Source organism: Paramisgurnus dabryanus, chromosome 21, assembly GCF_030506205.2.
Source record: "Paramisgurnus dabryanus chromosome 21, PD_genome_1.1, whole genome shotgun sequence".
Classification (NCBI taxonomy): domain Eukaryota; kingdom Metazoa; phylum Chordata; class Actinopteri; order Cypriniformes; family Cobitidae; genus Paramisgurnus; species Paramisgurnus dabryanus.
In genome coordinates this window covers 4,255,342-4,327,430 of record NC_133357.1, presented here as the reverse complement: position 1 = coordinate 4,327,430, position 72,089 = coordinate 4,255,342, and the positions used below count along the sequence as shown (strand labels likewise).

The 72,089-nt window shown below is 35.9% G+C and overlaps 5 protein-coding genes, 1 long non-coding RNA gene and 1 other non-coding gene across 10 annotated transcripts in view; 2 read left to right on the top strand and 5 right to left on the bottom strand.

The window, feature by feature from the left end:
* Window positions 1–13,784, bottom strand: part of znf217 (zinc finger protein 217) — a 16,071-nt gene extending 2,287 nt beyond the window's left edge. For 2 of the 3 annotated variants that reach the window (XM_065285243.2, XM_065285246.2), the window contains exons 1-4: window positions 13,545–13,784; window positions 7,245–8,858; window positions 6,350–6,472; window positions 2,974–4,278 (exon numbers count right to left, since the gene is read on the bottom strand). In XM_065285243.2, the coding sequence (XP_065141315.1) occupies window positions 2,974–4,278; window positions 6,350–6,472; window positions 7,245–8,547 (2,731 nt within the window). In that variant the 5' untranslated portion in view covers window positions 8,548–8,858; window positions 13,545–13,784. Of the gene's footprint in view, window positions 1–2,973; window positions 4,279–6,349; window positions 6,473–7,244; window positions 8,859–13,531 lie in introns of all 3 variants that reach the window. The other variant, XM_065285244.2, reaches the window with a different exon arrangement.
* Window positions 13,785–22,559: 8,775 nt separating this feature from the next.
* bcas1 (brain enriched myelin associated protein 1) lies at window positions 22,560–35,490 on the bottom strand. Its single transcript, XM_065285247.1, has 10 exons — window positions 34,991–35,490; window positions 31,061–31,207; window positions 30,221–30,280; window positions 28,604–28,639; window positions 28,210–28,389; window positions 27,541–27,591; window positions 26,569–26,712; window positions 26,402–26,485; window positions 24,339–24,536; window positions 22,560–23,790 (listed from the first exon to the last, which is right to left on the bottom strand). Exons 1-10 carry the CDS (start codon window positions 35,285–35,287, stop codon window positions 23,722–23,724), a joined length of 1,266 nt encoding a protein of 421 aa, XP_065141319.1. The 5' UTR covers window positions 35,288–35,490; the 3' UTR covers window positions 22,560–23,721.
* On the bottom strand, window positions 32,228–33,740 carry LOC135775206 (uncharacterized). The gene has a single exon (XM_073813072.1). It carries the CDS (start codon window positions 33,438–33,440, stop codon window positions 32,541–32,543), a length of 900 nt encoding a protein of 299 aa, XP_073669173.1. The 5' UTR covers window positions 33,441–33,740; the 3' UTR covers window positions 32,228–32,540.
* Window positions 35,491–37,183: 1,693 nt separating the features above from the next.
* On the bottom strand, window positions 37,184–44,451 carry LOC135775209 (uncharacterized). 2 transcript variants are annotated; one of them, XR_010543845.1, is made up of 4 exons: window positions 44,414–44,451; window positions 38,002–38,114; window positions 37,490–37,555; window positions 37,184–37,263 (listed from the first exon to the last, which is right to left on the bottom strand). It is a non-coding gene; the product is annotated as an uncharacterized lncRNA (long non-coding RNA). The 2 variants fall into 2 exon arrangements; XR_010543844.2 differs by lacking the exon at window positions 44,414–44,451 and having other exon boundaries at window positions 38,002–38,313.
* Window positions 44,344–45,886, top strand: pfdn4 (prefoldin subunit 4). Its single transcript, XM_065285249.1, has 4 exons — window positions 44,344–44,478; window positions 45,096–45,203; window positions 45,285–45,425; window positions 45,525–45,886. Exons 1-4 carry the CDS (start codon window positions 44,452–44,454, stop codon window positions 45,654–45,656), a joined length of 408 nt encoding a protein of 135 aa, XP_065141321.1. The 5' UTR covers window positions 44,344–44,451; the 3' UTR covers window positions 45,657–45,886.
* A 1,227-nt stretch (window positions 45,887–47,113) lies between these two features.
* On the bottom strand, window positions 47,114–47,186 carry trnat-ugu (transfer RNA threonine (anticodon UGU)). The gene has a single exon. It is a non-coding gene; the product is annotated as a tRNA-Thr (tRNA).
* A 24,569-nt stretch (window positions 47,187–71,755) lies between these two features.
* Window positions 71,756–72,089, top strand: part of LOC135776013 (N-acetyltransferase 8) — a 3,624-nt gene continuing 3,290 nt past the window's right edge. The window contains exon 1 of the mRNA XM_065286635.1: window positions 71,756–71,830. Within this exon, the coding sequence (XP_065142707.1) occupies window positions 71,812–71,830 (19 nt within the window). The 5' untranslated portion in view covers window positions 71,756–71,811. The remainder of the gene's footprint in view (window positions 71,831–72,089) is intronic.

Here is a 72,089-nt window from a genome sequence, read left to right as displayed (position 1 = left end):
AGAAAAAAAATTATTCGTATTTTTGTCTTGTTTTCAGTAAAAATATCTTCTCAATTCTTAAATTAAGATGCTTTTTCTTGATGAGCAAAACGACCCAAGATAATAAGTGTAGTTTTTAGACCAAAAATATCAAATTTAAGTGATTTTGTGCATCATTGAATATCATTTGTTGTTTTTTTAATCTGGAAGTTTTTTTACCCATTTACTGCACAATTACTTAAGTAGGCCATAAATTGGCTCATGAAAAATAATTTTTTAAAGAAAAAAAAAATCAATTGTTTTGGACATTGGATTTACTTTAATTTTTTTTTTTTTTTTGACAAACAAAAAGAAAAAAAAAAGTAATTTTCATTTTCACCCTTAACAGGGTCATAAGTGATAATGTAAATATAATGAATGAGTCCCTATGGACATGTGGTCATATATGTTTTTCCATAAACCAGCAGATGTCAGTATTCTAATCCCTAACACAATTTAAAAAAAAATAAGATTTAATTAAGATCGACAATTAAGTGATTTTTTTTTTCTTTAAAAAATTATTTTTCATGTAAAAAAACTTCCACAAAAACAAAGCATAAATGTATAGTTAAGAAGTAAATTGAAAGAAATAGTATATAGTTTTCCATATAAAAAAAAAAATTAATTTCCTTATGCAGTCGCTCTTTAAAAGTTTGGGGTCTATCAGATCAAAATGTTTTTACACACCTTTAGAACAACCAAATCAAGACAAGTTTTTTGTGCATGTTTAGATAGATTATTTAGGAAAAGTCACAGAGTTTCATCCCCCTGAGATGAAAGAAAAAAATGAAGGAAAAGTCCAGTGGGCCCCCTGGGACCCCAAACATTGATTAAGGTTCAGAAAAAAGTTTTTTATTCGTAACCCATTGGCTGATTTTTTTTTGTTTGCTAGTTTATGCACAAATTCATTTAAATTGTATATTTTTTTGTCTAAAAACTAGACTTATTTTATTAGGTCAATTTTCTCATCAAGAAAATGCATCTTGATTTAAGATTTTTTTAATATTTGTACTAAAAACGAGACAAAAATACCAAGTAAGAAAGTTTTTTTTTTTTTTTGCATTGTGAAAGCAACTGCACGACCAAAGAAAATAAGTCTAGTTTTTAGACCAAAAATATCAAATTTAAGTGATTTTGTGCATAAAACAAGCAAAAAAATCTGCCAATGGAATAAGCTAATTTTTGTTGATTTTTTTTCTCAAATTTAGTGTTTAAGAAAAATGTTCAAGAATTCTTGCCCCATTGGCAGATTTTTTTGCTTGTTTTATGCACAAAATCACTTAAATTTGATATTTTTGGTCTAAAAACTAGACTTATTTTCTTGGGTCATTTTGCTCATCAAGAAAATACATCTTCATTTTAGAAGTTTTTGATATTTTTACTGAAAACAAAACAAAAATACGAAGAATTTTTTTCTTGAAAATCATTTTTTATGTACTTCTCAACTTTACAGTTATACGGTGTTGATTTTTTTTACTCTGGAAGTTTTTTACCCATTTACTGCACAATTACTTAAGTAGGCCATAAATTGGCTCAATTAATTTTTAAAAGAAACAAAAATCAATTGTTTTGGACATTGGATTTACGTTTTTTTTTTTTTTTTTTTGACAAACAAAAAGAAAAAAGTAATTTTCATTTTCACCCTTAACAGGGTCATAAGTGATAATGTAAACATAATCAATGAGTCCCTATGGACATGTGGTCATATATGTTTTTCCATGAACCAGCAGATGTCAGTATTCTATCCCTTACACAATAAAAAAAAAGATTTAATTTTTTTCTTTAAAAAATAATTCTTCATGAGCCAATTTATGGCCTAGTCATGTAATTGTGCAGTAAATAGGTAAAAAAAAACTTCCACAAAAACACAGCATAAATGCATAGTTGAGAAGTAAATTGAAAAGAAATAGTATATAGTTTTCCATATTAAAAAAAATGTAATTTCCTTATGCAATCGTTCTTTAAAAGTTTGGGGTCTATCAGATCAAAAAGTTTTTACACACCTTTAGAACAACCAAATCAAGACAAGATTTTTTGCATGTTTAGATAGATTATTTAGGAAAAGTCAGAGTTTCATGCCCCTGAGATGAAAAAAAAAATGAAGGAAAAGTCCAGTGGGCCCCCTGGGACCCCAAACATTGATTAAGGTTTAGAAACAAGTTTTTTATTCGTAACCCATTTGCTGATTTTATTTTTTGCTAGTTTATGCACAAATTCATTTAAATTGTATATTTTTTTGTCTTAAAACCAGACTTATTTTATTAGGTCAATTTTCTCATCAAGAAAATGCATCTTGATTTAAGATTTTTTTAATATTTGTACTAAAAACGAGACAAAAATACCAAGTAAGAAAGTTTTTTTTTTTTTTTTTTTTGCATTGTGAAAGCAACTGCACTGCAAAAAATGATTTTCAAGAAAAAAAATTCTTAGTATTTTTGTCTTGTTTTCAGTAAAAATATCAAAAAATTCTTGAATTAAGATGCTTTTTCTTGATGAGCAAAACGAAATAACAAGAAAAAAAACCCCCAAGAAAATAAGTCTAGTTTTTAGACCAAAAATATCAAATTTAAGTGATTTTGTGCATAAAACAAGCAAAAACAAAAAACTGCCAATGGGGTAAGCAAAAAATCTTGAACATTTTTCTTAAACACTAAAATCAAGAAAAAATCAAGAACAATTTGCTTACCGCATTGGCAGATTTATTTTGCTTGTTTTATGCACAAAATCACTTAAATTTGATATTTTTGGTCTACAACTAGACTTTTTTCTAGGGCCGTTTTGCTCATCAAGAAAAAGCATCTTCATTTAAGACTTTTTTGATATTTTTACTGAAAACAAGACAAAAATACTAAGTAAGAAAGTCTTTTTTTTGCAGTGCTCCAGCATATTGATAAACTTTGACAAATAAATATTGCTTAATAAGAATTTTCTAATAAAATCACTATATAAACTCACCAGAGACCGGTGAAGACATGACAGCATGGCTTGAACTCGCAGCAGTGGGGTGGTACAGTGAAGTCAGGCTGTTGGGCGTGTAGGAGCGGAGTAGGTTGATGACGTTCCAGTCGGTTGGCACGCTGTTGGTAGCGGGCGTGGATGTGACTTTTGCAGGAGCTAGGGGCGAGTTAGACTGCAGTGATGCTTTCACATTTCTACCAGAGGGCACGAGTCGGTTGAAATCCTCGACGAGCCGTCCGGACATGATGTGCGATGGCTCGAAAGATTTGTGTCTCTTGCTGGAGGGTTCTCCGACGTCCATTTGCGTCAAGTTTCGAAAACGGTCTGACAGGTAAAGTTTGCTCGGGTCGGTGGACCACACCATGCCGTTTTTACCCCTCTGACCAGCCGCCTCGTGGTCTAGGTTGGGCCTCGGTTTGGGGATCTCTCTGTCAATGACCAATTTTCTATTGGGATCCACAATGTGATCCGAGATCCTGGATGACATGCCGGAAGGTGGGTCCGAGTCTCTGCTCCTTTGCCCTTCCTTGTGTTGATCCTTCCAGCGTTCCTTTGCGGGAGAGATCTTAGGCATGTGAAGATGTTTGAGAGTCTTCTCGGGGGGTTTCTCCTGCTGGTGGTATGGAGATTTGGTCCGACGAGGATGCTTCCTGTTGAACTGAGGCAAAGGAGTGACGTCTTTGCCTTCGAGAGCCGGGGGGCAGCCGGTGTACCGTTTCTGTTTTTGAGGTCTATATCCGTTCTTTCTAACGTCCAACTTGTGGACGAGCTTTTTATGCATCAGGAGCACCTCAGGGTAGAGGGTCTCGTAAGAGCAAGAGGTACATGTATTGGTCAGTAACAGGTTTCGGGGGACTGAGGTAGCAGATACAGAGAAAGACGCTTTGAGAGAGAGATTGAGTGGAGCCTCTGCGCTTTCCTCCATCTTTAGGTTTACAGGTAAAGGGCATTTTTGGTTGCCCTCACTGGATGGGGTATAGGGGGCTATGGCAGGAGAACTTGCATACTCTTGCTTGACTTGAAAAGCAGGACTTGCGACGGTAATAACTTGCTGGCTAATGGCAGATTCAAGTTTAACACTACGTGCAAGAGGTTTGGGAACGAGCCACTGTTTGTTTGGTTTTAAGACTGGTTTGTCATCTACGTTCTTGGGAGATTCGGCGGCCTTGATGGGATTTTTAGCAGGAATGTTTGGGATCTCGGTGAAGGGCTTGTCCTTGTGACGTCTGTCCAGATGGTATCTCAAAGAGGTCTTCTGTGCTGCAGCGTAATCGCAATATTCACATTTGTATGGTTTTTCACCTGTTACAAAAAGACAATAAACAACCTGTATTATTTTCAAGAACTACTATTATCATAGAAAGATGCAACATGAACAAGTATTTAAATGCGAAATGAATAAATGAATTCATTGTAGGGCTGCAACAACTAATTGATAAAATCGATAATAACCAATTATGAAACTTGTTGTCAACAACGGTATTTAATGCATTCTGACACAGTTTAAGAGTTGTTTCCTCACGCTAAACAAATGCAAAGTGTCAAAAAAAGCTGTTATACGTGTGAGAGTATTTCTGTGCCGAATGCACTTCGCCAGGGTTCGTACAAGTTTCAGAAAGCTTTTTCGAATACGGGTCCAGCTGACGTTTTAAGGGTAAGCCATAAGTGTCACTTCTTTTTACGGGCACTTCCCCCGGAAAACCACGCCTATGCGTCAATCAGCGGGAGAGCGAGAACCGAGGATGCCAAGTTACAGGCATCACTTCATGCGACAGCTTTGTTTTATGGCAAGACTCAAAAATGGCATGAAAGAAAAAGCGTGTTTTTAGATGTAAGAAGAAGAAAGCCAGCATTATGGAAACAATGGATATAGTTTGTTTATACGAGGTAGCAGGGGAGTTTTGCGTGTGTGTTTGTTTAATGCTAGATTTCATTGAAAAGTCCCAACTGTGTCATGAGTTGCATGCTGTAAGTAAGACTTATGCGTTATGTTGGAAATAGACACGTAAGTGCATATTAAATAAACGACACGAACATGTAGTGATTCATAAGTTATCCAGTCAGTGTTGTATAAAGTGTTGACTCGGACTCGCTCCTCCCGCAGTCTGTAACTCCTCCTTCTGAATTTTTTCGTACGTTAACGGAAAGAATCTGTAAAGCTAATCTGTCTTTTATAAATCTGATACAACTTAAGACTCTTCGGAGATATGAAGGATGTAATAATTAACATCAGATACACAGAAACAGCGTGTGTTATGGATGCTTTAATACTCATTAAGGTCTAAATTCGAAGATTAAAATAAGTTTAAGAATCTGTGGCTAAATTTATTCACCAGCACACTCAGTAGACTCAACACTTTTTGTTTATTATCATTTTGACATTTAAAGACGTGTTAATATTTAAGCTGGCACAAACATTTTTATTTAAGGCTTAAAATATCAAAATAAAAAAGTTTATAATGGTAAAACTCTGTAGTAACGTGTGGTTTTTGTACTTTTAAAAGTGCAATATGTAATTTTTAGAAAAATCTCTTGACAGAAATGCAAAATAATATACAAAAGTATATTATTAGGGGTGTATTAAGACCTTTCATAATGAACCTCTTAAACTTGTGCCGCCATGTTTTTACAGAAGCTCTTAACGGACAAACTTTTTTACGAAGTTATCTCCGGCGATGACATCTGGTGGTGGCTACCGTAGCTTTTCTGTGTGTTTCAAAAGCGAGAGGTGAGCAGTGGACTGAGCTTTTGGTTGCAATTCGCAACCTCGCCACTAGATGCTGCTAAAATTTACACACTGCACCTTTAAAAGTACACGTTTACACATGAATACCCTAATTCAGTGCCTTGTTTAGCCAAAATAAGTGAAAATTCAAATTGATTAAATATTTATTTGTATGCGATTAGTCAGTCCCTCCAGAAAAACGTGATTATGCGATCACATGATTCAATGCATAATGAGCCAAAGTCTGCATATTTATGCGGGGGCCGCATTTTGTAAAAACGCACTTTCATAGATTTCTGCTTGCAAAATATCCGGGGCTTGCATGACTTCATAATCCCTGCATTTTCATAGCAAAAAGTCAAATATATTTTAGTGGAAAGTTAAAAATGTTGCATTTACTTCACACATGTGCAGCCATGTCCCCTGTTGTCATGGGAATGTTAGGAAGTGACATAATTGAGTAAAAAAAAAAAAACGTGCTGCAAGATCAAGGATTTTGTCTGCAACAATCACAAAAAAAATTCTGCGTTTTGTAGAATGACTGATTAGTCGAAAAAAAAAAATAATAATTGCCTGATTAATCAATTATTAAATAATCGGTAGTTGCAGCCCCAATTTATTAAAATGAATCAAGTCGCATTCACGAACCAGTATGTGTCCTGAGATGAATATTGAGGTAATAGTTCGAGCGGAAAGTCTTGCCACAGTAACCGCATTTTCTTGGAGCAAGAATTTTCAGCTTCATTTTACCAGACCCATCTTCACTTTTATCTGTAAGAAAAAAAAATGCAAATTTAGCATTCAGGCAACTCGGGCGCATATGGATGATTATATAACTGCACGTATGTTTGGTTTCCAAAGTCATTATTTTTTTCTTCTTTAATATAGTTATATTTTTATTTATTTAATCATTTAGTACTCATTGTAATTAATCACAAAATGTTACAGGCCATAACATTATATTTTCTATACCTTTGTAACAGAGTTTAACAGTAACAGAATTGATTCAGACAACAGGAACTCTATATATATAAGACACTTTTACTCATTATAATGAGTACCAAATTATTAAAATAATAAAAAAAATGAAATGTCATTTGTAAAAGCAGGAAAAATTAACTTTGGACACCAAATAGTTCCCGCATCTATATAATCTTATTCACCAAACAAGATAACTTCCTAATAGTTTTGGAAATAAACCCATTTTATGTATATTTTGGATGCAATTTAATAGAAAACTTTTGAAATGTTACTCCTTTGTCTTTTTGTGCATAAGACCCAATCCAAGTCTGTGATATGGAGGTGTAATGTTTTCACTAACCAGCAGAGGAGGCTCTAAGCTCCGCTATCTGCACAGGCTTGAAAGAAAAGTCTGTGTAAAAGTGCAATGAAACCTCACTTATAAGACAAAATAGCTTTTTCTGTCTTAATATTTAAATTAGTTTTGACAACCACATTTGCACAGTCTAATTCCTTTAATGCCTCCCATAAGCGAAGGCATTTTGCCATTAAAAATAAAGTAAATACACTTTAGTAATAATACCTGGATTAAAGGCATCGACTTGCAGTCCTTCCTCAGAGCCGTCCTCTGAATACTCCTCTGCTCGATCAAGAGATGAACTGCTACAGGAGCCCACGCTCAATGCTCTTCCATCTACAGGTGTAGTTGGGCTCTCCGCTCCCCCCCTCTCCTTCTTATGGATCCTGGAGTGGAGAACCAGCTGATGGTACGTCCGGAAGATCTTGCCGCACTCTTCGCAGTTCGTCGGCTTGTCTTTACGAATCAGACTCTTTTGGTCTGGTGTTGGGGACGGGGTCTCGGCAGTAGGTTTGAGTTCACTTCTCAGACCTCGCCTGACGGGTTTATCTCCGTTCGAAGCCCAAATGGCCCCCAGTTCCTCCTTCTCCGAACCGGAGTCCTCATTTTCAGAGTTGGAGTCCGCGTTGAGCTCCTTAGCCACGTTCGGACCGGCTGCTATCTTGCCTCTGGTGGCCAACTGCCAGGCCTGGTAGGTGTTGAAAGGATCGAGCTGTGCTATCCAGCGTCCGGATGGGTGACTCCGTTCTGAATTGAATCCCCCGGAAGGATGCAACTTTAGGGTTTGCAAAAAAGCCTCCTGAGATACAGGTTGCTCCTCAGCAGGCTGTCTGTCTGCGGATATGCTCTCATCCGCCTCCAGTTCGCGATTGTGAACTTTACTGTGCTCGGCCAGAGCTTCTTTGTTGAGGAATAAGAAACCGCACACCATGCACATTTTGTAAGGCGTAACTACGGGTGATGGGGGGCGGTCTTGGATGACGTCATTAATAGTGGATGGAGTCTCCGACTCCTGGTTTTTGTTTTTCGACCCAGCCTTTCCACCGTGGGTTCTCATGTGGTTCTTGAGGAACCATGGTTCTTTGAAACGACGTCCACAGAGGCCACAACAATAGGTGAAGGAGTCTTTATGCTTTCTCATGTGAGTTTCCAACTCTGCCGCATCTGCAATCGCCTGACCGCACACGACGCAACCGATCTCCTCGGTCTTTTCCACGATCGGACAGGTCTTGGAACGAGCCCTGTCGCTAGGAGTGAGGAACTCCGCTTCCACGCGCAGCACAGCGGGAGCGTGGAACGTCGTGGGATGCTGGGAGAGAAGGTGTGGTCCGAGGTCATCGTGGTGAGTGAAGGTCTCCTCACAAAACATGCAGTCTAGAGGTAGGCTACCGCTAGGTTTATCCGGTAAGATGCCGTGTGGCGTCATGCTAGATCCAGCACCGGGCATGCTGGCGCTGCTGTGGCTAAGGAGGTCATGGCCTAATCCATCAGGACTTTCCACATACGAGATCAGTGAGTGGGTAGGCATGTTTATTTATATAAATAAAGTTAAGTTTATGAGATATTTAAGAAAATATGTTGAATGTTATCTGATGTATGAGTCACTCATCTGAAATGCTGATAGAGGACACGTCCAATAAATATTCTCGGGCCTTCCATGGAATTTGAACCAAATGGTTTTTATTGAACATCAGATGAGTATATTTTCACTGACGTTCAGTAAACGCCTATGATCCATCCTTCTGCATAAAGAAGTTGGCTCCTGCCAGGTGCTTGGGCTTAAACTCCATCAGTTGTTTTTTATGATTCACACGGAGAAATTGTCCTGACAGGCAAAACCTGAAATGGAAGAAAGAGACAAAGTCAGGTGTGGCCACTTTTGTGGAATGCACAGATCAGGATACACTTTCAAATACAGATGATTAAATTAACACGGGCGTATGAATCAAGGCCTCATCTCTTGTTTAGTATTCCTTGAGCTCTGTGACACATGGATATCTAAAAAAACACCCAGACCTTAAAGGGACAGTTCACCCAAAAATAAAAATGATGTCATCATTCCCTCCCTTTTATGTTGTAACCTGCAGAAATTTATTTTACGTGTTCTGAGAAACACAAGGAAGATATTTTGAGGAATGTATGTAACCAAACTGTTCATGAGCCCCATATACTTCCATAGCATTCATTTTTCCTACTATGGAAGTCAATGGGGCTCATAATCGGTTTGGTTACAAACATTCCTCAAAATATCTTCCTTCCTGTTTCTCAAAACAAAAAAAAGGTTTGTAACAAGAGGGAGGAAATGTTTTGGGGGAACTGTCCCTTTTTAAGTTTAATGCTTAGCTTAATATTCCCACACACCCTAAACTGGACCAAAGAAAATCGTTAGGAAAAGTTTTGTTTCTATACATCTTAAACAATCTTGTGCTTATAAGCTGTGGCCAAAATTTCATTAAGAATTTACAGTTTCATTAGCTGCGTTTCCATTACACATTTGTGTAAAACGTTAGCGTTATCTTTTAAAATGTCGACAAATGACTATCGCGAAGTGACGCATTTTCTATTAACTGATGATATGGGGAAGAAAAGTCGTTTTTCCTCTCACTAGAAGTCACTACAAACATCACGTTGACTGATATCCCTTCCACCCCACGAGGCATTATTTTTAACCAAAAGGGAGACGTAAGAGTATTATCAAAAAGCGATAACATATGTGTTTCTTGGAGGTAATAATACATTATTTTTTAAAACAAAAGAGATGTAGGAGTGTTATCCAAACATTATTGGACACATTACGTTTACACCTGGTATTTAAATCCGTCTCTTTTGTCCACTTTGGACCGCTTCTGTCCTGAATACTTTGAGGGGGTGGTCTGTGAGACGGTGGGCGAGTCTCTCTGCTCTCATTCAAACGCGAGCGGGAGTAATTATGAGTTTATATGGACGCAAACTAATATTATGTCAGAGTCCACTGCTTGTTTAGCAAGTAAACATGCTGCACAGAGTTTTGTATGTGTGTATGTAAGAGCTTTCTCTGAATTTTCAGCGCAATTGATGAAATAGAATCGCGCAACTTTCACGCTTTCTACGGAGAACACCCGCAGTAGTTTTATCAATGAAAGGCTAAAAATAGCGCTGTTCACGGTATGTTCACGCCAGAAGTCAAAAAAAGACGTAAAACTTGTGTTTAATACCCCAGATTAGATAAATGGGCGGAGAGAAGGCGGTCGCGTGTGGCTGTTCGAACACATTCAACCACATTTGCGTTCCGCAACTCCAAAGCGATCCGATCGAAAGTGGTTTCGACTACCTCTGGATGTGGTCGAAAGTGGTTGAAAGTGGACACGTTCAAAACGTTTTGAACACCGTTTACACCTGGCATTAACGTCGTCCACTTGTGATCCGATCGACGAAAACGCATGTTAATGCCAAGTGTAAACAGCCTCAAAGATTAAGTGCATGCATTGAATAAAGATAGATATGTATTAAGGCAAGTAAAATATTGAAAAACGTTGTAGTTTTCCTTTAAACTTGGGAGCAGACACGTACTGAGGTGTTTCAGAGTAATCTTCAAATAATAATTATGTGACTTACTTGCATCAGGTGACCTGAAAATGCAAATAAACTGTTTCCATTGCAGTTTTGTGAAATATACATTTACAATGCCTGAAAACAACCTCATGCAAGTGTATAAACTTTTATGTGATATATAGTTTTTGTGAAATTGACGCATTTCCATTGGCAATATTTTTTAATTTGCAATGTCAATTCGCGCAATTTAAAGGGTAATGGAAACTCAGCTATTGTTTAAGGCAAATTGCAGAGTTAAATGTAGTAACAACCTAGCGGTTAAAGATCTGGGCAGCATGCCAAAGATTGTGGGTTTGACCCTAATGCATGTGAATTCTGAATTGGAAGTGAACCAGCAGCTAGTGGCCTCCTGAGGACACTATGCTAGTATACAACGGCCGTGTCCTTCACAAAAGTCCTTAATGCTATGTAAGTGGGACCGTCTTTGCAACATGCCTAATCTAGGTGAGTACACAGTAACTTCAAACGTTAAACTTTATGCTGCCAGAAACATAAGAGTTCACAGACACGAAGCAATCTTAACTGCGTTCTGCATCTATGAAACTACACAACAAGAAAAGAAATCCTATTCAGATCATCAAAACTGACAAAATGCCGCTCTTCAAAAGCATTACACTCTGAAGCAACAGGAAGTTGAAGTTTTATGCCTATCTACAGTGCTGTCCGTCACAATATCTGTGAAACCTCACACATAAAGCTTTAGGTGGAGACCCAGCATTGTTCTGCAACCCTTTAACCAAACTTCAAGGCTGAAAAAATGCCAAGAGATAAGAGGAGCCCCATTTATCTTTCTCTTTAGATATTACACAACACCCACAAACAATATTCATTCTTATTATGGCGGCCTAAAAAGTTGAGGAAAGTAAAAACTTTACAAACAAATACCATAAAGTAGAGGTATTGATGTATTTTACAACCATTAACATTCTTATTAAATAATCTATGGCTAATTTTTACAAGCATAGCATACTTTCACAAAAGAAAGCTGTGTATTAAACAGACTTGTGCTTTTTTTAACGTATGGTGTTAAAAAAACAGGGAACGTTTTTAAAAAGAATGCTTCAGCACTATAGATCTATCTATAGACTAACCACTGTTGAAAAAAGAAAAGTGGAAACACACTGTCATGAATTCTGCGACGGTCTTAAACACACAAATTTCTTATTCTGCTAATATTTTCTAATGATAGACCTCGCATGCTGTCTGCAGCAAAGAGCACATAGATAAAGGCCATGTTTTTTTAACAGCTATTTACTTTCATAATAGTAATAATCCAACAGATCTTCAAAGCAAAAGGTGTCTTGTAAGTACTTGTAAGTGTATACTACTGCACATAAAGTATCAAAAGATATATAAACAATTTAAAAAGTGCAAAATAATATAAAACAATTGCATCATTATAATGGAGTACAAACAGGGTGGGTTAACATGCTAAAGACCAGCTGCTGCTTGCCTTGTGCTTTTGTTTGGGCTCTGCCATGCAACCTGTTTACAAGAATGGAGTTCTGCCCTCAAAACCACCCATCTATCCAGAAGTTTTTCAAAACACAAAGTTTCAATCATCACAAGTTAGTTATAAAGCAACAACCGACACAAGCAAGAAGATAAAAACAGGCTGTTAATAATAATAATAATAATAAGCTAAATAAAAACCGTTGATTTATTATTATTACTAGGACTGAAAGATATCGAAATTATCCAGATAGCGCAACTAGTCATATCGCAATATGCAATGACATGCAATAACTACATGACTTTAAAGAAATGTTATGTATAGGCAAAGTTGTTGGTCAATGCAGATAGCAAAGAGATTAATGAGAGAGACAGAGAGAGAGAGAGAATGCTAAATGTTTGATATAATTGCCACTTTTTAAATATATTTGAATATAATGTAAATTGATTTTACAAGCTTAAGGCATATCATATATGTGTGTGACGTGTGAGTGAATAATCTTATATGGGATACACATTTACCTTCAGATGGATGGACGTCGAATAACGTAAGAGATGGCTTTGATTAAAAAGACGCTTAGTGACGTCACAACAGGCCAGGTTTTAAAGTATCGTTTTTTTTAACAAACATTAAAGCAACAGTATATCCGGAAAGCGTTGTAAAGAAAATAATAATGCTTATACTCTTATCTCGTGTGTGTGGAAGCATGTCTTTAAAGTAGCCGTAATTTCCTGACACGTGATCATATCTAACTCGATCAGCAACTCTACAGACTGCTCGTTATTTTACTACATACCTCTCCAATATACCTGCATTGCCTCGCTTTCCTTTTTTCTTTTTTTTGGGGGGGCATGCGGTGCACTCCTCCCTTTTTAACTACTGATGTTAATTTGCATAAGCAGTTTTATAACACAAAAAAACCTATATGGACAAGAATAACTACTTATTGTTATATTCATTGAAGTATTGAAGAAGTATAAGAATAACAAATCCTTATTATAAAATTAACACCATCCTGGCAATACCAACCACATACAAAAGTTCATTCTTTGTAGCTATCTGAATAACCTGTTGAACAATAGCAGCATAAAACACTAACCTCCAATTTAAAAAAAAAAGCTATTGTTAGTTTAACATAACATAGTGGATGGCGAAATAACGTTTAAAGTTTGTTTTTAAGGTGATGGCGAATACTTTTGTCGGACTGTTTTCTATTCTTTCCCCTTTCAAGTTAAGGAGGAACATCAAAAGATCTTAATGCAGTTCCTGCATTACAAAAAGAGACATCAACTTTATCATCATCTTTCATGTCGTACCATAATAAAGTGTCGATGTTTAACTCAAATATAACATTTTCCTCAGTTTGGTAACTTTAGTAAGGGTTAGATCAACCTGTGCTCGTGGCTATAATAGAAAATTTGGCTAACGACACGCTAGCGATGAGTAATATAGAAAATAAGGAACTCACCCTCCATACCTACCATTATATTCAGAGTTCGTCAGGTACTTTTATTCTGTGCTAACAATCGCTATAGTAACGAACAACGTTTATGGGATGTTAAACGGTCGCTGGTTGTCCTTCTCACTGGAAATCTGATTAGCTGAGTTAGCCAATTGTTAGCCGGACGAAATGCCTTGCTTTCAATGTTTGCAAATCACTCACTATGCAGCTGTTGCGTTCAGAGAGTGTGTATGTGAGGGAAGCGCGTTCCCGCGAGGCAATCGGGCGCGTTCATAACGTTCTATGGAACTTGGCGACGCGCGCACCTTTGATCACGTGACCCGCTCAACTGTTCTTCATCGAGTTAGTCCTGATTGTTACAAAACAATTGTGGTTTACAGTTAGTTATGGGTTTAAATGATCTATGCTATGCTAGTTATGAACGTATTTTTATTCACACGGATGTCTTCCGTTAGCAGTGATGATATTGTAATTAAAATACAGTTGGCCTAATTCATCGGCATATGCATGCATTGCATTTTGCAATTGTAAGCACGTTGCACCATCGTGCCACAAACGAGCATTTACAAACGAAACATCTGCTATTTTTTATTTCAGCAGTTATCTATTATTGTCTCAAATAGACGCGGAAAAACTGGCTTTACCTGCCTTTCTATTCATTATTAAATCGTCTTGCGTTGTGATTATTCTGTAACTGCAGGAAATTTGGCTGTTATTTGAGAGAGCAGATACCTATCACGTCCTCAGCACTGCTTTCCTGAACTCACACACAGACACCATGTGGGCTGGGGGGAGGGGTGGAGGACAAAACATAAAAACACACTGATGTAAAAGCTATAGATCACAGCTTGTTAGTTACACTATTGGTTAAAAGTCAACATCACGTACGTATTTAGAAGTGAAGATCTGTTGTTGGGTATATAGATGCAGAATTGCTAAGAATGCTTAATTTATAAAATAACCTAAACTAGTTGGCTAGTTAACAAGTGAATGACATGATAGAATAATCAATCATTAAAGTAAATGGAAATAATAAGCTAATATTATATTAATGTTTGTGTTATAGTAGGCTATACAAAATAAAAGTCACTATAATGCTTAAAGCTAAACAGTACAGAAACTTGAAAGTTGAAATAAGAGTGCATTATAGTGTACAATACTTCATAAGAAGTCATGAGTTTTAAACCCCTCAGGCACAGTATGCAAAACTGTTAAGCTGTTCAATCTTTAAGTTAAATATAAAGACTAGTTTGACATATAGCCTTTATGTCTACTATGTGTATGTTTCACAAATTTCAGCTCTATAATATTAACAACCCATCTAATTCTATTCAAAGATTTAATTATATATAAAAAGTGGTTTATACATTATGCATTAGAAGGGATGTTATAATGGCTCTTAGTTTAAAAGGCCACGTATTTCCTTTGGCTGCAGTCAAACTCTTCCCTTTAAGTTTGATATTATGCATGTGAATGAAGCTGCAACTTTCCCATCCCCCATTTCCACACCCAGCCCTCATGGAAAGGAAGATGCAGCGCTGGGAATCTCCCTAAGGCCTTTTGCTTTTGCATTGTTCTTGTGTAAGTACTTCGATTCCATGTTATTTTACTTTTTGCTCCTCATTGGTCCAGGCAAACATCAATACACTGTTGCTGCTCTGACTGTAATGGTGAAATGTCATTGGGTAATGTAAAAGTACCTTGAAGTATGGACACGTTGTTACGTTTGATTTAGTTCAACTGTAATCCATCCAAATTAATATGAATTTATATATATATATATACTAGTCAACATTTGAAGTGGATCAAAAAAGTTTATCAAAGTTGTCCTAAGACAAGAATGGGTATTAGGGATTGATTTTATGTAAACTTTTTTGAATGGTTTTGATCCACTTCGAATGTTGACTAGTGTATATATATATATATATATATATATATATATATATATATATATATATATATATATATTATACATTATACATACAACTAATGCATACAACACTTCAAATTATATAGAAATGCTCAACTGTAAAGGTTTAAAAGACTTTAAATGTTTCCCAAAACTTTTATAGATAATCTACAATTTTATTTTAAAAAATATTATTGAAATGACTTGGACTGAATAATAAAGAAAAAGCAGTGAATAGGACCTCAGAATAGATTTAAAACTGAGTACTGTTTAAAGACATCCTAAAGGAATAGTTCACCGAAAAAAGCAAATATTGTCATCATTTCCTCAAGTTGTTTCAAACTTGCATAATATCTTTGTTCTGCTGAACACAAACGAAGATATTTTGGAAAATGTTAATAACCAAAAAGATCTGGGGCACCATTCACTTTCATAGTATCTTTGTATCCTACTGTGGAAGTCAATGGTGCCCCACATCTGCTTTGTTAGAAACAGATTTCAAATATCTTCATTTGTGTTTAATGAACATCTTTAGGATAAGTAAAGTATTTTTTTGTCAAACTATCCCTTTAAGATGAGGTATGAAGAACTGCTTTATAAAATGAGAAGCGTACATTTTGAGTGACTTTACTAAAGGTGATGTAATACCACATAGTTTTGATGTACTTCGAAAGCTTTCCGTTTCAACATATTTGCCATACTTATATAGTTTTGATGAGTTTACAATTATGACTTTAATTGTGAAATGTACACGTTGTTACGTTTGATTTAATTAAACTTTAATCCAAATAAATATAAATATAAATACACACACACTATACATACCACTAATGGGTACAACACTTAAAATTAAAGTTTTAAAACACTTGAATGAAATGTTCCGATGATCTTAAAAATCTTTTAATCTGAAGGCGTAAATTTTATAGACAATATAGACAAAAATGAAATGAATGACTTGGACAGAATAATAAAGAAAATGCAGTCAATAGGACCTTAGAATAGATTTAAAATTCAATACTGTTTAATACTGTTTGTACTGTTTTATGTTTTCATCTTAAAGGAATAGTTCACCGAAAAAAGAAAATACTGTCATCATTTACTCATCCTCAATTTGTTCCAAACCTGTATAAATGTCTTTGTTCTGCTCAACATAAATGAAGATATTTTAGAAAATGTTAATAAACAAAAAGATTTGGGGCACCATTCACTTTCATAGTATAATTTTCTTCTACTGTGGAAGTCAATGGTGCCCCAGATCTGCTTTGTTAGAAAAAGTTTTCAAATATCTTCATTTGTGTTTAAGTGTTGGGAAATCTTATATAAATGATGACAGAATTTGTATTTTTCGTCAAACTATCCCTTTAAGATGAGGGATGAAGAAGCTGCTTTCTAAAATGAGAAGCATACATTTTGAGTGACTATACTAAAGGTGATGTAATACCACATAGTTTTGATGTACTTCGAATGCTTTCTATTTCAACATATTTGCCATACTTATACAGTTTTGATGAGTTTACAATTATGACTTTAATTGTGAAATGTCATTAGGTACAGTAAAAGTGCCTTGAAGTATGTACACGTTGTTACGTTTGATTTAGTATTATATCTTTATATATACACTACTGTAAAGTTCTAAAACAATTGAAAGAAATGTTATAATAAACAAACAGATCTGGGGCACCATTCACTTCCATTGTATCATTTTCTCCTACTGTGGAAGTCAATGGTGCCCCAGATCTGCTTTGTTAGAAACAGTATTCAAATATCTTAATTTGGGTTAATGAAGTTTGAAGCAACTTTAGGATAAGTATACAATGACAGACAGGGGCGTTGCACAAGATCTCGGGGCAAATGCATAGGCAGTCCTGATGGGCCCCCATGCCCCACTCCCATAATATATTTCAGACTTTTCAAGGGCCCTCTCTATTCCTTTGGGGCCCTGGTAATCGGTACTGGTTTTACCCCCAGTCTGACGCCCCTGATGACAGAATTTGTATTTTTCGTCAATTTGTATTTTTCGTCAAACTATCCTTTAAGATGAGGTATGAAGAAGCTGCTTTATAAAATGAAAAGCGTACATTTTGAGTGACTATACAAAAGATGATGTAATACCACATAGTTTTGATTTACTTCGAATGCTTTCAACATATTTGCCATACTTATATATAGTTTTGATGATGAGTTTACAATTATTCTCTAAAGTGGAAAAAATAGAAAGAACGAGTAAGTGTTTTGAACTGTAGTTTATAGGCGCAATACTTTTACACATTCAACATAATGATTCATTGATTACTGGCAAAAAAACCTTTGTATTGTCTTAAAGAGTTTTGTTGGCAGGAACTTATAATTTCTGTTTCCAAAGTCAAACCTCCCATTCTTTTGTAGCTACAGTATTTCCATTGAAGAGTGTCCAGGCAGTGCTGTGTTGTATGGTCCCCATTCATGTGCAGTCTGAATGCTGGCTCACAGACGAATGCTCCTTGCAATCATTTCTCAGAGAGAGAGGCTCTCAGTTGCGGCCCACAGCTGCCAGCAAGCCGACACAGTGAACAAATACACATCAGTACTGGTTTGGGTTAGTAATTGTATGAACATCTTAAGACGTTTCGTTGGGTTACATGATATGATGTCATTCTAAGCCTTAAACCTAATCATTATTTACGAGCAAATGCTACGAGAAAGGAAGGGAAATAATCTGGTTTGTCATTTGAATGCTCACCTGTCATGTTTTTTTTTTTTTTTTTTTTTTGCAATAATGACCAGCTGACCGTGCATTATGCATACAATGATTCACATTATCACACAGTCCTTTACATTGATTACACAACGTGAACTCAGACCTGGAGGGGAGGGGTGTTAACAGAGGTGTGATATTGACAGACGAACTACAGTTTTAACTCATGAGTCACAGCTACAGTCTATAAAGAGAAATGAACTAAACATGGACTAAACATTTGACTTCTATACGTTATGTTACCTAAATAAGGAAAGGAGACGTGCTGAAATGCTTTCCATAACATTGCATGTTCATTTCTTCGCAGTATTCATTTGTTTACACGTGTAAAGAAAACATCTTGAACAAACTTTGCTGTACAGCGTTTCACCTGTTGTTTTTTTCTTGCTCCATCCTGAGTGTGTGACACAAACCAGTCTAGAATGTTAATCAAAGGCACCACATGTAACACAAAGACCTCCCGCTCATTTCCTATTGTTCTGACATCACAAAGGCTTTGGGGGCAGCCAGTATTGGGGATTCGCATTATTATGTCTGGCTTGATAAAACCATCCAGAATGAAGGTAGATCAGCATTTTATGTTTATATAGTTACTTTATGTACTACTTCCTGTCTACTGTGAATCATTTTAAGTTATATGTAAGAGGATACATTTAGATCACAGACATGCAATTTTGAAACAATTACGTTATATAGTCAATAGTGTGGTGCTTTTGTTTAGTGTTGTTTAGAAAGACACAGCGGAATGCAAAGCACTCCCAAATGTATTTTATATCTGTACTCTGCTTGAATTTTCAAAACAAAATAATCTCGGCCATCCAGTTCAACTAGATCATCTTTCTCCGATAGTTGCAACTTCCTAATGTGTTCGTTTGGCAGATGGAAGTTAAAAGATACCAGCGCTGTGTGTTCAACGTTTGCTGAGGAGGAGGGGGTGCGTGTTCCCCTGGGGATAATTTCAAGCCAAATGGCTGGTCAATAATGATGGAAAAAAGTAGGCCAGAAGCCATCACAATGTTTGGAAGAGAAAAGTGATAAAGTAACAAATAAAAGGTTTACCTTTAATATGATGTATATTAAAAGTTAATATACAATTAATATTATTTTACTTATAAACAATAAAAATGCAGTTTAGCATTTTATCAAGAATGTTTTTTTTATTAAGGCATGCAAACACAATACATCTATTTTAAACTAGTAGCGTGTGTGTCTGAACGAGTGTGTATTGAGCAGACGGCACACATGTGTGATGGTTAAGGTCTGTGGCTTGTGAAGTTTGCTGAAGACTGTTTTTGTGTAGATGTATCTGGAGCAGATGACTTCATTGTTCTGCCAGGACCGCTCGCTGTCAGTAAAAAGCAGCATGAATGACAAAACAATAAGTATTATTTATTGTGCACCAGTTGTGCCACAGACAGAATTAGCATTTTTTTAAAGATATGCCGGACCAGACAAAAAATAACTACCAGGTTATCAGATTTAAATTGTCAGCAAGTCTGATCACATTAAAATGATGTCATGTTTATTTACTTTCGCACTTTTAAAAGTGAGTGAATGAGCAGAATACTTCAAACTTTAAATTGTCAGCAGGCTTTTGTCCTGTAAATCCACCACTGACTGAAACCTGGTCCTTTTGTAATGGAAACATTTTGGCTTCTTTGTGTGATGTGATACATGTGGGAGTAAATACTCTGTTGTTGCTGTTTCATGACTTTCAACTTAAACATAAAATAAACATAAGTGCCCTTAAGTGTCAATGCAATACTGAATTAAAACCAACTTCCCCACAAGATAGAACAAGCAATGGGAAAACACCTTTGAAAATATTCAACTTCCTGTTTGTTTAATGTGAAGGGGAGTGCAAATTCCTCAGTAATGTAGTTTAAGAAATGTCAATGATGTCAACAAGTTGTATACAAGGTTTGTTGCTATACTGTACAAGGAAGCAATGAAAGGATGTGATGTGTAGAGACACCTTGTGGTAGATAAAAGGACTTACTCAACGAAGAACTATTCACATGTGGACAAATTAATCATTAAATCAAAATAGTGATAATAGAATATAATAGAATAGAATAGAATAGAATAGAATAGAATATACAATGTATCACATTGGGTCATGAATATTAAACAGACAATGTAACATTCATCTTGTAAATCAGGTAAATGATAGCCATACAGTAGCTGGAGGGTTAATACAAATAAATTAGAATTACATAGTGAAAAAATGGGAAGCTAATGAAAGTTAATGGACATTGGGGCCTGAAAGTCACATGTGTACGGTTTGTGTCGAAGATACTATATCACATTTCTCTAAGAGAATAGTTCATGACAGTTATGAGAGCAGTCATGGGTCTGTAAGACAATGCCAGCAGTGTTCACCATCCCAGAGCAAACGCTCAGTCAGCACAAAACACAAGCTCTCTTTTTAATATACAAATACTTGAAGGTACCACACCTTACCAAAGCCTCATCCAGCAGTGCAAGAAAACTAAAACGCTTGAACTCCAGAGCAAATACAAACACTGTCCTAATAACACATTTCAGGGTACATATTTATATTTATACATAAGACTTTATGCTTTTATTCATGCTTTAGTGAACAAACAAACCTGCTACCTTTGATACACTGTCTGAGCTCCTTAAAGGAATAGTTCACTTAAAAATGAAAATTGTGTCATCATTTACTCAATTATTTGTTGTTACAAACTCGCATAAATTTCTTTGTTCTGATGAACACAATGGAAGATATTTTGGAAAATGTTTGTAACCAAACCGATTGTGGACCATAGTATTCTTTATTCCTAGCATGGAAGTGAATAGGGTCCATGAACAGCTTTGTTACAAACATTTCTCAAAATATATTCCTTTGTGTTCATCAGAACAAAGAAATTTATGCGAGTTTGTAACAACATATTATTTAGTTAATGATGGCACAATTTTCATTTTTGCATGAACTATCCCTTTAAATCCAAAAGCATTCACATAAATAGTCTAGTAAACATACTTATCTCGCAATAGTTAGCCTGTTCGGAACAAAGCACTCACATATCTCGTCTGGGTAATATACTAACGCCGCAATAGCTAGCCTGTCTGGAACAGAGCATATATTAAAACACTGTTGTATACAGTCGATATATATCTCTCAAGGTTTTTTCCTTCTTAGGACTTTTTGTTACTCCCAGGCTAAAATAAAGTCGAGAGGTTTTTCTCTGAAAAAAATTATTCATTCGATTTACTTAATTTTTTAAGGTAAGTGGTTGCAAGAAATTTAATTAAGCTACATTTAAACAAATGTTTTTCATTTTATTTTACTTTTTTGTTTAAATGTAGCTTAAATAAATGTATTGCAACCACTTACCTTAAAAAATTGTAAATTTAATGAATCTTTTTTTTCAGTGTAGGGGGGTTTTACACCCCAGGGAGTCTGCCGACATTGGTTTAACTTAGCACCCTCGTATACGATACATTATTAATACGCCCACTTGTAAAGTTTATTAATAGCCACTATATTTTGCTACTTATATTGTCTGTCAATTTTTCTGTGTTTTCCCCTGCTTCTATTAATGTAAAGCTGCTTTGAAACAATTACCAAGTGTGAAAAGTGCTATATAAATAAAGTTGAATTGAATTATTATAAATAGTTTTTATTACTCGTACAATATAATTTACCAAGACACTTTGATTCTGGAAAAAAATAGGAATATGGAAGAGTAATTGCAATGCTGGCAAGCATTAAATGTGCCGTTATATTTATCTTATAATGACTATTGGGTACATATTGCCCCGGAGGATAGGAATCTGATCCATGTAGTCTCTCTTTCTCTCTCTCTCCCTCTCTCTCTCTGCTATCGTTTGTGACACATACTAGTGCTGACAAGGGTCCTCCCAGCTTTGAACCCCCTCCCTTAGGCCAAGAGCCCACACACAGCTGGGACAGTGCGCTTGCGTGGGAAAACATAAGAACAGCATTGGACCAACAATAAGCATACCATGCATCTTTAGTCACAAGCTAATTGTTTTCCAAATTTTTGTTTCCCAGTGGGCGGTCACTCTTGACGTAGGCTGGCTTAACTTTCCAGCTGTGAAATGTACGATTTTAAAAAGTAAACTATTAAGACATAAGTCGTATCATGGCTCATATAATTACCAAATTAAATTGACTTGTACAAATGTGAGCGATTACTTGTCTAAGTTATAAAAAATTTGCCTGGCTGAAAATAAAACGGTTGAAAAAATCCCATAGACTCAGAACACGGTTGCAACCACATAACAACATCCTGGAAACCACCCAGAATACAAATGAAAAAGATAAAATTACTCAAATTTTCCTCATAACAGTTAACTAGGTGTATTGCGAATGTGTCTTTATTTTAAATAAAGAATGAGTCTTTTTATATGGAAGAGAAATGATTGGTTTATTTTTATAAATTGGTTAAATAGACAAAAATGCAACAAAGGAGAAAACAGAATGAATTTTGAAGTAGGCCCGTCTGCTCTTTACAAATGTAGACAAGAATCAGAAGAGGAAGCATAAAACATTTGACCATTGAAGAGATGTGCATTGCATTATTGTATTGCATAATTGTATATTGCATTATATAATGTTCTAATAGCAGAAAACAGGACAAAAAACACGAAAGACATTTAAATAAACTTCTTAATTTCTCCTGTGGACATAAATGGACGACCAAGCAAATAACAGAATAACTGCTGTTTGGTTTAGTAAGTTATGATTAATGTGCAACATTTTGTAAGGCTACATAAAGTGAAAATAAAAAAAAGATTTTTGACTTTTGGGTCTGACATAAATAACCAAGTTGGTCATATATATATATATATAGTGATCAGATGTATATCTGGTTAAATAAATAATTCAGTTTTTTTTATGAAACTCTTTTAAAAATTTGTGGGCCGGCAACCTTTAGCCGCCAAGGTCATTTTAATGAGAATTAGTCGGTTTCAATGAGCACTGATTGAATTAAGCAGACAATGGGGCATTGAATAGGTTTCTATGTGTTGTTTTTACAATCAGATAGTGTATGATTAAGTCATTTGTTAAGGACACATAAGGTATGCTTTGTTTCAATGGAAAAACCATCTTATTGTCATACTATAGCGATACAAAATGCATCTGGTGTAGAATGAGTGATTAATGCTGATAAATAGTGTTAGTTGACATATTTCGCATACTTCTACATTTGCACAGAAGATAAAGGAAATTGAGTTTCTCTGAATGCAGAATCACATTTTCACTTTCATTTTGCCTTCGTATGCCTCATCACGCAACTCTGACTAGTTATTGTTAAAAAAAAAAAAAACAACTACACAAGTTTTCCCTCCACATGTAGCTTGCTTAATAAGGAATACTTTTGCACTTACGTCTGCTCTCGCTAAATACACGTTTCATGGCATAATATCAAGTTAGGGTCAACCTCATAAACACATTGGAAATGAAACTGGGGATTTGGGCTGCATATCTGCAAAACTTTCTGGACATTTGTGTGTATTCCTATGCTACAGTAAAGATCACCAACCCGAAAGGCTGGGGGTTTATTTGGCCTTCTCGGGTACCACGGGGTCCGTTTGCACTCCAGCATCAGTAGAATGACGTTTTTGGCCCTGTGAGACACACCAATGCATAATGCAACATTAGTGAAGCTAACTTAACTGTTGTTTTTTTATGTTTGGGTTGTAATGGTGCCTGAAGCAAAACGCACTGCAACCTGTCTGGCAAGTGATCGCTTAAACTTAAATATCAACTGTGGATCTTGCTCCAACACGTCCGGTTTGCATATGCGTCAGTAACTATTACATGCAATAACTAATTTAATTTAACAGGTGCTCCTGCATATTTATTAAGAGTGCAACATAAATCTACCGTATTTGGATTTTATTAAGTGATGCCATCTAGTGGTCATTCACATCAACTTTATTATTTTGAAAACACATAAAAGATCAATCGAAGATATGTTTTTTTTTTTTTAAGATTAATAACCAACAATACTAAAATAATGAAGATGTCAGACAACATAAAATGTTTCTCAAAAACACTTAACAAGACAAAAACTACATACAGCTGGACAGTTAAACTGCAGATTGCAAATACTCATGAATTTGTCCTCGGTCAATTCCTGGGCTCTAAGCTAAACTCTGGATTTCTACTTAACCAGGCTTTTGAAGAAGATATTGACGGAGTTCCTCTTCTCCAGCTTGCGAGGAGCGCTGGGCGAGGCGTTATCCGTGCTGTCCACTGATTTGTTGTCTGGTACTGCCAGGGTGGCGGGTTTTGGCTCCTCTACGGCCTTCGCAATGGGGGCAGATTCTGGGACAGGTGCAGCTGGTGTCTCTTTCTTGGGCTCCGGGGCCTTAAATGGACAGAAATTAAGTACATTAATGTTTTTTCATTAGTTAAGTAAAATAAAAATGTTTAAGAGAAATATCATAGAAGAACTATTAAAGGGCACCTATTATGCAAATTCCACTTTTATAAAGTTTTTTGGACATAATGTGTGTTGGCACTGTGTGACCACAACCACCCTACGATGGAAAAAATCCACCCTCTCCTTTTTTAATCCTCGTCAGTGATGCGCGGGTTTTTCCAAAATGAGCGGGTGCCTGGGGTCCCCGCGGTACGAGTCATCCAAAATTATTTTTAATGATATTCGGGTCGCGATCGGTCGGGTCGTTTGAAATAAAAATGCCAATTAACTATTTTAACAAATACTACTTTTAATAAATGCGGGCCAGGAAGCGGGTCGAGTACAACATATATATATTAGAGCTGGGCATAGATTAATCTAGATTAATCTCATACAAAATAAAAGTATTTTTTGCATAAATTATGAGTTTGTGCTGTGTGTAATTATTATGTATATATAAATACACACGCATTCATGCATGTGTATAAAAGAAACATTTACATGTATATATATATTTATTTATATTTTTATATATTCTAAATTATATATAAATAAAAAAACTATATTTAAATAAAACATTTTTAAATGTATGTATGTGTGTGTGTGTTTAAATAAACATAATATTTACACACATCACAAACTCATATATTATGCAAAAAATTACTTTTATTTTGTATGAGATTAATCTATGCCCAGGCCTAATATTTTGGCGGGTTAGTTGAAAGCTTTGGTCGGGTGCGGGTAGTTTTTACATTGACTTGTGCATCATTGATTCTCGTTAAACCAAAGCAGTCTTATTAGACATGCAGTTTTGGTTCTCTTATCAATGTGAGGTCACACTGATAAAGCTCCGCCCACTTACAGTCCTGACATACCATAGTTTCCAACCTCAGCGAGTTGTACTCTGTCCACTAGATACTATTTTCTCAGACTGTATTAATCAGATCTATCTTAACTAAAAGCGCTCACTGTCTGTTTCTAAGGAAGTGAGGGGCTGTAACTCATTTGCATTTAAAGGTACAGACATTATTTTGCTCCCACCCAAACACGAGCATTTTGGACATGCTATAATAAATTATCTCTGGGGTATTTTGAGCTGAAACTTCACAGATACATTCTGGGCACACCTGAGACTTATATGACATCTTGTTAAAAGGCACTTTAAATTAAAGGTTCATAAAGAACCATTTTATCTTCTAATAAGGTTCTTATCATAAAACCAAAAATGGTATTGTGTGGCACCTTGTTTTTTACAGTGTATGTTAAAAAATAATAAAGCCTAAATTATAAATATTTATATATATATAAATATAAGTAACTTTTTAAAAAGTACACATCTACTCCTAAAGAGTTCATATTGGTACCTCAAATGTATGTGTATCTAAATTGTATATTTGGACGGGCCCCAGTGACAGCTTGGGACCATTTTTAACCATTTATCTGATAGTATACCATAAAAATGTTATTATGCAAAATTAATTTTATATAATATACAGGTAAAGCTAGACAAAAATTATTATATATGCAATAACACCCAAATAATGCAAATAAAGCACATACTATGAATGCACTGTAAGTCACATTAAATAAAGCTTCTGCCGGACGAATAAATAAATGTGCCATATGGGATTGAAAGCCTTTAGTAAGAACTGACAATTCAGCACAGGTGACACATTAACTTGATTAATAACTGTATCACTGAAGCCTTTAAAACAATCTCATAGATATCTCACAACACAAAGAGTTATGTCAAACACAAGTCTTTTATCAGTACGGTTAATGCAAAAAATGGCTACAGCGGTGCCATTTACCGATCTAGGAGACACGAGAGAGATGCTCGCGGCAGCGCTGGATGTCGCCGCCTGGATCCTAGTGGTCACTTGACCTAGCAGTACCTCAAATTCATACAAACCTATTATTGCATGCAGTTCTGTAATGCACAATGAAACACACTCGCACACTTGAAAGGACTGTTTACCTTAGGTTTGACTTTCCAAAAAGACATTTTTTTCTCCAGTTTCTTTTCCTCCTGTTTCTGTTCCTCCTGTTTTGGTGCCGGTGGTTCTTCTGGTTTGGCAGCCGCCTCGAGAGTGCTGGTTTTAGATGCGTCTACCTGGGTCTTCTGAGAAAGATCATAAACAGGATGTTGTTACGGTGGGAAAAAAGTGTGACAGAAGACAGCAGAGATGTTTGAGACGGAATTATAGAAAGAGCTTGAAACCTATGCGATGTTTTGTATTTTCTGTTTACACCAAAGAAAGCCTCGGTTTTCCTGAGAGGCACAACCCATGAAAAAAGTACAAAATGGCTCAGATTTTTGTTTAGGTTTCTGAAGAACCCTTTAACAATTATGAGTTCATCAGATTTGCTTTAATGTTTGGTAGTTAAAAAGTTATTAATGTAAATTTGACAAATAATTCAAGAGCATATTATGCTTCTCATTGTCAGGCACAGTTCAAATTAAATCTGTTAAGTCCCCGTGAACCAAAAGTAGCTATCGACTTTACTTCTGTATTGTGATGTATTTCCAAAAGAAATGGAATATCACACGCCGAAAAATAGTGGGTGTGGTTTGTGTTTTTCAGACTGACAGTTGGAATGGGCGGAGTTAACGGATGCTCCCGCCCATGCCGTCAAGCTGACATCATCAGAAAATGAGCGCCACAAGAGGGCGGAAGTAGTTTTTTCAGATTTTTGAGGGCATGTGAATTTTAAATACGGATAAATTGTTTATAAAAAATACTGCAATATTACACAAAAAAATTAAAAACATTTGATTTCATGGGGACTTTAAAGTTTGTTATTACGGGACACCAATCTGTACTCATATTCATGGAAAGTACCATCAAGATATAGTATAGGAAATAGTCTCTACATCATTCATTTAGCAAGAAAGTCCCTCCAGCATGCAAGCCCACAAGGAGACAATTAATCTGCTAAATGTATTTACCTCGACCTCAACCTCAATCTCAATCGGCTTTACCTCATCCACCAAAACAGGCTGCGGGCAAGCAAATATTAGCATTAATGTTGAAATTCTCATAGTTCTCTGTACTGTCCCTGTATTCTGACAAAGACAACATTGAGTCACTGGTTGGCTTTAAGAGCGTCTGAATTTGCTGAATAAATCCGATGTAAGTTATAAAGTGGTGGAATGGAGCCCAAAGCACATGGTTTAGTTGGCCGACTGTTGTGACATGAGGTAATGTCGACATGATGCCATTCATCGAACATTCAGTAATGTCAACCCTGTGCTTGTTGTATAATATATATTATTACAAGCTCTCCTACAAAAAGGCAAAGCTATTTAGATGGAAATTAATGTGCATGAGAAAAAATAAACAAGGTCAGTTCTGTTAATTTCGACTGGCCTCCGCTTGCTCACATTTACCACTCCGGTTGTCTTAGCTCTGCCCCCGCTGGTTTTCGCCGGCTGAACTTTTGACAGCACCTTACCTAGCAAGATCTCAAATTCACATAACTCTATTATGGTCTGCCACATATGCTACATACATTCAAAGCATCATGATGTAATGTGGCAGACCACTGAACACTTTTACAGTATTTATGTGCTTTACTATAACCCACTTCTCCAGGATGGTGGCAGGTGAGCTCATACCTTCGGACGGAAGAGTTTGCTGAAGGCACCGTCTTTAGTTTTGGTCTTGGCAGGAGCGTCTGCTGCTTTGGTTGCAGCTGTTGCAGACGTTTCCTCTTTCTTCACCGCGGGCTCTGCTTTGCCTTCCATCTTAGGAGGCGCTGGAGGGGGCGGAGGTGGTGCTTTGGGTGCTTCCTGTACCTTAGAGAAGAGAAGCAGAAGTTTAAGTTTATTAGGGGGATTTTAGGGGACTTTTCATGTAATTGATCACATTAAACGATTGACCGATTAATCGTTGACAAATCATTGAATGATTAATTAATTGATTAAGCAATTAATCAGTCCATCCATTCATCTATCCAATGAGATGCAAAGAGTTAATTATAGTATAAACTAACATATTGAAATGACTCACATTTGCCGAAGGTGCTGGAGGCGTCTCCTTCTGTGACTGCACAAATAGAGAAAAGAACAAATATAAAGACAATCAATAGAGCATCGTCTGTTTGCATTTTCTGCCCTCAGAGCTTTCATCCAAAAAGTTTAATTAGAGACTCTGGGAACATCTCTATGCATGCATGTGATACGGAATCTGGAATCTCAAGAGAAGAATTGACAGATGTCTAGCTAACTTTGCAATTCTGGCAATCAAAAAGTATTTGAAAAGTAGTTTTGTTGTGCAGGTGTATCGACTGGTATTCAATCAATTCTTAGCCGCTAAGCACACTGAATGCAGCAGAGCTGAAAATGAATTAAAACATCCGAAAAAGCGCACACATCCTATAGATTTTACCCAGGACATCAGACAATGAACAAAAAGCCAAAAAAATAATGAATAAATTAGCAACAACAATACCAGAATATAAATATGTATTTTAAACCCACAATCTGTAACTATAAAAATCATTTAGTGAGCAAGTGCATAAACAATCTGTGTTAAAAACAATTTTCAGTGGTAATGTAATAATAATGATATATAATTTGAAATGTTGGATCAGATTTCACAGTTATTTTTAAATAAATAATATTAATAATAATAATAAATAATACATAATAAATAATATTATTATTATTTATATAAATAATATTAAGAATAATAATTAAAAAAAATTAAGTTACGGATTTCAGCTTAAAATAAGAAAGTATGTTACACGATGTAACAATTTAGCATATGTAGCGTATTGTAATGTAACGTAAATGTAGCATTTAACGTGACGTAAAGTAATGTAATGTAGCATATAATGTAACATAATGTAGCATGTAATGTAACATAATGTAACGTAATGTAACGTAATATAGCATATAATGTAACGTAATGTAGCATATAACGTAACATAATGTAGCATATAACATAACATAAAGTAACGTAATGTAACGTAATGTAAAATAATGTAACGTAATGTAACGTAATGTAGCATATAATGTAACACTGTAATGTAATGTAGCTTGTAATGTAACGCAATGTAACATAATGTGGCATGTAATGTAAAAGAATTTAACGTAGAGTAGCATGTAATGCAGCGTGATGTAACATAATGTTACATAAGGTAACGTAATGAAGAATATAACGAAATGTGTAACGTATAACTTATCATATAATGTAACGTATAACGTAACAATGTATATCATAACCTCATGTATAACATAACGTATTACATAAAATTTTACATAACATAACACATAGCATGACATAACGTATCACATAACGTATAACATATAATATAAGATATAACATAAAATATAATAAAACACAAAGCACGACAATGTATCACATAACGTTTCATATAACCCATCACATAATGCATAACATAACGTATCACATAATCTATCACATAACCTATCACATAACCTATCGCATAACGTATAACATATAACATAACGTATAACATAACGTATAACATAACGTATCACATAACCTATCACATAACCTATCGCATAACGTATAACATAATGTATAACATAACGTATAACATAACGTAACAAAAAACATAACATAACATATAACATAACATCTGACAATAGGATTTATTACCTGGTCTTTTGAAGCATCAGAAGTGGCTTTGGCTTCTTTGCTTGGCTTAGTCGAACTGGCCTTCACATGCAAAAGAGAGAATGGAGACAGGGAAACATTATAGTGACTGTGAAAAAGCACCAGGGTATCATGTTTAAGCATATATTGCTCCTTCAGGTACTCCATGCTGGAGAGCAGGGCCTATTCATCTGCTTGAATGAAGATGGAGATATCAAAATGTATCTTTTGTCAGCATAATGTCTGTCTGTCAAACCGAGACGCGCTCATACGGGTTCTCTTTGCTACGGGCGCACAAAGAGCTCCCTGGCAGGGATCATTCTGAACATGCTTCTCGTATTGAGTCAGCTATTGTCCTCTGGAGATGGCGTAGGCCTACCCGTGCTTTATCACAGCACATCACTACTCCAAACGCACAGGCCTCCCTTGTGAGCTCGCATTATACAGCAAACAAAAGACTGCCACACTCTGTCATGTCCAAGGGCTTGACTGCCAGGGATAGTTTAGCTAGCAGATTAAAAGTCCAATGAAAAAATACTACAGAGAGTAAAAATAATTTTTTGGGGGTACAAGACAATATTGGAGATATTGGTCACATACACCTTCCTGTTACACTTTAATATAGCACACTACACTACTTCCTGCTGACCTTAAACTATTTTTTTTTTGTTAAATTCAACATGTAGGGCTAACAGTGTCAACGTAACCTTACAAGTAATGAAAAAATGTAGCATGAATTAAGTACATCGCTCTAGATAAAGTGCCAAATATGTAAATGTAAATATCATTTAGTGCAAGTCTGTTTGGATCGAATAAATGAAAGAATCGAAAAGCTGTACTTACAAAAGACTTGAAAAAGTTCATAACTTTTTTTTCTGATTCTTTCGGCTCCTCGGATTGCGGCGTTTCTTCTGCGACTTCTCCAAGATCTTTCAAGAGTTCGTCAGCGATCCCCTCGGGCTCTGCGCTTGCCTCGATGGCCACTGCTTCCTATGGACAAACCCAGAGACTTAGCCTTTGGAAATGTGTTACAACTCTACAGCTGATGTGCAATAGCTGCATTGAAATAGGGGCACAATTCCATCCATGCCTCTGCCTACTCGGGGCCCAGCTGCAACAATTCGTCTTTTATTAAAGACTGTTTCCCCCCTCACTCATTGATATTCAGCAATGTGCTGGACTTAATGTTTGTGTGTACTTTATCCCAGAAAACATGTTTGATTTAGATTATATACTGCATTGCTTCTGGATTTTTTATAGCAAAGATATCTTTTTGCACAGTAAGAGCTGGTTGGTGGTGACTGGTGTACAGTTGGTTAGTTTCATGCAAATTCACAATGTTGGATGGAAGTTATTTACTCTGGGACAGTCACGTATGGTTGATTCTCACGAAATTAGACTTATGAGGTTTAGTGAAACATTTTGATAATAAAAGTAAATGCTATCAAAATAAGAAGCATACAGTTACAAAACATCTCTTCGTGTACTATTTTGTACTATGATTTCAAATGACATCATACAGCCCAATTTTGTTTTTTTTTCCACATTTAAGGGAAAAAATTTCATTACCGCAACGTGTCCATGACTGTTCTTTGACATGGAAATATTTATAATAAAAAATAAAAAAATAAAAAGCTTCAGTGCATGTAATACTATAAACATTTAAAGTAAACTTTAAACTTGTGGTGTTTGGTGATCATTGGTAAATGTAGAAACAATAATAAGGAATATAAATGTATCCAAGACCAATTTTCTCATCCTCCGAAACAATTTTCAATCATTTTTGGAAGGGACATAATTGACTGTAACACTCAAGATGGCTACCAGGTAAGCTTTTTATTTTTTTTCTCCAGATAAAAGTTGAAATTTTGTTTGTCGTAGTACCTAAACAACTTTTAAGTTCTCATTACCAAAACATGAGTTTGTAAATGCATATATTTAATGTAATTTCATGTTGCGGTAATGATCATTTTTGATAACGATAATCTAAAAAATGTAAATAATTCTATAGGAAATATTTTTAAAATCCTCTAAAAATAATGGTTATAGTAAGTTCAGACCGTAATCTCATATGTGCAACAAAAATTGCTTCAAGGGCTTTTTAAAAATTTTGATGTTGGACACCTTCTAAATCTGGATTTTGTGAGAATCACCCGTATAGACAAAACAATAAGCAAACAACTCAACACATGCTCACAAACTTTTAATAAAGTTAATTCAGCCTTCAGTCTGGAGACAAAGTCTGGTACGGTTAGTTTCTGTTATTCGTCTCACATTGACGATAAACATCTTGTAGGTGAGGAGTTAGTACGTGTAAATGATTTCAACAGGGCTGTGAGTTCGTCCATGCGGCGGCGTTTTTGCGAATGCAAGAAATCTGACTTACAATACTGCAGTGCACACCGTTTTCTTGTATCTTTTGGATGAAATCACAATCTTCTGCTATTACAATTGCTGTGTTATCGAACTCATACTTGTCATTTGGGCAAATTTCAATTGTGATGTTAATCGTGCTTTCGTTACCACAAACATCTACACTGACGGGCTTGCATGAGGAATCTACTAAAGCCTCGATGCACACAGACCTCAGGCGAGAAAACAATTCTGAAGACTCTGCTAAATGGCTTTTACTTTCCGTGCCGATCCTCTCATCTTCACTGGCTGGTGAAGTCACCGGTCCATCTACAGCTGGGTAAGGATGGTTGGTGATTGGTTCTTCAATAATCACCCAGCTTTCTTCATCCACAGCTGCCTTTCCATTGGCAGCAAATATGTCCTCGACAGTCACGTGAGCCGTTTCGTCTTTAACCACGACTGCCGACTCTACAGATAATGTTTCAGGTGCTTCTGCAACATCCAATGTGTCCATGTTCCTCAGTTCCTCATTTGTTTGCCTCATGTTTTCCTCAACGTTTTGCTGAGTGACTTGGTCCTCAGTAATCTGCAAGATTTCCTCAACGATATCAGCAATTTCTTCATCCAATGCCTTCTCAGTTTCAGCCAATGGTTGCTCATCCTGAATCAAGTCTACAACCAAAGTATCTTTACATTTCGGTTCCACTGTAACTGATTCTGGCTCCTCTTCATCTGATATTATCATTTCAACCATTTTTATGAGTTCCTCATCTTCTATTAAAAGCTCTTCAGCATCAGCAGTCGTGGGTTCTTCATATTTGAATGACATTGGCACCTGAACTACAGACTTTAGATGTTCTGTATGCATCTCATGTACTTGAGATCCTATCACCGGCTCTTTAGCAGATGCCTCAGAAAAGGTCACAGGTTCTTCAGCGACAGCTATTGGTTTCGTTGTTTGGCACAGATCTGGGAGAACTTCAAAGAAGGTCAGAGCTTCAGATATAGGCTGTGTTGGAATGGTGTCAGTCAAATGTAGGTTACCAGCCGTTTCTTCATGAATCTCATCTTGGTCGTCCTTTTGGAACGAGAAATTGGCAAAGATGAAACAGAATGCAGTGCTTTTATATAACTTCCGATGACACCTTGTTACCTGGTAGATGCTTGGGAGAACACTTCAGGTACAAAAGCCCACCTGGATTTGCATACAAGCTTACAGAAGTAACAGTTGAAAAAATAATGATGCATTGTTATTGTTTTTAAAGGGGACATTTCACAGACTTTTTAGGATGTCAGATAAATCTTTGGTGTCCCCAGAGTACGCATCTGAAGTTTTAGCTCAAAATAGCAATCATTAAGATTATAATAGCATGTTAAAATTGCCACTTTGTAGGTGCGAGCAAACATGTGCCATTTTTGGGTGTGTCCTTTAAAATGCAAATGAGCTGATCTCTGCACTAAATGGAAACGCTGTGGTTGGATAGTGCAGATTAAGGTGTAGTGTTATCCCCTTTTGACATCACAAGGGGAGCCAAATTTCAATTACCTATTTTTTCAAATGCTTGCAGAGAATGATTTACCAAAACTAAGTTACTGGGTTGATCTTTTTCCTTTCCAGTCTCACAAAGTTTCGTGATATAGTTATGTATTCTTTTTATTCTTTTTTCGTGATATTATCACGAATTTCTGTTTTTTCGTGATCGTAAAACGAATTCCTGTTTTCGTGTGATTATCATTTATTGGTTACTCAACTGCTTTTTCCTATTTTTAAACCATTGTCGCTTCGGTTTAGGGTTAGATTTGGTGCTTGCATTAGAATGTCACGTTATACATTGCTTTATACTATTTTTTCTGATTTATTTTTTATGTCGCCTGGCGTTATGGTTAGAATTGGGTTTGGGTAGGGATGTCATTTTATGTAAATCTAACCCTAAACCGAAGCGACAATGGTTTAAAAATAGGACAAAACAGTTGAGTAACCAATACGTGATAATCACACAAAAACAGGAATTCGTTATACGATCACGAGAAACGCGGAAATTTGTGATAATATCACGAAAAAAGAATAAAAAAATATGTGACTACATAGAGCAATTTTGGGAGACAGGGCTGTCTTTTTCACATTTTCTATGTTGATAGAAGCACTGGGGACCCAAATATAGCACTTAAACATGGAAAAAGTCAGATTTTTATGATATGTCCCCTTCAAGATAAGTGTGTTTCTTTACCAAACTAAGAAAATAACACTTTGTGTTTCAACCAGATGCAATTGCATATTTTAAGTTTTGTGTCATTTTTTGTACATAGCAAAGATGTGACAAAGTCATAGGCACTGTGTACTGCAATATATATCTGTATAGAAGACCAACTAATAAATAGTTAAAATAATAATAAACTAGCTTTGCAGATTTTACTTACTGAATCTAATGTAAGCTCTCCATCAACAGAATCTGCAGGTTTCACCGGTTCAGCCTTCTTTTTAAACATTTTACCAAAGATGTTTTTCCGTTCATTTTCGCTTTGCTTCTGGGCTTCTTTTGGAGGTTCTTCCTCAGTTGTGGTTGCAGTTTCTGTCTGACAAGATGCTTCGATTTTAGCAGGTTCCTTGGCTTTGTCAACCTCCTCTTTATCTGCTGATGGTTTTACTGAATCTAATGTAAGCTCTCCATCAACAGAATCTGCAGGTTTCACCGGTTCTGCCTTCTTTTTAAACATTTTGCCAAAGATGTTTTTCCGTTCATTTTCACTTTGCTTCTGGGCTTCTTTTGGAGGTTCTTCCTCAGTTGCGGTCGTAGTTTCTGCTTCGATTTTAACAGGTTCCTTGGCTGTGTCGACCTCCTCTTTACCTGCTGATGGTTTCGGCTTACTTGTGTCCTTCTCTGGTGGGATTTCACACTTTTGCTGCGGTGCGTCTTTGCAAGCCAATAGATAGAAACATAAAATTAATCATGCATTAGTTGTACAGGACAAATAATATTTGCACTGTTCTACGCCTATCGGAATGCTAATAGTTTTTGTATTTATGGACTTATGTTTGCTAATACACACCCATTGCACAAAGGTTAGGCCTGTTACATGAAATTAGATGAGTAACTACACAACATGTGTGCATTGCAGAATTTTTGCATTAATTAATGCATGTCATAATTTTATGCACATATTATACATGCATTTTATGAAAACGCACTACAGTAAAGTAGAAGCAAGAGTTTAATGATAGTCTTGCTAAGAAAATTAAAGAAATAGTTCAACAAAAAATGAAAATTAACCCATATTTTTTTGACTTTGACTTTCTTTTTTCAGCCAAACAGTGGGAATTATATTAAATAATGTCTTTGCTCTTTTCAGTTTTATAAAGGCATTGGATAGTGCCCCATTTTTAAAGCTCAAAATGCGCACCCATTTATCAAAAAACAATCCATACAGTTATTAAATGTCTTCCGAGGTGAAGCGATGAGTTTTTGTATAAGGAAAATAAAACTTTATAAACGACATATTCACGTTTTTTGTAGCTTAAAAATTGGGGCTCTATCCAATGTCATTATAAAGCTTACAAGAGCCAAGATTTAATTTAAAATAACTCAAACTACATTTGGCTGAAAAAAAAATACAATGCAAAAAATTATTTTCAAGAAAAAACATTCTTAGTATTTTTGTCTTGTTTTCAGTAAAAATATCTAAAAAGTATTTTTTTTAGATTTTTTATTGAAAATTCTTGATGAGCAAAACGAAAATAAGAAAGAAAATAAGTCTATTTTTAGACCAAAAAAAAAAATCAAATTTAAATGATTTTGTGCATAAAACAAGCAAGATTTTTTCTTGAATTTAATGTTCAAGATTTTTTGCTTACCCCATTGGCAGATTTGTTTGCTTGTTTTATGCACAAAATCACTTACATTTGATATTTTTGGTCTAAAAGTAGACTTATTTTCTTGTTTAGCTCATCAAGAAAAAAACATGTTAATTTAAGATTTGTTTAGATATTTTTACTGAAAACAAGACAAAAATACTAAGATTTTTTTTCTTGAAAATAATTTTTTGCACCTAGGATGGCTTGAGGATGAATAAAATATGGATAAGATTTGGATTAAAAAAAATATCGATGACAATTTTCATTTTGTGGTGAACCAAGCAATTCATTGACCATTCATGAATAGAGCATTCATAAAGTGCATGCATATATTATATTGCATGCAGCACTATAAACACTTTAATGTTACAAAAGCTGCAAATTTGGACTATTAGCGTCTTGGTAACATTTGGTAAAAGACTGTTTGCTATAAACTTGCAAATGTTTCTCAAGGCTTAAATTCACAGTTAACTAGACATCATACCGCATTGCACCACTGCCAAAACAGTAATGCACACAATGCACAACTAAAGAGCACTTTATCCACTGTGTGTCTGTGTACAACACCCAAAGTTTATACAGAGCTTTGAATCCTGTTCTCCTTTGTGGCTTTACTTGCTGAGTTAATCCAAACTATGTAAATAGTTGCATGAGCATTTAGGATGATGTTGTTACGCCTTTATTCTTCATTTTGAGATTACACTTGCCAGCAGAAAATGTAATGATAAGAATGCAACAGATCACAGAATATAATGTACATACCAGACTCGGGCTCTTCTGAAGATTGAACTGCATGTCCATTCAGTTCTCCATTTTGGATTTTAATATCAGCGAAGTTTGCCTGTTTAACAATATTGGTTAGCTTCATGTTTGCTTAAGCCATTGGGCATAAAAGCGCTCACATGTCCCAAGTGTCAAGATCATACACATACTGTACATTTACCTAAATAAACACAATACAAAAACTAAACTATACTTTCTAATCCATTAATATTCATTTGAACCTAAACTTAATATCATAAAAAGGTAAACATATTAGCCAACAAAACATACAAAATTAATTTCACCTGCACATGATTTATTTCAGTAGACAGTTCGTTTCCCATCTTGACTTCAATTGAGCAATTGAAAACCTGCAAAAACATTACAAATAGTTAAAAAGTCTTAGTCAAAATAATCCATGGTTCTGTATAGCTCAGTGGTAGAGCATTGCGTTAGCAGCCCCTACGTTTAAGGGTTCGGACCTACGAAGCACGCATGCAGATAAATAATGTATAGCTTGTAAGTTGCTTTGGATTAAAAGTGTTTGCCAAATGTAAATGTCAAGAAACAAACCGTAGGTGCCTTAGACTCCCAAATAAAGAGTGCATTTTGTGCAAAGGGTTAAATGATTACATTTAAAAAAATAAAGATTAAAAAAGTCATTACAGTTAACTGCAGGGTGGAGCAGATTAACGCGTTTTGATAATGATCATAAATGTAATACCAAAGAGACATGACCAATAAATTAAACATTAGATAGCACTTACAATTCACATACAAACTGCTTTTACATACGGTAATGTATATATTTATTTACCTTCCCAGTTTCTTGTGCCCCAGCTAGGTATTCCTATGTAGTTTCCCAACTTCGATTAAAGTCATCAACAGCACTTTGCCTGTGTCAAGATCGCATGAGCACATATACCTGTCCTGAGAGAGGGAGGGGCTCAATATTGGCTTTAACTTTAGTGTATGCGAGACAACAGCGCAGGTAAAACACTACATGTAAATGTTTAAGCACTGATGAATCACGATTGTGACCTATTGTTTTCACTGATCAGCTTTTCATGTAAAAAATGATGAGCTTTAATCAATCTATTCATCACACAGGGATAGGAAAACTTCCCATTGTCCCATTAAGTACTTCACTCCACGCACTGAAATAGTGAAAGTGTGAAACTGATCGGAGATCAGCTCTTCAAGGCCACCCTGTCTTGTAGGTGTGGTTGGACCCAAACAGGATGTGTGTAGAGGATATAAAGAAAAGTTTATTTGCAAAGTATGACTCTCATCCAGGTGCTAAGTACGTGATAACAGCCTGAACCTTTATTTATTTAATCATTTTCATCAGCATAATTATGAAAGACAAGATTGTAATAATTAAAGGATGCAATGCAAAAATAAGTCATTTGAGGTTTCTAAATATGACCTTTACATTGTTGTACATTTTAGATTTATTTGATTAAAAATGACTATTTTACATTACAAATGATATTATCAGCATAACAATCGCGATTAATCATATACAAAATAATATTATAATAACTTGATAGTTGTTCAAATGACGACCACTGACACCTTGCACAAGGAGGGCAAGACACAAAAGGTCATTGCAAAAGAGACTGGCTGTTCACAGAGCTTTGTGTCTAAGCACATTAATAGAGGGGCGAAGGGAAGGAAAAGATGTGGTAGAAAAAAAGTGTACAAGAAATAGGGATAACCGCACCCTTGAGAGGATTGTGAAACAAAACCCATTCAAAAATGTGGGGGAGATTCACTGCAGCTGGAGTCAGTGCTTCAAGAACCCCAACACAGAGACGTATACAAGTCCTGGCTTTCAGCTGTCGCATTCCTTGTGTAGCGTCAGAAGCGTCTCGCGTCTGGACTGCTGCTGAGTGGTCCAAAGTTATGTTTTCTGATGAAAGTAAATTTGGAAATCAGGGTCACAGAGTCTGGAGGAAGAGAGGAGAGGCACACAATCCACGTTGCCTGAGGTCCAGTGTAAAGTTTCCACAGTCAGTGATGGTTTGCGGTGCCATGTCATCTGCTGGTGTTGGTCCACTGTGTTTTCTGAGGTCCAAGGTCAATGCAGCCATATCAGGAAGTTTGAGCACTTTATGCTTCCTGCTACTGACGAAAGGCCACTGTCAGAGCAACCTGGGCTCTCATAACACCTGAGCAGTGCCACAAACGGATCGACTCCATGCCACGCCGCATTGCTGCAGTAATTCGGGCAAAAGGAGCCCCAACTAAGCATTGAGTGTTGTACATGCTCATACTTTTCATGTTCATATTTTTCAGTTGGCCCAGATTTCCAAAAATCCTTTCTTTGTATAGGTCTTAAGTATTCTTATATCTATATATTATTTTATTTTTAATTTTTTAAAGATTTATAATAATAATAATAATATATATTTAAATGTTGATATATTTGATATTATATATCAATTACAAATATATACATAAATAAAACATTCTTAAATCTATACTTGTATGTGTATTTAAATATAAAAAATACTTACATGCAAATACACACACAAATACATTATTGTATATAACTTAAATAATAAAAAATATTAAAAAATATAATGTTCCATTTTTAGTTTAATAACAACGTTCATGATGTGAGCTGGCCGGAATAAACAAGTTTGTGGAAAAGTTAATGATAATAAAAAGATATATGACTATTGGTAGTTAAAGGAGTTAAAATCTTGATTAGTGACTTAGAATCATACATTTTTCACCATAATATTTATTTCTTCTGAAAGGTTTACTAATTTAATTATCTTTTCTTTATTGTGAGTTAAACTGATCAGTTTAAGCTCATCTTAAAACACAAAGGGAGATTTGTTTTGGTTGTTGTGATGAATACTGGCCTACTTCAGAAGGTTCCACATGTTTGATGTCTCTAAAAGATAAAAACTGTAACATGCTATCTTTTGAAGAAAAACGACTGTATAGTAATAATAACAGATCTTTATAATAACTAAGCTCTTGTTATTAGTCTCATTTCCATTACATGGAAAGAAAAACATTAGCAATGCAATTTCATGACTTACACTTGTAAAATACTTCCAAATGTAAAACAAATAGCCAATGTAGATATAGGCTAATTTATAGTTTACTCTACTGGTGCACTTGCCCAGTGATGTAGTAACAATATAATTGATGGTAAATGTACATCATGGTGTTTTTCCAAGAGACACTGTATGTTTTGCACTCTCTTTGTCTTAATTAGAGTATTATAAAACAATTATTCGCAGTCCTCGATTATGATCATAGCTGCACTGTAAAAAAAAATTGTTGTATATGCAGCTGTTTGGCAGTTTGTTCAAATTTAAATGTACATTAAACATTAACAAGTCACTGTCTTTATAAAATAAAACTATAAAATAACAGCCTCATGCTAAGCATTCTCGGAACCAGAAATCCACATTAACCTTTTTCAGTTTTATCCTTCAGATTTTGGTTCCCAGAATGCTTTGCATGAGGCTGTTATTTTAGTTTTATTCTCTAAAACCTTTGGTTATTTTAATGATCTAAGCGCATTGCCTAAAGCACATGGCGCACAGTGTAAAAGGGTGTGTCTGAATCTACTTTTGCTAAATTAACGCCAGGAAAAAAGGTTTGTGCGCCTAGCACACAGTCTAAAGGGCGATTTATAGTCGTGCGTAGGTCCTACGGCGTAGCTACGGTGTAGGCTATCCGTAGCCTGTGCGTAGCTCTGCGTGGCCTGACGCGCACCTCACAAAATTTCTAACAGCGCGTCGGCTCTACACGGACCGTAAGCCCTGTGATTGGTCCACCAGAACCCCTCCCGTCAGGTAAAAAAAACTGCGTCATAGGTATTTCCGTTTGAGACGGTGAAAACAAAGATGAGCCAAGTTGAGGAGTGATTTAACTCAAACTGAAACATAAGTCGCTGTTTATTTACTTCCATCATTGCTGGTCTTCTAAAATTATACACAACAAGTTGCTATTTTTTCTTCGTTTGTGGGTTAACTTGCTTAGCTTCTTCTTCTGTGACGACTTCTGCTGCTACTGTGGTTACACGCGTGATTACTGCCAACCAGCGGTTTCGCGTGTGTTTGCACGTCGACGCGGACGGCGACGCACAAGTATAAATGAAAACCGACGCGGAACCTACGCCGTCGCTGCTACGCCGTAGAACCTACGCACGACTATAAATCGCCCTTAAAGGGTTGTTCCTATTCTCGTAATGGGTATGTTTTTGACGATTCCCTATTTTCAATTTGTAAATTGAAAAACTAGCGGAGGAAGGAGACCAGTTTAAAATTTATGTTAAAAATTGTGTTGTTTTTATTTGTATTGAAATGGTTATTTTTTGTATTTAAACCTTTTGTTTCTTTTTAAAAGTTGTTTCTTTTAGTCATGGAAGTAAAATTAGAAGGTTTTTAATTGCTGTAAATGTGTGGATAGCCTATATGATCAGTGTAATATCAAAGAATAATTTACAAATATGCTAATATTTTTTGTAACAAACAAGAGATAAAGAATTTACAAATGAATGGAGATTCAAAACATTTTATCACTCAGACAGCGTCGTGAGTGTTTTAAAACACATTACTTAAAAAACGTTTTCATCTCACCATATTCTTTAAAAAAATCAGTAGAAATAAAAGTGTTACTTGCAGCTGGTTGCCGGTAACTTACTGTAGATTTATATTTATGTTATTTACTGGCAAAAGTTTGTTCAAAGTTAAATGAACATTAAACATTAACAAGTCTTTGTCTTTTTGCATGATGCTGTTATTTTATAGTTTTATTCTGTAAAGACAAAATCTTGTTAATGTTTAATGTTCATTTAACTTTAAACAAACTGTTGCCAGTAAATAACATAAATGTAAATCTACGGTAAGTTACCAGCAACCAGCTGCAAGCAACACTCTAAATTCTACAGATTTTTTTTACAGTGTATACAATAAATCCATAGGGTAGCATTAAAAAAAAACATTTAAAAATAAATGCAATATTTGCATTTGTTTAAAGCAAAACATACAATTAATTACCAGTTTATAGGTGAAGCAGCTCTTTACGCCTTCTAAGGTCTTGTAATCTGTCCTCATTTATGTCCAAAAGACTCAATAATAATCTTGTACATTTTAATCCTTTCATTTTTCATATTATAAAACTTTTGTTTGTCATCCCGTTTATAGGCGCATATTACTAACACTCTCTTTAAATAATAAAAAAATATTGTGCCATTGACTTTATACTTTAGGTTTTAGTTGGTCAATGTCGTAGTCTACTTTAGTTGCCTCAAAATAGCAACGCCAGCTGCCAGTAATACTGTCATTTCTACAGAAATTTTTCACAGTTTCAATGACTGTGTTTTATTTAAGATTAAACATAGCCATGACCGCTTCACCCAACAATTCTGTGTATCAATGCGCAGCACCCTTAGCAACATAAATATACATAAAACATTCTGTTGCTGTTTACAGTCAGTCTGGGACTACTTTTTCCAGAGGAAAGATGGCTTTTAATGATTTTAGTAGATTAAATTTCCACTGAAGCTTATTTTTTGCTTTAATAATTGTATTTTCTAAAAACAAAAGGATAGGCTAGTGCTATATTATTAATAAGTCACAGCTGAAGAGGTTGCACTGACTCCTCTTCGATTCATGCCAAACAACACCCTTCAGCCGTGACTTATTCCATACACACACATCTCATACCTTACACATTACCAAACATTTTTACAGTTTGTTTGAACATTGAACAGTATAGAAGTAGATGTAACTATTTACATCAGAAATGATTGAGTACAAAGTCATTTGAGGTGAAAAATCCAATCACTTTGCCAAAGTATACCACACATTCTTTAATGTACAGTGACATAAACCTCTAACAGAGCTCTGTGATATGTGCATGCTCCTTATTCGGCAAAAATCACGCCACACAAAACAATAAAAGATACTATTAAAGCCGAGAGACTTTTTCATGCATTCGTCGTTCATGGATACAGAGTCACATTGTTAATGTACACACTGGGGGCGTAAAGCAAATTCTTTTGTGGTCACTGTGAACTTGATATCATGAATGCATGAATCTTGAAACATACTAACAGTGCAAAACCTCAGAAAATGGCATTCCACGAAATGATGAATTATCCAAATGCCGAGATGAACAGAACAATATTTTCATTGAGCTGAAATGTTTGGTTATAGCAACAATGCACAACTGTTACATGTGGAGTTAACATAGTTAATTTTAATCATTTTAATTTATGTCAACTAATTATATGTGTCTTTGTTTTCGTTTAATTTAGTTAAATGCTCTCTCCCTTTTACTTTACTTAAGATAAAGCATCTGATAAATGAATCCATGCAAATGTATAAGGTATTTGGTGATTCGTTTCCAAACACTATGTTGTGGTCGTGGGCATCTTTTAAGAAATCTCACGGCTAACGTGATAGGTTATATGAAATTGTAGGCTAATGTTGGTGAGAATTGAACATATCAATATTTGTTTTGGGAGTAGCACTGTTTAAAGAGAGGATGTTTAAGAAACCTCAAGCTCTAGCAGTTTGTTCAAGTCAGGCTGTGTCCAGTCATTATGTAAACTAAACATCCAACAAGCTCGAGTCTGCAGACACAGAGTTTCCTTCAAGTACAATAAACACTTGATTAAAACTGTGAGTCTTTTAAAGACGCATGCACTGAAGTGCTATGAAGTGCACAGCTTTTTTGATGCATTCTAATGAAACAGAAAATTAGGGGTGGGGCATAAACGGCCCATCCTCCTTAAAATTAACCAATAGCGTTTACATTGCTACTAGATTTTTTGAATTCAGACCATTTTTGTGACTTTATTATTATTTTTTTAAAGCCTCTGGTCACAAATCTAACTTTTTGGAGAGTTGTGTCCTGCCCCACAAGCGTTACACAATTAGTGACAAAATGCAAGGACATTTAGTGACTATTTTTAGATACTTTTAATAGAAATTAGTTCCTATAGATATTCCTATTACAAGCTAAAAAAGTTTTGATTTTATGGGTGCCCTCGTTGTCCAGCAGATGTCAATATTACCACTGTAAATTTCGACCCAATATAAACAAATTTGAGGGAAACAACGAAACATATTAACTATTAAGGTCAAACATACTTTTTACCTTCTGGCAAGATAAAATATTTTTTTTTTTAATCGAAAAAAAAGAGCACAAAGTGGAATGATAATGAAAACCCACGTGCGCCTTTCACTCACCGCTCTCGCGCGTGCACGCAGTTCGTTTCCGGTTCAAGATGGCGGCCACCATGAAGAAAGGAGTGGTAGGTCTAAACATAAATTCATTTCTGTTTAAATAAATACAATTGCTTGTGCTAAATGATAAGTTTGCATCGTTGAAGTATTTACAGCACGGGGGGCGACATTAAAAGCACCCTATGAAGTGCGCGTGTTTGTTTGCTTTTAAGATCGCTAGCTGGTTAATATCACACGATTGCAATTGACAGCTTTGGTTAACGCTAAAGTGTGATATTGAATACTGACCATCACCATGTACATTTACTCTCACCATTAGATATCAGTAAGTTCATAGGAGCTCGGAGTGCTTTTATATAGCAGGATTTAGCTCCATGTTGTGTTGTGATCTTCATTTACTTAAAATTCACGCAATGAATGATTGTTATATATGGACTTGTTTGCTGAGTGCTTATCTTATTACACTCAAATAGATATGATCATTTTTATATAGAAAATTATTGCATGCATAATAATAGATAATGGATGTGTATATTGGTTGCTACCATTTACAACAAATAAATGCATAAATATGAGGTGGCATAATCTGTTAAGATTATAGAGGGTGTTGTAATGCAATGCTTTAAATATTTTAATATCCAAAATAAAAACAGCTTTGATTAAGATAACTCATCAATCCTTACAGGCAGCTGAAGATGTCAATGTAACATTTGAAGACCAGCAGAAGATAAACAAGTTTGCCAGAAATACGAATCGAATGTCTGAGCTGAAAGATGAAATTGAGGCTAAAAAGGTAAGAAACAGTACAGATAGACTTTTAGATGTCTCTGCTTTCATGGCCAGGCTGAATAATAATGCTCTTATATTGTTCTAGAAATCCTTACAGAATTTAGAGGATGCCAGTGATGACCTTATGATGTGCGAGGACGATGCCATGTTGATCCCGTATCAGATCGGAGAAGTCTTCATCAGTCACTCTCAAGAAGAGACGCAGGAGTTGCTGGAGGCGGCAAAGGTGATGTGACTGACCATAATTAGAGGAAATAAGGTCCCTCTTTAAATAATTCGGTGTCTTTTCTTTCTCAAAATCTTTATAATGTTCTGCTATCTACAGGAATCTCTCCAGGATGAGATCAAAGCTCTGGAGGGTCGTGTGTCATCCATACAGGAGGTTCTTGGAGATCTGAAGGTTCAGCTGTATGCTAAGTTTGGAAACAACATTAATCTGGAGGCAGATGAAAGCTAAAACTTCAAGCATGTGGACTTGACATGATAGACTGTTAAACTCCAACAGGAATTGACACTTATACTATAACAACCAGTTTCTGTACTGTTTACTCTGCTGGTGTTGTTTTTTGCAATGTGTTATGTTTGGTGAATTACTGCATGACGTGTGCTGTTCTTTAGCCGGTCGTATGGAGCATAAGGAAAGAGAATGAGAGGCACTGATATCAAAAATAAACAGCAAAACAGTTACATTGTTTCTACAAAGTTTTATATTTTATGTTCATTGGATCCTTGTTGGCTTGAGTTTACACTTTGCTGGTGTGGCTTAGTGGTTACATTTATCTGCTGGTAAGGCTACATGACAATTAATAGCAACTATTTGTTTGCAGAATAAAAGTTTTTGTTTACATCATATATATATATGTGTTTGTATTGTGTATAATAATAATGTATATATAAATACACACACATGCCTGTATATATTTAATAAAAATTTACATGTGTATATACAATTTATATATAATTTATATTGTATATAAATATCAATACTTAATTAACTACTTTTTTTCTTAAAATTATACATGCATGTGTGTGTGTGTGTGTGTGTGTGTGCATTTATATATAAATAATTATTATACACAGTTAACATACATATATGATGTAAACAAAAACTTTAGTTCTGCAAACGATTATTTGTTATGCAGCCTAACTGGTAATCCAAAAACCTGTAAAACTCAATTCATACAATAACCATTGTGCCCTTGTTAAAGTGACCTAATATCAGGTTGGCCATACTGTAAGACCATTTATATTAAAGTGTCAGATAAAGATAGAAGCAGATGCTCAAAATGACAAAGTTATTTAAAGTCTGTTTAAATCTGATATTAAATGTGTACTCGGTTTGTCACACCACAGAAAAATGAAAACCAAATTTGAATTATTAAAAAAATAAAAACGGCAAGTAAATAAAAGATACAAATCTTGGAAAAAACGTCAGGATTCTTTGCTCTCAAATGCTGGGGGTCTGTTGTCAGCCCTGAAACTACTCCCAGTTCCAGAAACTTTCAAATACTGCAGCAACTTGTGCATTAACTGTTTTAACTAGTCTTCCAAATTAGTCATCAACTTTAAATCTGATCATAATTGTTTTAATAATTCAGTGTTAGGAGCGGGGGTCATGCTCTGTAGCTCCACTGCATCGAGCCATCGTTTTTGCCTCGCCCAAATAATCCTGAACACAGAAATGTGGAAAAATTCTTTAATGGTCTAACTCCACAATTCAGTACTAAATTATGAACACTTTTTGTAATGTGTTTCAGCAATACATTTCGAACATTTACAATTTGGTTAGAAACAATTATCTGAAATTACTTTACACGGACTTTAAGTGAACAAATATGTCACTTTAGAATAGTCCTAAGTGTAAGAGCAGAGGATTTTTGTTTACTTAGTTAAGGAATGCAAATAATTGTTTCCAGGCCCCAGCGAGGATTGAACTCGCGACCCCTGGTTTACAAGACCAGTGCTCTAACCACTGAGCTATGGAGCCAACTGCGCTCCCCTATGTGATGTGAAAACTCAGATTCCACCAATTTAAATGACAATGCCTCTTTTACTTGCACTGATTAGAAGGATTCTTAATACATTTTGAAGACAAACATACCTAAATAAAAAAAAAAAAATCAATGCTTTTTACATAATAGAGTTAGAACTGATGGATGCTGACCTAACAAGATTACATAGAGAAGCATACATATTTTTGGGTGGGAACAGGGGGAGCTTTTTATTAATCTAAACTTTGCTATTTATTGAATTTCATTCAATTAATTCTCAATTGTAATATGCCATCCTTATACAGGTGTAATGTTGCTTTAGAATTACATGGTTTAATGTTACCTGTATGCCAATTCAATGGTCTGCTCAGGATCATGGATATACTTTAAGCAGGGCTTTCAGCAAAAATACTTATCACATGACTGGACTTTGTAAAGTAGGCATTTTGAGTCATTCCATCACTTATACACAAACAGCCACATTGTGTGGTAAAACTTTACCCAGTGACAATTAATAATAAAAAAGTTTCTATAGGTTTTCACAGTAGCCTACAGCTTTCAAGAAAAGATAAGCAAACATGCAAATGGTTTGTTATGCGAACTGTATACCAGTAAATGACAATCATTACAGTATTCCCACTAATTGCATCATTACTAAGTAAACATGTGTTACATGTTAAAGAACAACTAATTGGTCTGTATAAAAGTGAGCTGGTACATTCCAGCTGTTGTGATTGTTTGTATTATCAAACAGGCGTATGGTCCCTACTGATGCAGAAATGATTGTACCATCCTAATTAAATCAAGTGTGTGTGTGTGGCAGATCCAGCTAATAAAATATCAGATAAATCGAGTTAGACGCTGTAGTGGCAAACCTCTGGAGAATACAGATCTCAATTAAGAAGTTCCTCCACCCCACAGGCATCCTCTTATTGAGCACACTGGCTGATTCACCCATGGTCAGTGTGCTTATTAATGACCATCAGCAAAGGGATAAGGACTCTTTATTTTCTCCTGCTCTCTCGCTTTCTTTAATTTCTTTCTCTTTTATTAATTCTTTCTTTCTTATAATACTGTTTATTTATTTTAGCCCTATGTGAAAACCATTAAATGAAAGTAAAAGTATGCAGAACGTAATCCTAGGTATTTTTTCACGCGGCCTGAAGGAGCAGAGTGTAAGCTCGCGATCGTTTCAGCGTCAGTGATCGCTCTCGCGGTATTATGATGTCATATATTGATCGGTCTGCGCAGCGTCTTCTTTCCGCTGCGCTCTCCAGCCTGGTAAAAACGCGCTGGTCACGCATCTAACATCGAGAAATCCAATTCAAAAACTTTATGACATGAGAACTGTGAAATGGGCGGCTATATTAATAATACAGTCGATACATTTTACTTGTTTAACAACGAACCTAACTTACGGAAATGGTGAAAAAACATGCACATTTTTTGTTATTCTTGTTCATCATGCACAATAACCAGATGTGGATTTGGGCGTTGTTATATGCGTACAGTACTTGTTACTGCGGTGTTCTGCTCTTCAGTTTAAAAATAAATGAGTTTTTATTTTATCATTAGCACAAATGGGACAGTTTCTCTGATAAATCTATATTTTATATCAAAATTAATGTTAAATGCTCTCTCATTTGCAAATCGCTTTGGGTAAAAGCGTCTGCTAAATGAATAAATGTATATGTCAACCTTGAAATAATCATTAAATCAGTCATTAAATATTAACTTGGCCATACAGTTCACTTAAAAAAAACATTATGAAGTTTCATAAGCCTGAAATCAATTTCCTTAGATGTCAGCATCTATTTAAGCCAATGACAGTATAACTGAGGCCACGCCCGCCGACAGGGGGGGACAAACGGGTCTGTTGTCCCGGGCCCAGGATGAGGGGGGGCCCAGAACTGGAACCTATGGAATAATTCAGTGTTTTCCAAACATTGATTTATCTGCCATAGAATCAACACTGGCCGCCACAAATAGATTTTTCATGATTACCATTTACATTTTAATTTTACTATATTCATTGTAATGAGCGCTCAGCGCGCCTCCCTCCTCCCTCTCTCGTTGCATGCAGCGCCTCAACAGCGCGCGCCCCTCCCCTCTCTCTCCTGTTGCAAGCAGCGCGGCTCTCTTTACAGTCAAAAGTATTTTAACTCCGCGTACCTTTTACTTTCTTTTTCGCGTAAACGTCAACAGTCACGGATGTCACTGATAGAGAAGATGGCTGATCGAGTTCATCATGAGTGACTTAACAAAAGGTCAGCATTACCACACATACCCGTTCTGGTGTGAGTCTGTGTCCGAGCTCTCTCCTTACCTATGATGCGGTATGCTCGTGCACGTGTTCTGTAGTAACACTAACCGTGTATTCTCTCGCATTCTGAATTTGCAACAAATTGTCTGCGCTATACGTGATGATATACAATAAAACTACCACTCGTGTTTAAAATTAAAAAGCGCTCATAACGCAACAACACTGATGAGAAGAGCAACATTAGTACAGCCTCAATGTAAATGTATGATGATTTTGTCAGATGAGGGCGCGTTTTTAGCAGCAGTTAAAGAAAGAGCTGATTGGATTTACATTGACATTAATATACATTAACAATGAGTCACTGGGTCGTTACTGGGTCCTGTTTAGTCACTATTTTATAGACAACAGAACAAATAATATGTAAAAATAGAAATCAGTTATGTTAAAATGCAATATAATGTGACGGATCAAAGAGTAAAACACGACGCAATGACGCCACATATATGCTAATCGGCGTGAGACGTCATCGCCGCCACAGTCTCTCAAAATCCTGGTGGAAACACTGCAATTGTTAAAAAATAAAGAAAATAGGCATATTTGTGGAAAAAATCTAATACAGTCACCTCCATAAATATTGGAACAGAAGCACATTTTGTGTTATTTTAGCTGTTTACCAAAATGTATTCCAGTTACGATGGTTTTTCTTTATAATGGAGAGGATAATGCGATCATCCACCACTGTTATCCCACTTAGACATACAGGATTTTAATGTTGCTAAGCTCACCACTCTGTTGTTTTTTTATCTGGATGTGCCCAATTGTTGATGAGGCCACTCTTAATGTTCCTGCCATCTCTCTGATGGATTTGTTGTGTTTTTGAAATGGTCTGTATCACTTGCATGGAGATGTCCCTGAACAGAATGATTTGGGTTCACAGCCACAGCTTCCAAATGCAAATACCACACTTAAAATCAACTCCAGACCTTTAACATGTCATTCATGAGGAAATTATTTAACAAATAGACAATATCTGTCCATAAAACAGTTTTTAAGTCAACTGTCCCATTACTTTTGAAAAGGGGGAGGTACATATTAAATGGCTGTAATTCCTAAATCCTTCAGCCATTATGGATGTGAATACCCTCAAAATGAAGCTGAGAGTGTGCACTGTAAGCCATATTCATAATATGACTGTAACTGAAATACATTTTGGTAAACAGCTAAAATAACACAAAATGTGCTTCTGTTCCAATATTTATGGAGGTGACTGTATTTGAGATACATAAAAAAACGTTTTATTTGTTTTCTTCCTATACTTGAAATAGTGGTCAAGAAACCCCCGCCCAACACAAAAATGGTTTGGCCACTGATCAAAATTTTAGGATGTCATTTGATTTGAAGTTCAGTACGCTCAAAATATCTGGTCCGACTCAGCACAAGTCCGGTGCTCAGAAAAGAAAAGAAAAGAAAAGAAAAGAGAAGAAAAGAAAAGAGAAGAAGAAAATAGAGGTTTTCAAAGGAGCGGGTTGACGTTGTATAAATAAATATTTATTTTGTGTCAGTATATAGTGTCAGTACTACATTTATTTACTATATAAATGTTGAATACAATGTATAATAATGCAATATTCGTGGGTCATGAATCTGATAATGCCAAATGTCTTGTTACCAGTAAAAAGTAGGGGGGCCGAGGGGCCCTCCAAGATTATCTTGTCCCGGGCCCAGGCAAGACTGTCAGCTGGCCTGACTGAGGCAATTTTAGACACATGGCGATGTATTGCATTGCAGTGCACTTTCAAAGTATTTCCACTAGGGGTCTCTATGTCTCAAGTCATTTTATTCCATGCACATATTAGTGTTTATGCACCTCCTGATGTTCAACATCAGACAGTCCATAAGGGTTACATCGAAAGGTCACCACCACCTAATCAAGATTTCTGATTGAATAGCTCACACTAACAAGCTGCTAAAACATGCCTTATTTATGCATTTTGTTCACAGCCCTGTTGTGCGTACAAAGTAGATGGTAAATGCATGGTGTAAGTACTGTGTCACCCGTGGGAGAGGAACAAGCAATGTATGTCTATGTTCTCTTTTTTTTTACTCAAAGCCAAAGGACTGTATACTTATTGTTTAATATTTCCCCAAAGCATCATGCAACATAAAACTGCATGAGAGATAAAACTATGTTACATTTGCTGTATTAGAGGGAAAAACTCAGTTGCCTATGAACAGAAATTACAAATCTTTAATGTTTTTCATAGTGCGTACTGTTAGGTGTAAAATGTGATATTACTGCATGGCCAAATTTCCAATTGATCAATTAATGGAATTTAGATATTTTTTATTTATTAAATATTATTATTTAGAATTTAGAGTTGCTGACATCTTTCAAAATGGTGTTACGTTTTAAGAAAGACTATAAATTTGGATTATTTACTCCAATTTAACCCCAAAATTGTTTATGCGCCGCTCACGCCTTTTTTATCAATAAGTGTGTTCTCTGGTAACACCTTGACCAATAAATACACACATTAGGGTGTAATTTAAATATGCAAATTTGGAAGCACACTGTAATTGGGTTCACATTTGCAGTGTTTTACAGACAAGTGTGCTAGAGCAGGATTGGAAAAGCACTTCAGATCTCTAGAAACATCATTGAGTGCCTCTGGTCTGAGGTCTCACTGTGCAAAGATGTCTTTATGCCGAGTCGACATACGTCTAATACGTAGCGTATACACAACTGACTGCTCAGTGTTGTCGCAAAGCAGTAAATCCAAAAGCCCCTGTGCGCTGAATGGAAAACAAGACCCTTCAGTTAATAGCCCATGTTGAAGAGATTATGACAGGCCGACATGTACAGGAATGCTTAGGGATTTGTGGCAGATTAAAAACCTTGGCGTGAACTCACGCTGCTGGATGTGCCATGAAAACAAGCTGAGGGCCAAGCGGTACGACGTGGGGTGTATAGGAACTCATTGTGGATTTGGTGTGAAAGAGTTTAATCCAGATGGACCTGCAGTGGGGAAACAGTGGCAGGGACTCTGAGATGAATTAATTTGCCAATAATGAGATTTCAATCATTGCAGCTTGGCCCACACTATTAGGATGTTAATAAAGCCCTAATATAATGTGTTTGAGCAAACACAAAGATTAAAGACGAGGAAGCACTAGAACAGTTCAGCAAAATGTGATTTTGTGAAAGATTTATTTTATTCAATCGGTCGATCCAGGTCACAAAACTAATTATGAATTGTTCAAAAAGGAAGACTTATTCGCGTATAAAGTACGGGTATCAAATGATGATTGGATCTCTTAACTGGAAATATTGAGCACTGCATTATATGGTTGTGGCTAGAAGGGATACAGCTAGGGCCCAAATTTCGTGAAATCTCACTGGATGAGTCCTGTTTTCAACTTAATCCTACCCCCAAACCTTAGCCTTTACTCAACATTTCTCAAGATTTGGCTGTATTTATATTCACTCTAGCCCTTGCTGCATTATCCCCCTAGAGCAGGGTTGTGGCTAGAAGGGATACAGCTACAGCCAAAATCTTGTGAAATCTCACCGGTTGATTGATGTTGTCATCCTTATCCTACCCTCAAACCTAACCCTAAACTCAACATCTCACAAGATTTGGCCATATCTGTATTCACTCTAGCATTTGCTGCATTGTCCCCCTAGAGCAGGGTTTTGGCCAGAAGGGATACAGCAACAAACAAAATCTTGTGAAATCTTGCCGGATGAGTGTTGTTTTCATCTTAATCCTACTTCCAAAACTAACCCTAAACTCAACATCTCACAAGATTTGGCCGTATCTGTATCCACTCTAGCTTTTGCTGCATTGTCCCCCTAGAGCAGGGTTGCGACTAGAAGGGATACAGCAACAAACAAAATCTTGTAAAATCTTGCCGGATGAGTGATGTTGTCATCTTAATTCTACCACCAAACCTTACCCTAAACCCAACATTTCACAGGTAGCTGGATTGTATCTGGCCAGAACCGCTGTTTTACATCCTAATTCTACCCCCAAACGTAACGCTAAACCCAACATCCCAGCCATAAGATTTGGCTGTAGCTGTATTCCCTCTAGCCAGAACCCTATAGCAGTATTCAATCTTGTCCCAAATCTTTGATCTGGTTTGACTAAATTGAAAGAAAATTTAGAGACTTTATGTAGTTATATTTCCATCTCCAGTGATGACGTGAACACTACTGAGCTAGAAAGTCTAGCCAGGTTATCACAGAAATCAAACTTGGCTTAGGTGGATTTCTGTGGAAAGTGGTTTTCTCACCTGCAAGGATTGTACCTGACCCAGTAAAGACTCAGGGGTGACTTCTAAAGCTCCTGTATCCTTAAATGAGAAATCAATGCATTTGTACAACATCCCCTGCGTGTAATCAATCAATTCTCCTCTTTATCAGTCATTCATCACTATTAGAAGTGAACAGATTACTGTACAGATTCTCTCTCTCTCTCTCTCTCTCTCTCTCTCTCTCTCTCTCTCTCTCTCTCTCTCTCTCTCTCTCTCTCTCAATGGCTTAGATAGCTGATTCGTACGAAATTGTATGAAGTTAATCGTGCAAATACCTACGATTATCATAAAAAAACAATAGCAAAACCCCACCCCTAACCCCAATGTCACAAGGGTCAAGGCAAAACGCACAACTATTTACAAATGTGGTCTTACAAATTAATAAGAAGTTAGCCACCTGATAAAATTCGTACGAAATAGATTTAGAAACAACCTCGAAAATGGTGTTTTAACCATAATTTCAGCTTAAGATACAAAACTTATGGTACAGCGGATTTTATATCTGTTTTTCCCCATTCAAGTAGATGTGTAAAGTGCCCGGAGGCATTGCAAACATGGCCGCCTAATGCCGTGTTCACACCAAACATGAATAGAGCATCTGGTGCGAATTATTTCAATGTTAAGTCAATGTAAAGACACGTTTACGCACGTCTGGAGGTCTCATGGCGCGAATAAGGCATTTAGGTGCGGTAGACGCGAATCCACCTCATTCGCACGTCTAGTTCTAGTCGAATTGAGCGTTGCCGCGGAAAACGCGCAAGTTGAAAAATCTGAACTTTGGCGGAAAATTGTGCCGCGTTAACCAATCAGGTGCTAGCTATAGTAGTGACGTGATTACAGGAAGCGAGCGTAGTTGCAGAACCCCCTCCCATGACACAAATTTCCACGTGAATGTCTGAAATGACTAGAATTTCATGCGCGAATGAAGCGAGTGAAGCATCCAACTACGCACGAATAGCGTGTTTTTGCCGCCTCTAGTGTGTTTGGTGTGAATCCAGCATAAAGGCGTGACTTTTCTAAAAGGACTTTAACACAAGTCGTGTGAACCACCTTTATGATGGTTTTAAACCTATTTTGAGATATAAAATCCCCATTCCAACACAAGATAAAAAGTTCGTCTTAAATGTTCCAGGAAAAAAAGAAAATTCTGAAATTTCAAAGAAAATTTAAAACAACTTAAGGGTGATTATGACATTTTGATATTTCTGCAAACAACTCATTTAAGTGAAAGGTTGGAATGATGAAAACAAAAAGTTGCTCAATTATATTTCTTTTTTATATTCTGCAACTGTTCTGTAATTTATTTTATTTTATTTTTTTCAAGTTTTGCATACTGCTGTGAAATGCGAATTGAATGCAGCATAACATATTTCAATAAAAAAATATTACATTCCCATAATCAGTCTTTGTCCAGTAAGTACTGTGAGGAGGTTGACTGCCTCGTAACCTCAATATCCTTGAACATCTGATGGTCTGCTACAACATCTGCTGTCTCATTTGCCATTTTAATTCTTATCCCCCACTGGCCAAACCAAAAGAAAACACTCGCAATGACTGAAAGTGCAGTATACTTTTTCAGGAGATGTCTATGGGTGTCTTTGCTATACAGCAGCGGCGGTTACGTCTCATGGGGTCACTGGTCAGAGATACTTAATTTGACATTTATGGAGTCCCTCCCCAAAACATTGAATACGAAATTGATTCCTTTTCTTTCAGCAAAGGTTGCTGTGTAATATAATGAGTTTAGTTGAAGTCATTTTACTTGCACTCTTCTCAAACATGGCCTGCGGAGGGTAATGGAAATACAAATGAAATGCACTGAGAGAAAAGTTTCCCTTAAATTCTCCACCGGTAATACATTTCCAACCTGATTAGAGATAAAAGCTTGGAAAGTTCTTTCGTTTTTGTAGATTTAGTTTATAAGGGAATAAAATTGAATCCCATTTTATGCAAAAATTGAAAGGTGCATTTTAAAGAGTCTTTCATAATATCTTCTAAATTATTTGAGACTTTCTTCTTTAAAAGGAAATTTACATCAGACTCCTCCACTGGGAGACCTATGCGTGTGTATTTGTCTTTAACCTGAAGCGTACCCCTGTGATAAACATTAGCTTTGATTTCTGTGTAAAGGAAAGCAAAATGTAGGTTGCTTGTGTTTGTATTAACGCCTTTAATAAGCACGATTTGCTATTTGGAAAGAAAGCATGAACAAGCACTCAGATTTGACTTGGTCCCTGTTGGTAAGTCTCTGCGCACTTCTTTTAAACCTGGCCGACAGGAGGGGTTGGTGGTAATTTTTGAGGGGTCTTGTCAACATTGGCAAAGTGTATCTTAAAACGTTTCCTTTTTCTCACCGCCCGCCCATCGAGTGTGTTTAAAAGTGAGAAGGCAAATGAAACCAAGTTTCATTTCTCATGAAAGTATTTGCTAAACTCAGCTTGAACTAAATATTCAAAGCCTAATTCCCTCTGCAAAACACGTTCATAATTCACTTTCGAGAAGCAATTGCTTTATTGTTTTGAAAGGGCTGCTTAAGTTTCTAGTGATTATTCATTTTTGCTATAATACACCTGTTCTGGGTCATTAGGGAGCCGAGACGATTATGCATTTATTAAATTATTTTGAAAACAATTTCAAGGGCTTCAGAGATGTGAAATGTGTAAATTAGCCAGAATCAAACAGAGGTTCCCTGCCAATGTCAGTCACGTAAGACTTCATTAGAGTAACGCTAAAGCAAACTGCTTTTCAGCATAATTACAAATGCTGATTAAATGCAATAAACTGCTGTTTTTTACTCAGTTTTTTCATTGCTAAAGCGTTGCTTTGTGACATTTGTAGTGAAATTAAGTAACTGAATCCTCATCATTAATCACAGGCCAGTGTGACAGGTCATCTTTTCTTTAAATAAACTGCAGCTGTGTTTACAAGGACCCTAATCCCTTTGTAATTTGACTCATAGCCCAATTCGAATTTATAAGTCACGTGTAACCACCAGTCCAAATCTGCTGGGTTATTTTCAATCTGCTGCATAAAAAAGGTCAAACCCAGCCGTAGAAAATGTTTGTATTTGACCAGTCAATGGGTTAAAACAACCCAAAATAAGTTAACCCTTACGTGGGGCAGCCCTTTTTGAGTGGAGGGGTGGAAAGATGATGTACACCTTCATATTTATTTAACTCAGGCATTTTTTTGGTCTAGAAGCCTATCTTGGTCTTGTCTTAAAGGATTACCCTTACGAAAAAGAAGTACACTTCAAGTTAATTTTATTAAGTATACTTAAGTAATGTTGGAGTATAGTTTTAAGTATACTTTATGTAGTAAGTGTACTAACATTTATGTTCTAGTAGTATACTTGTAAGTGTACTGCTTGAATACCGCTTGGGACTAAATTGGCCCACTTTTAGTATATAAAAGTATACTTCTAAGTGTACTATAAGTGTAAGAGTAGTCAACTTTAAGTGTACGAGTAGTCAACTTTAAGTGTACAACTAGTGCACAATTAGTTCTTCATTGGTAATGCAAGTGAACTCATGAGTATACTAGTAGTTTTCTAGACTTATACTTCAAGTGTACATGCAAATGTTCTGTTAGTGTACTCTTAGTAAACTAGAAGTTACTTATTGTGTGCTGCAGGTATACTTCCAAGTGTTCTTTTAATATACTTTTAGTTAACTATTAGTTTACTAGTCATATACTGAAAGTGTACATGCAAGTGTTCTGTTAGTGTACTCTTAGTTAACTAGTAGGTTACTTATAGTAAACTGCTTGTGTAACAAAGCACTTTGACACTGAGGATCCATCTGCAGGTTTTTATTAAACACACTCATATTCCAACAGGCAAGGTCAAACAACAGCAAACACAGCAATGTAGGGCAGGCAAATCTCGTAGTCATGAAACAGGCAAAAGGGTCAGGGCAGGCAACATACTCATAAAATGGGTAAAACAGATAAAGATCAATAAATACAGATAGATATGCAGGCAGGCAAACCACTCAGCAATGACAGCTGGTACAAATCAAGACTTTGCACTGACTGAATGTTTCCAGAGAGTTTATAAAGGCTGTCCAATGAGTTTCAGGTGGCAGACTAATCAGTCCAGGCATGCAGGATTATGGGAAATGGAGTCCAGAACGAAAGTTAATATTCAGGGGGTTCAGCCATATATATAGATATATACAACCTCAAATCAGAAAAATTTGGGACACTGTAGAAATTATGAGTAAAAAAGGAATGGAATAATTTACAAATCTCATAAACTTATATTTTATTCACAATAGAATATAGATAACATATCAATTGTTGAAAGTGAGACATTTTGAAATGTCATGCCAAATATTGGCTCAATTTGGATTTTATGAGAGCTACACATTCCAAAAAAGTTGGGACAGGTAGCAATAAGAGTATAAAAGTTAAATGTACATAAGGAACAACTAAAGGACCAATTTGCAACTTAATTGCCAACATGATTGGGTATAAAAAGTGTGGCAGTCCCTCTCAGAAGTCAAGATGTGCAGAGATATTCTATATTCTATTGTGAATAAAATAAAAATTTATGAAATTATTCCATTTCTTTTTTTACTCACAATTTCTACAGTGTCCCACTGTAGTGTCCCAATTTATATATATATATATATATATATATTATATATATATATATATATATATATATATATATATATATATATATATATATATATATATATATATATATATATATATATATATATATATATATATATATATATATATATAAATAAATAAATAAAAATTTTTGATTAGCTCACTGATAGCATACGAAAGATTTAGCTTCAAATTAAAAGTACAATTAAAAGGTATATGTCAAGTATAAAAATTATAATACACAGGAACAATGTATTGTACTTTAAGTGCAATATATATATATATAGTATGATGTTAAGTTCACTTAAAGTAAAGTTGAGTAGTAAACTACTAGTTAACTAAAAGTATAGTAAAAGAATACTTTCAAGTATACCTGCAGCACACAATTAGTAACTTACTAGTTTACTAAGAGTACACTAACAGAACACTTGCATGTACACTTTCAGTATGAGTACACTAGTTAACTAAAAGTACAGTAAAAGAATACTTGCAAGTATACCTGCAGCACCAAATTAATAACCTACTAGTTTACTAACACTAAAGATTCTCCATAAAGATAATATACATTTTTACACTACATATACTTTCAAAATTTACTTAAAATATACTGTTTCTAAAGGATGCTAAATAATGTTTTTTATAAACATGCTGTCAGTACATTATTATAATGATAACTTTAACAGATAAAGTATACCTAAATTAAACTTTAAAATAAGTTCAAATTAGTATACTTTAAAAATTGCACAGAACTTTAACTCCAAGTATATTTTTTTAAGTATACTTTTAGAAAATATATTAAATTATAATTATTTTGAAATATGTTAAAAGTTTTATTGTAAGCAAATATGTTGTAAGCATACTTTCAATATATTCAAAGTTGGTACATGCATAGTTAAATATACTTGAAATACAATAAAGTAAATTTATTTTTCACCAGGGCTATTCATATGGCTTTTTGCAGCTTTCTTGATGTAGCTTTCGTTGTTGCATTTTTACTTAATACTTTTAAGTATATGTCAGTAAACAAGTATAGGCCAAATATACTTAGACATTTCGGTCAGTATAGGTCAAGTATACTTTAGTACAATTTAAGTATATTTCTGAGAAGTACCTAAAGTACATTTTAGAGAGGTACATAAAAAGTAAACTGAAAGTATACTTTTTTATTTTAAGTTTAAAAGAAGTATACTTATAGCACACTTGAATAAACTTTTTTTTCGTAAGGGTAGTCTATTTTCTTAAAAAAATCCAGATAATTTACTCACCACCATGTCATCCAAAATGTTGATGTCTTTCTTTGTTCAGTCGAGAAGAAATTATGTTTTTTGAGGAAAACATTCGAGGATTTTTCTCATTTTAATGGACTTTAATGGACCCCAACACTTAACTGGTTTAATGCAGTTTAAAATTGCAGTTTCAAAGGACTCTAAACGATCCCAAACGAGGCATAAGGGTCTTATCTAGCGAAACGATTGTCATTTTTGGCAAGAAAAAAAATGCACTTTTAAACCACAACTTCTCTTCTTCCTCCGGTCCTGTGACGAGCCAGCGCGACCTCACGTAAATTCATAAAGACGTCAAAAGGTCACATGTTACATATATGAAATGCACACTTGCGGACTATTTTAAACAATAAACTGACACAAAGACATTGATTAGTATCATTGCACATAAAACCTCTTTCTCCACACTTGTAAACACTGGGGCGTAGTTTCGCATACGTCATGACGTATTACGTGAGGTCACGGTGGCACTTCACATGAACGGAGGAAGACAAGAAGTTAAAAAAATGACAATCGTTTCGCTAGATAAGACCCTTATGCCTCGTTTGAGATCGTTTAGAGTCCTTTGAAACTACAATTTTAAACTGCATTAAAATGGTTAAGTGTTGGTGTCCATTAAAGTCCATTAACTCTTTCCCCGCCATTGACGAGATATCTCGTCAATTAAGAGAAAACGCTTCCCCACCAATGACGAGATTTTCCAACTTTCCGCAATACCGCTATTATCCACCAGGTGGCGCCCTTCCGCAACTTTTTAAAACCGGAAGTATTGCCCTATGGCAAGCTGCTGCATGTCCGTGTCTGTTTTAAAGATCGCTCTGAATCGGATCTCTATAAAGGTCCGTCACAAATATGGAATTATTTTTGCTTTTTGCTCAAAATATGGTGTTTTTGCAAAAACCTACCCATATTCAAAAGCTGATTGCAAAAGAACCACTAAAGGTAGGATGAAACGGTTTTTTTTGTTTGAAAGCAGAGGGTCTGTTCTTTCATTTGGTATATTGTATGTTTATTTATTTAAAAAAGAACATTTTCTGGAAGGCATTAAACTTTGGTGAAAATCATGAAAAACGCTGGCGCTGGCTGGCAACTTTTTTTTTAAAACGCTGGCGGTGAAAGAGCTAAAATTAGAAAAATCCTGGAATGTTTTCCTAAAAAAACATAATTTCTTCTCGACTGAACAAAGAAAGAAATCAACATTTTGGTTGACATGGTGGTGAGTAAATTATCTTGATGCTTTTTTTAGAAAATTGACTAATCCTTTAAAGACGACACTGTTTTTCATTGACGTGTCCGGACATGTACATATTAACTCATTTTCCACCATTGACGAGTTATCTCGTCAATTAAGAGAAAATGTTTCCTTGCCAATGACGCTTTCCTGACAAGTTTTTACAGTAATTTATAATTCTGCTATTATCCACTAGGTGGCGCTCTTACCCAATTTATAAAAAAACTGAAGCATCAACTAATTCAACAACATTTTAAACTCCATGAATGTTTTGATCATCATTCTAAATATAATCTCTAACAAAAGTCCTTTACAAAAACGCAATTACTTGAGCTTTTTGAATTTATTTAGCTCAAAATTTCTTTTTGAGGAAAACCTACCCATATATGAAAGGTTATAAAAGAGAACAAATTAAGATAGGACGAAACCTTTTCCATTTTGTTTGTTGTTTGAAAGCAGAGGATCTGTTTTTTCCTTTGATTATTGTATGTTTATACATTTATAGAAGAAAATTTACTTGGAAAACATTTTGTGAAAATTTTGTGAAAATCACAAGGCTGGCGAGGAATGAGTTAAATAAAAACAAATGTTATAGCAGTTTTCATTTACTTTAATAAATAAAATCAATAAAATCTATATTGTATTAATCAAATTATAAAAATGAAAATGTTTCATGCTAGCATATAAATGTTTTGAGGCACACTCTTTTCGTAAATTAATCTATTACTTTCCCTACATAATTTATTTTATAAAACGTTGTTGAATGTTGTAGTTTAGACCTTTTCAATGATACAGTATATAGTTCGTCATGATTAGATGAAAATTTACATGATAAATATTGAAGTAAACTCTAAGCGGGACGGCGCCAGGTAATGGGATAAATTACAAAGCTACAGTATGGGCTGTGCTTGTCCTTTTTTGACCCAACCGTGGGATAAAAATAATCCAGCATTTTTTATAGAGCACTTTCAGAAAAAGATACAAAAGTTGTCACTGAGGCGGTATCTTTTTAAAAAAGTACCCTTTTGTACCTATTAGATGCATATTGGTACCTCAAAGCTACTGTCATGGAATTTTAGCCGCATCAAATAATACTCACTAAGAGTGAAAGTCAAGGATCACACAGACACACTGTCAACAGAATTTTCTTTGTCTGAATTTAATATATTCTGCAGAATAGGCTCTCACTCCCTGGTGCCAGAAGTTTTAAAACCGAGAGCCCCGTTTACAAGGTTGAGCACATATTTATAGTAAGATACTGAAAAACACAGTCATCCCATCTCGGCCCATGATCCAAAGATTTCATCATAGTTCCAGCGTCACTTAGAAAATAAACCTTCAATTTATCAATGACTAAGAAACATATCAGTTGAAGCACATCTGGTCAAATAGAAGAAATGATTTTGTTCTCAGTGAAACTCTACCGTTTACTGAGTTTTTCCACTTGTTCATCATTTGTTACTTATGTCATTCACTAGCCCCCCTTTATCTTATCTGGTAGGACTTTGCATAATGTTCTAGTCTTTGGACATTTTACTACTGAACAGATGGAAAGAACAGAAATCTTTCACTAGAACAGAAGAACAGGATTTTCCATTTAACAATTATAAGTTCATAAACTATAATTAAAATAAAAATAAAAAAAATCTTCCACTACACTACACATTGGCACCTTACAGGTAAATATTGGTACCTCAAAGGTACAAATCTGTACCAAAATGATGCATATTAGGACCTTTTTAAAAGGTACCATCCCACCGTTTGTACCTTTTTTCTGAGACTGTGTATACTGTAGTTTGTACATCAGAGTTATTGAATGAGGAAAAGCTCTCTGTTCTTTATTGATTTTATCTGATTCAATTTTAAAAGCTTTAAAGTTTACTACTTACGTTTAAAAACTTGGTACAATTAGTAGGGCTGGGTATCGATTCAGATGTTCCAGATCGATTCGATTTCGATTCACAAGCTATCGATTCGATTCCGATTCTCGATTAAATTTTCGATTCTGGTTCTCAGGTAGGTTTTTATACTCAATTCTCGATTCAACTCAATGAATATAGATTTAATACACATACTATATTAATAAAAAAGAACAGTGAACAGCAGTTTACAAGTGGGTAATTAATAAAAAGAAATTAAAAGCCACAACACGTCTTGCTTGCAAAATCTAAAATGCTTCCATTCCTCCGTTCAATGTTTGCGGAAATACATATGAAAAAAAAATCGATTCTGCTCTTTGAGAATCGATTTTTAATCGACCACGTTTTAAAAATCGATTAATCGAAAAATCGATTTTTTTGCCCAGCCCTAACAATTAGTGGAAACCTTTCTTCTTCTATATATTACTCTTACATAACTTCTCCTCTCCTTGTCTTTAAACACAATCACAGTATATACAGAGACAATCTGGTTCCCAGGGTTTTAAGGTTGGCATCCATAGGTGTGACTGCTCATGTCACCTGAAACCCAACACCTGAGCTGAACTCCAGGTCTGTTGTGTTTTACAGGAACAAATCCACTCCAACTCATAGCGGTACAAGCACTCCTCCGAGAGCACTTCATGTTGTCCACCATCATTTATTAATACAGTGACACTTGCTGTCTCTGTGCTCTCAAACCCGCAACACCCAGCCTGCGTCCCCAGCTAATAGTTATGCTTAAACAACATTGAACTCCTCCTAATAAAAACCAGGCAAATGTTGAGCTGCTATAGCCACACACACCTCTACATCAGTAAGATTGTTACAACGCTGACAGGTCTGGCCCTTTGTGTCGATTCAAAGCGTCTTTGTAAACCTCAGTATATCGCCGCACGTTGCTCGGCAGCCATAGCCGGGTGGCTTTTTTAAGTGTGATAGATGGACTTTGGCATAAACTCGCTTGCCTGCCTGCATCGCAGTCCTGCTTTCCCTCGAGGAAGAGAGCGGTGTTGAATTGCAATATAGCGCCTGCAGCAAGCTTTTGTGTTCCTTCAATCTACAAGCACTGAATTGTTTGGCTTTTTTATTGGTTTCCCACCCAATGCCTCTGAGTCTGGCACTTATTGAAGAAGGATGCTTTCGGAAAAGTAGCGTTTCGATGTTAACCGCTGGCTTTATGCAGCATTACTCAACTCAATTAGACCTGCTTTCACAGGCCGAATTATTCCCAGTAATGCTCTGCCTTCACTTTCTGTACTTCATGAATGGATAGTTTGGTTCTGGTGTGTGTTTGGAGGCACAAGTTAGAGAGAAAGGAATATAGTTACATGTGCCAAACCGAACATGATGGGGAATTAGTTTAGCACAATAAACTCAGACTTAGTAAAATCAGCTCTCAGTAAGGGATTGTAGCTTAAATTTCTGTGCAATGGATTTATAAATGTGTTACATTGAGCTGAGAGTATTTGAGTTTAATATTGGTGGCTGAACACAATGTCATTTGCAGTATTATTTAAATAATAAACATGCAAAATGCCCACCTTACACATTGTCTTCTTAAAGGTGACTGATTGAACAGAGTATTTATCCTTGTTCTGTGATGTGACATGTAGACAAAAGTTTTTTGTTTGGGTCTGTAATGCCTTAGAAGCTTCCTAAAAACCTCTCTCAGATAGCTCTATTAGGGTGGGGGATTTTAAACAAGAAGCCTACTGGCTTAACTTGCAATCTCATTACTGATTGGCTGACTTTGCTGCCACTCAAAAAATGTAGCCAATTATTTTAAAGTGAAGGGGCAGTGAGATGCCTGTGATGTCATAAGCATCAGTTTTTCAGATTGGGCCGTTTTCTGGCTGACATTTCTAAAAGAGGAATTTCTATGAGACTGAGATGTTTAGCATGTCTAGCACTTTTTGTATGTTTGTGAATGCGGGTAGACTACCATTATTCAACAAAGACAAGGTAAAAATGGTTTTTCATTCTCTGTCCCCTTTAAGAGAAATCAATCTTTTAATGAAGTCTCTTAAACTTGTAAAAAAATGTCAAAGGTGCATCCAATGGAAAAAAACGATGAGTCTGTTTTTGACGTCTTGTGAATGTACCGAGCCCCTAAGGTGACATTGGAGTAAAAAAAATCTAAAGTTTAGTTTCATGTGCTCACGCGAAACCTTCATGTGCAGAATTTTTTAGTTTTGTTTTAGTTTAGTTTTGCGTGCTCGCGGGAAACTATCGCTAACTATAGTTTCAGATGAGCACTCGATAGTTTCACGTGAGCACGCGAAACTAAACTTTGTGCAGAAATTTGTGCTGAGTGACACGGAAAAGACATTCCTGCTCAAGACATGAAAAAAGCTGAATTTCGTGCCATGGACACAAATAAAGTAATTAAATTTTTCATGACTATAATATGACTTTCCGTGTAACCTGATCTCACGAATTTTTTGCTAATTTTTCCGTGGCATTCTCACGGATCTCCGCATATTTCCGTGGCCCTGCCACGGACTTTCTTTTCCGTGGCATTCTCACGGATTGGTTACTCAACTGTTTTGTCTTATTTTCTTACCATTGTCGCTTCGGTTTAGGGTTAGATTTACATAAAATGACATCCCTACCCAAAACCAACTCTAACCCCAATGCCAGGCGACAATTGATTAAAGTTTAGAAAATATAAAAGAATACATCAGAAAAAATTGTATAAACCAATACTTAAAGTGACATACTAACGCAAACACCAAATCTAACCCTAAACCGAAGCGACAATGGTTTGAAAATAGGAAAAAGCCGTTGTAACCAATTCCTGAGAATGCCAGACCACAGAATGGCAGGGCCACGGAAATATGCGGAGATCCGTGAGAATGTCACTGAAAAATGAGCAAAACATTCCGTGACTATCCCATGGAACTTTGTGAGATCGTTGCTCCGTGAGATCATTTTGCATTAAACATGTATAATAGTATGAAGTACTGTGCAAATCAATGTGCATGTACCATGCAACACTTTTTCAAAATACCATATGTATGAGTGATCCTATGTTTAAATCTGGAAAATAAAAGGTTTCCGTTTAAAATGTGATGCCTTGGATACTGGAAAAAAGTGAAAAGTGGGATCAACGTAAAAATTACTTCAATTGGTAGTATCTAAAGAAAATAAGTTTTTTCAACTTGTAAAAATATGTAAAAAACACTTTTACTCTTTCACACTACGGGAGCCTTGAAGATTTATATCCAATCACTTTTCTTCTCTACTTTGTGAAAAAATGGAAAATATATAGGCTACAGTGGGAATTAAACATATGGATACAGAGTCATTATTAGCAGTAAGCCCAGTAGAGATGAAATACTGTAGAGTTGCCGTCTAATGCTGCTGCTGTGAGTTTATGAGCCTCTTAAATGTAGTCTGCTATTTTATTAAAACATTTGAGGATTCAGCTGTTTGTTATGTTGCTCATTCGTAATGAGCAAGCCCGAATTAACAAAAACCTGCAGAACTGTAAAATAATGCAGCGAGAGAAGATGAGAGAAGTTTTCGGAAAAACAGTTTGACCTGAACTTCCCTAACCCTCAAATACTGATTTTAATTTTTTTTTAAATGAGACCATGGCGTGACCTGAGGTAACCAGCAAAATATAATGTGCTCATTAAAGGCAGTTTGCTGAATTATTTATGATAGCCTACCATGATGTTTTGCTCAATAGCAAGATCGCATTGGAAACTTTTTACATTTTAATAACGCATTTTCATAAAGGAACCAAGAAATCAATTATGCTGTAGTCAGATCAGTTTTGTGCAGATTCCAAAAACCTCAAAACCACAAAAGGTCATGGGTTAAAAACACACACATGCTGATAAAAAAGTCTACACTCACCTAAAGGATTATTAGGAACACCTGTTCAATTTCTCATTAATGGAATTATCTAATCAACCAATCACATGACAGTTGCTTCAATGGATTTAGGGGTGTTGTCCTGGTCAAGACAATCTCCTGAACTCCAAACTGAATGCCAGTATGGGAAAGAAAGGTGATTTAAGCAATTTTGAGCGTGGCATGGTTGTTGGTGCCAGATGGGCCAGTCTGCGTATTTCACAATCTGCTCAGTTACTAGGATTTTCACGCAGAACCATTTCTAGGGTTTACAAAGAATGGTGTGAAAAGGGAAAAACATCCAGTATGCATCAGTCCTGTGGGCGAAAATGCCTTGTTGATGCTAGAGGTCAGAGGAGAATGGGCCGACTGATTCAAGCTAATAGAAGAGCAACTTTGACTGAAATAACCACTCGTTACAACCGAGGTGTGCAGCAAAGCATTTGTGAAGCCACAACACGCACAACCTTGAGGCGGATGTCAGAAGACCCCACCGGATACCACTCATCTTATTACAAATAGGAAAAAGAGGCTACAATTTGTTGGCTACAATTTGTACAAAATGTTGGCTGGTCTGATGAGTCTCGATTTCTGTTGAGACATTCAGATGGTAGAGTCCGAATTTGGCGTAAACAGAATGAGAATATGGATCCATCATGCAGGCTGCTGCTGGTGGTGTAATGGTCTGAGGGATGTTTTCTTGGCACACTTTAGGCCCCTTAGTGCCAATTGGGCATTGTTTAAATGCCACGGCCTACCTGAGCATTGTTTCTGACCATGTTCATCCCTTTATGACCACCATGTACCCATCCTCTGATGGCTACTTCCTGCAGGATAATGCACCATGTCACAAAGCTCGAATCATTTTAAATTGGTTTCTTGAACATGACAATGAGTTCACTGTTCTAAAATGGCCCCCACAGTCACCAGATCTTAAACCAATAGAGCATCTTTGGGATGTGGTGGAACGGGAGCTTCGTGCCCTGAATTTGCATCCAACAAATATCCATCATGCTATCCTATCAATATGGGACAACATTTCTAAAGAATGCTTTCAGCACCTTGTTGAATCAATGCCACGTAGAATTAAGGCAGTTCTGAAGGTGAAAGGGGGTCAAACGCAGTATTAGTATGGTGTTCCTAATAATCCTTTAGGTGAGTGTACTTTGTAATGCAATGTAAGTCGTTTTGGATTAAAGCGGTTGCCAAATGCATGAATAAATGAATTTACATGGAGACTTTTACACGACTCTCCTGTTTCTCATTTAGTTTTAAACAAAATTAAGCATAACTAATTGAGTCTCTTTAGCTCAGAAAGAGCAATAAAATTTTGTTGTGAAACTGTAGAGTCATGAAAGCCCATTATAAAGTGTCCTGTAAGCCTCATATATGACGATTGTTGTGGTTATTGGCAAATCAAAGCCCCCAAAATAAATATTTAATGGTGACTTTAATGGTATCATTTAGTCCAGAACTAGTCAATGTCTGTTAACTGGTTTTGCTGTCGTCCAGCAAAAGGAAACATTACTGATTTAAACTGGGCAGGATCTGATACGCGGATACCAGGATGAAGGGAGTCTCAAATTGACCGACATGCTTTAAATTATTCCAGAAACTTCAAGAGTCCCTTGACCCTCACCTTCTTCTGCAATTCATGAGAGGTCTTTATTGATTTTAGCAGGTGTAAGGAGCCGTCTAAACCCAGAGGAAATTCAATCTCCTCTGACATCCATTGCTTACGACACTGTTACAACAATCTGTGCTACTTATACATCAAATATACACCACCAGTATACCATTCTGTAACAAATATTTAGTCTGTCGAAGTATGATTACATTCTGTTATATATATATTAATAATTCTAACATTTTGTGTAGTTTTTTTTCATGTAAAGCTGTTTTGAATCAATGCAACATTGTAAAAAGCGCTATATAAATAAAATTAACTTGGTGACAAAATACTTTTCCAGACGTATGGCTTGCTTGAGTATTGTCAAAAACCCCAAAAGATCTATTTTTGAAAAGATCATTATAAAAATATTTGAATAATATACGAGAAGTGTGTCATCTAAATATTGTTTATCTCATAATTGCAGATGAGATCTGTTTAAAGAGCAACTATGGTTCTAACCCAAACCCCAAATCTAACCCCAACCCCAAGCAACAATTAATTAAAAATGGAAGAAAAAAAAGAAAAAAAAAATACATAAAATGACATGAAAAAGAAAGTCGTGCAATGCACATGAACATTTTTTTATAGAAATTTGTGCGAGTGAAATGACAAAGACGAGAAAAGCTAAATTTTGTGCCATGAACATGAATAAATAAATAAAAATTTTCGTGACTATAACACGACTTTCCATGAGATCATGTTGCATGTAGTAGTGCCATTGTTTTATTTCAAGATGCAAACCAGTAATGTTTTTTGTAAGGTTTGTAAAAATTACTTAACTCCTAGTCCTGGCTTAATCTAAACCTCATCTGCGAAACCGCCCCATATTTAAAACGCACAAGAGTTTTTGAAATGCTAAGAGAGGTTATGAACTATTATTGCACGTGTGTGTTCAACAGAAATGTTGCGATCAGTGTGCAATTAATGCGCTTAAAATAAATGCAGGTGAAAGGTATAATGTTAGATCTTTCAGCAAATTAAGCTAATATTTGCTAAGCAGATCTGACGCCTCGTGCGTGTGTGAATTCACCCGTCGCTAGATCAACTGTAAATTAATTTTAGCACATAAAAGTGGGGATTTCTACCTGGGGGACTTATTCCCGCAAGATTGTTAAACCATGTTGAAAGACGACGGTACTAAGTGCCAAGTGCCATGTGTGTAGAACAATGCACATTAAACTGTAGTAAACTGAAGTATATTTTAAGTATATCTTATTAAATGTAAGACACCAAAAACATACACTCACCTAAAGGATTATTAGGAACACCATACTAATACTGGGTTTGACCCCCTTTCACCTTCAGAACTGCCTTAATTCAACGTGGCATTGATTCAACAAGGTGCTGAAAGCATTCTTTAGAAATGTTGTCCCATATTGATAGGATAGCATCTTGCAGTTGATGGAGATTTGTGGGATGCACATCCAGGGCACGAAGCTCCTGTTCCACCAAATCCCAAAGATGCTCTATTGGTTTAAGATCTGGTGACTGTGGGGGCCATTTTAGTACAGTGCACTCATTGTCATGTTCAAGAAACCAATTTGAAATGATTCGAGCTTTGTGACTCGGTGCATTATTCTGCTGGAAGTAGCCATCAGAGGATGGGTACATGGTGGTCATAAAGGAATGGGCATGGTCAGAAACAATGCTCAGGTAGGCCGTGGCATTTAAACGATGCCCAATTGGCACTAAGGGGCCTAAAGTGTATCAAGAAAATATCCCCCACACCATTACACCACCAACAGCCTGCACATTGGTAACAAGGCATGAAGGACCCATGTTCTCATTCTGTTTACGCCAAATTCTGACTCTACCATCTGAATGTCTCAACAGAAATCGAGACTCATCAGACCAGGAAACATTTTTCCAGTCTTCAACTGTCCAATTTTGGTGAGCTCGTGCAAATTGTAGCCTCTTTTTCCTATTTGTAGTGGAGATGAGTGGTACCCGGTGGGGTGTAGCCCATCCACCTCAAGGTTTTGCGTGTTGTGGCTTCACAAATGCTTTGCTGCATACCTCGGTTGTAATGAGTGGTTATTTCAGTCAAAGTTGCTCTTCTATCAGCTTGAATCAGTCGGCCCATTCTCATCTGACCACTAGCATCAGCAAGGCATTTTCGCCCACAGGACTGTCGCATACTGGATGTTTTTCCCTTTTCACATAATTCTTTGTAAACCCTAGAAATGGTTGTGCGTGAAAATCCCAGTAACTGAGCAGATTGTGAAATACCCAGACCGGCCCGTCTGGCACCAACAACCATGCCACGCTTAAAATGGCTTAAATCACCTTTCTTTCCCATTCTGACATTCAGTTTAAAGTTCAGGAGATTGTCTTGACCAGGACCACACCCTTAAATGCATTGAAGCAACTGCCATGTGATTGGTTAATTAGATTCCATTAATGAGAAATTGAACAGGTGTTCCTAATAATCCTTTAGGTGAGTGTACAAACCATCATGCATTGCTAAAATCGCCTGTGAGCCACATCGTTCAAAAAATTATTTATGTGGGCTTTCTTGTTTTCATGCAGTGTTAATGAATCCTTAAAATAGCTGTAAGGTAAAGCGAAAAACAATAGCAATGCAGGTGTAATTGAGTTTTATTTAAGACACTGTTTCAGCTGGATTAGCCGCACAGTGAGGTATCAACATCAACTTTAACAGCTCATATTATTGACACTGAGATCTCACAAATAAAACCCAGGCCAAATCTGCAGCTCGCAAACAAAGTCAGCACAAAGTAAGATCAAGTTTAATTATATAACACATTACATATACAGCGGCAATTCTGTGTGCTTTACATAAATTATAGATAATGAAGGAATAGGAAAATAATGAGATGCATAAAACTCAATTTGAATAACTTTAAAACATAAGGAATAAGATACAGTATTAAAATGAAAGGTTAATAGTATTATAAAGTCACTGAGATATGCTGGACCATGTCTGATCCAACATGGCATACGAGATCATCATTATGCCAACAGTTTTTGATTGAGAACCACTGTGTGTGTGTGCGCATGTGTGTGTGTGTGTGTGTGTGTGTGTGTGTGTGTGTGTGCGGCCGGGTAATTATCACGTTGGGGGGACCAATTGTCCCCACAAAGATAGGAATACCAGTATTTTTGTGACCTTGTGGGGACATTTTGATGTCCCCATGAGGAAACATGCTTATAAATCAAACAGAATGATGTTTCTTGAAAATCTAAGGTATCAGACAGTTTCCTGTGATGGTTGGGGTTAGGGAATGGGGCAGGTAAGGGGAATAGAATATACAGTTTGTACAGTATAAAATGCATTACGTCTATGGAATGTCCCCAAAAAACATGGAAACCAGAATGTGCGTGCGTGCATGTGTGTGTGCCGCAGTGTTTTCTCTGAGCCGATCTCCTGATATATTGTGAGTAAAGTTCACACAGTGGAAGGTGAAGCGTGTGTTAAAGTTTGAGAGGCAGAGATGTCACAGAAAACTAACAGTAAGTTTGAGTATTTTATCTCTGTGTAAATGTGTTGAGGAAGTTGTTTAAAGGTGTTTACAGTTCTTTCAGTTAGTATGTGAGAACTGGATTAGTTTGTGCTTTGGTGTGTTGTTAATTTTTTAAGTTTATAGATTTACATGTGTGTGTAGTAAGAATTCTGGCAACTCTTTGTTATTTATGAAGTTAGGGTTTTTGGGGTTTATAGACTGAATGTCACTTTTACTTAATGCTAAACTTGCTCTTATTATAATGCAGT

What these genes read in the sequence shown, in the direction of transcription:
- pfdn4 (XM_065285249.1), top strand. Translation starts at nt 44,452, where the DNA reads ATGGCGGCCACCATGAAGAAAGGAGTG. An exon ending in ATGAAATTGAGGCTAAAAAG is followed by an intron (nt 45,204 to 45,284) that starts GTAAGAAACAGT and finishes ATATTGTTCTAG; the next exon opens with AAATCCTTACAGAATTTAGA. An exon ending in AGTTGCTGGAGGCGGCAAAG is followed by an intron (nt 45,426 to 45,524) that starts GTGATGTGACTG and finishes TGCTATCTACAG; the next exon opens with GAATCTCTCCAGGATGAGAT.
- LOC135775206 (XM_073813072.1), bottom strand. Translation starts at nt 33,440, where the DNA reads ATGCATACAGAACATCTAAAGTCTGTAGTTCAGGTGCCAATGTCATTC.
- bcas1 (XM_065285247.1), bottom strand. Translation starts at nt 35,287, where the DNA reads ATGTTTAAAAAGAAGGCAGAACCGGTGAAACCTGCAGATTCTGTTGAT. An exon ending in CTCCAGCACCTTCGGCAAAT is followed by an intron (nt 28,390 to 28,603) that starts GTGAGTCATTTC and finishes CTCTTCTCTAAG; the next exon opens with GTACAGGAAGCACCCAAAGC. An exon ending in CTCTCGTGTCTCCTAGATCG is followed by an intron (nt 24,537 to 26,401) that starts GTAAATGGCACC and finishes TGTCCATTTAAG; the next exon opens with GCCCCGGAGCCCAAGAAAGA.